Source organism: Lolium perenne, chromosome 1 (genome assembly GCF_019359855.2).
Source record: "Lolium perenne isolate Kyuss_39 chromosome 1, Kyuss_2.0, whole genome shotgun sequence".
Taxonomy (NCBI): Eukaryota; Viridiplantae; Streptophyta; class Magnoliopsida; order Poales; family Poaceae; genus Lolium; species Lolium perenne.
Window position 1 is genome coordinate 75,084,341 of NC_067244.2, and position 72,089 is coordinate 75,156,429.

At 44.8% G+C, this 72,089-nt stretch overlaps 3 protein-coding genes and 1 long non-coding RNA gene across 4 annotated transcripts; 2 read left to right on the plus strand and 2 right to left on the minus strand.

The window, feature by feature from the left end:
• The first annotated feature begins 11,719 nt into the window (after positions 1 to 11,719).
• Positions 11,720 to 17,293, plus strand: LOC127293512 (uncharacterized). The gene is made up of 7 exons (XM_051323152.2): positions 11,720 to 12,095; positions 12,442 to 12,483; positions 13,987 to 14,069; positions 14,159 to 14,260; positions 14,364 to 14,578; positions 16,117 to 16,211; positions 16,697 to 17,293. Exons 1-7 carry the CDS (start codon positions 11,948 to 11,950, stop codon positions 16,936 to 16,938), a joined length of 927 nt encoding a protein of 308 aa, XP_051179112.1. The 5' UTR covers positions 11,720 to 11,947; the 3' UTR covers positions 16,939 to 17,293.
• Positions 17,294 to 21,737: 4,444 nt separating this feature from the next.
• Positions 21,738 to 24,900, plus strand: LOC127293520 (polygalacturonase At1g48100). Its single transcript, XM_051323164.2, has 6 exons — positions 21,738 to 22,495; positions 22,607 to 22,774; positions 22,887 to 22,931; positions 23,024 to 23,231; positions 23,324 to 23,405; positions 24,161 to 24,900. The coding sequence occupies exons 1-6, from the start codon at positions 22,025 to 22,027 to the stop codon at positions 24,663 to 24,665; spliced, it is 1,479 nt and encodes a 492-aa protein (XP_051179124.1). The 5' UTR covers positions 21,738 to 22,024; the 3' UTR covers positions 24,666 to 24,900.
• Positions 24,901 to 25,333: 433 nt separating this feature from the next.
• LOC127293523 (uncharacterized) lies at positions 25,334 to 27,735 on the minus strand. Its single transcript, XR_007845901.2, has 2 exons — positions 25,859 to 27,735; positions 25,334 to 25,604 (listed from the first exon to the last, which is right to left on the minus strand). It is a non-coding gene; the product is annotated as an uncharacterized lncRNA (long non-coding RNA).
• A 12,133-nt stretch (positions 27,736 to 39,868) lies between these two features.
• On the minus strand, positions 39,869 to 43,424 carry LOC127293529 (probable glycerol-3-phosphate acyltransferase 3). Its single transcript, XM_051323172.2, has 2 exons — positions 42,649 to 43,424; positions 39,869 to 40,893 (listed from the first exon to the last, which is right to left on the minus strand). The coding sequence occupies exons 1-2, from the start codon at positions 43,369 to 43,371 to the stop codon at positions 39,994 to 39,996; spliced, it is 1,623 nt and encodes a 540-aa protein (XP_051179132.1). The 5' UTR covers positions 43,372 to 43,424; the 3' UTR covers positions 39,869 to 39,993.
• Between the last annotated feature and the right edge of the window lie 28,665 nt (positions 43,425 to 72,089).

Consider the following 72,089-nt stretch of genomic DNA (forward strand, 5'->3'; position numbering starts at 1 on the left):
ATTGTAAGCGGAGACTCGCGGTGAATCGTGGATGATGTCGGAGGGGAGCACGGCTTCGGATCCGTATACCAGGAAGAACAGAGTAGATCCGGTTGACCTGTTAGGGGTAGTTCGTAAAATCCACAAGACAGAATCTAACTCATCAGCCCAAGCTCTAGCTGCGCGTTGCAGCGGTTCTTCAAGGCGTGACTTAATCCCTGATAATATGAGACCATTGGCCCTTTCGACCTGACCATTGGATTGTGGATGAGCCACAGAAGCGAGGTCAAGCCGTATCCCTACGTCCTCACAATAATCCTTTAATTCTCCTTGCGCGAAGTTTGTGCCATTATCTGTGATTATGCTGTGTGGGATGCCGTATCTCACAACGAGGCTGCAGACGAATTTTAGTGTCGTAGCACCGTCGGCTTTTCTCACTGGCTTTGCCTCGATCCACTTACTGAACTTATCAACAGCGGCCAGGAGGTACTCAAAACCGCCAGGAGATGATTTCTTTAGCTTTCCAACCATATCGAGCCCCCAGACCGCAAATGGCCAGGTGATAGGGATAGTCTTCAGCTCTTGGGCTGGAGCATTTGGTTGAGTTGCGTAGTACTGGCAACCTCGGCAGGTCTTTACCAGCTTGTAAGCATCTTCTTTAGCTGTGAGCCAGTAAAAACCAAGCCGAAAAGCTTTTGCAACGAGTGACCTGGGGGCGGCATGATGCCCGCAGTCCCCTGCGTGGATCTCTCTGAGGATTTCAATGCCGTCTTTATTGGAGACGCATTTGAGAAAAACTCCTGTTGTGCTTCGTTTGTAAAGCTATCCGTCAACGATTGTGTAGGATCTTTCTCGTCTGATGATCTGTCGTGCGAGGACCTCGTCCTCTGGCAACTTTTGATCAATGAGGTAGTCCAGGAAAGGCTGTGTCCAGGCCGGAGTGATGACCATCACTTCCCTAGCCGGAGATATGGCCACATCTGGATATTCCGGGTTAGCGCCCTTCACCGAGGGTATCCGTAGATGCTCCAAGAAAATACCAGGCGGAATTGGTTTCCTGCCGGATCCGAGCTTGGATAGCATGTCTGCCGCTGCGTTATCGTCTCTCCTGACGTACTTGACTTCGTATCCGAGGAAGCATTTGGCGATCTCTTCAACTTCGTCTCTGTAAGCCTCCATGACGGAGTTTCTGGCGTTCCAGGTTCCGGCTACTTGTTGTGCTACCACGTCGGAATCTCCACAGCAAATGATGTGTTTGATCCCAATTTCCTTACCGATGCGCAGACCGTGTAGTAGAGCCTCGTATTCCGCCATGTTGTTTGTAGCTTCGAAGTGGATCTGCAGAACGTACTGCAGTTCTTCTCCATTAGGGGACTTCAGGGTGACTCCGGCTCCCGAGCCTTGATGCTGCTTGGATCCATCGAAGTGCATAACCCAGCTCCGGCTCCAAATTTGTATCCGGAGCTTCTGTCCAATCTGCGACGAAATCTGCCAAGATCTGGGACTTGATCGCAGTCCTGGCTTTGTAGTTGATGTCGAAGGCGGATAATTCAATGCCCCATTTTGCTGTGCGTCTTGTTGCGTCAGCGTTATTGAGAATCGTTGACAGCGGAGCTTTGCTCACGACTGTTACTGGATGCTCCTGGAAGTAATGCCTCAACTTCCTGCTACCTAGAAATACGCCATAGGCTAGCTTTTGAAAGTGAGGATATCTTTGTTTGGATTCCGTCAGTACCTCGCTGATGTAGTAGACTGGTCTTTGGACTCCATATTCGTGCCCTTCTTCCTGTCGCTCCACCACGATGATGAGACTGATGACTCTGTTGGTAGCTGCCAGATAAAGGAGCATGGGATCTGACTCTTCTGGTGCTGCTAGGATAGGCGGGGAGGTGAGTATTTCCTTCAACCCTTGAAGTGCTGTATCCGCTGCGTCGTCCCAGAAAAATTTGTTTGTCTTCTTTAGCAGCTTGTACCTTCTCGCCAAGACGGCTAACGAACCGACTGATTGCTGCGACACAACCAGTTAGTCGTTGCACATCTTTGAGACAAGTTGGCCTTTTGATGCACAAGATTGCCTTGATTTTCTCCGGGTTAACCTCAATGCCCCTATTAGAGACGATGAAGCCAAGAAGTTTTCCAGCTGGAACGCCAAAGACGCACTTCAGCGGATTCAACATCATCTTGTACCGTCGGAGATTCTCAAAGGTTTCTGTGAGGTCGCTGATCAAGTCGGATCCTTTCCGGGTCATGATCGCGATCTCGTCGACGTAAGCGTGCACGTTCCGGCCAATTTGGTCTATCAGGCACCGCTGCATCGTACGTTGGTAGGTGGCACCTGCGTTTTTCAAACCAAAAGGCATGGTAATATAGCAGTAAGTGCCAAACGGGGTGATGAACAAGGTCGCCTTTTGGTCGGACTTCTTCATCCGGATCTGGTGATACCCGGAATATGCGTCAAGAAAACACAGAAGTTCCGGCCCTGCCGTCGAATCAATGACCTGGTCAATGCGTGGAAGGGGAAACGGATCCTTCGGACAATGCTTATTCAAGCCGGAGTAATCGATGCACATTCTTAGTATTTCAGAATTCTTTTTGGGTATAAGGACGAGATTTGCGACCCAATCAGTATGGATAACTTCTACTACAAAACCTGCCTCTAGTAACTTTGCTAATTCCATTCCTATGGCGCGGTGCTTCTTATCTCCAAAGCGTCGCATAGCTTGCTTCACTGGTTTAGCCCCCGGATTTATGTTGAGGTAGTGCTCGGTGAGTTCCCTAGGTACTCCGGACATGTCAGAAGGCTGCCATGCGAAGATTTCCATGTTAGCGCGGAGGAACTGGATGAGCGCGTCTTCCTATTTGGGGTCCATGTTGGCTCCGACCGAGACCTGCTTGGTAGCATCTCCTTCCTTGAAGTTGATCTTTTTAGTCTCTATCGCGGCCTTGAACGAAGTTTTATGTTCGGAGATCTGCTTCTTGGTGGTATGCATCTCTGTCGGATCCACCGCGGCTCTGTAGCCTTGCAGCTCCTCTCCAGATATCACCGACTCTGCGAAGGCGGTTTCGCCCAACTCGCACTCATGAGCCTTCTTGTAGTCTCCGGATACGGTAATCATACCATTGGGACCTGGAATCTTGAGCTTGTTGTAGATGTAGCACGCTCTTGCGTGGAACTTGTGGTAGGTGGGCCTGCCGAAGATGACGTGGTAGGAACTCTTGAAATGCACGACCTCAAACGTGATCATCTCTTCGCGGAAATTATTGACATCGTCGAAGGCCACGGGAAGTCTGATGCTGCCGAGGGAATTCGCCTTTTTACCTGGAACTACACCATGGAACTCAGTGGTGCTATGTTTGAGCTGTTCCTTGGTAAGGTTCATCCGTTCTAGAGTCTCCAGGTACATAATGGTCAGGCTGGCTCCGCCGTCCATGAGGCACTTAGAGAAGTCATAGCCATCGATGCGGGGACTTACAACCAAGGCGTAGCACTCTTTCGGCACAATGGTAGGATGATCCTGCCTATCAAACATGCACGGAATTTCCGACCACCTGACATACTGCGGCACAGCCGGAACTGTGGCATTCAGGATCCGGAAAGCTGACTTGCTGGCGCGGACTGTTGGGGTTCCGAGGAAAGTGTGGTAGGCGCCTGCACTCTTTTTGCTGAAGGGGTTGGTTTTAGTTGCGGATCCTTCCTTGGGATCCAGCGAAGCATCAACCTCATCCATCGCCTCAGAACTGTCTTCTTCTTTGTCCTTGTTCTTGCCCTTGCTTCCTTTGCCGCGTGGGCGGTGCTTCCGGGCTCGCTTGTATCCTGCTTCCGGGTCATTTTTGAGATCATTGACCCATTTGCAGTTGCGGTTAGTGTGAGTGGACTTCCCCGTAGCCGGATCCAAATGGGCCAGGCAGGGCATGTCTCTGTACTCTTCATAGGTTTGGGGGTGCGGGTTCCAGCAGCGGTGACTTCATCACCATGCTGCTGGCCTCTACCGGCGCCGCCTCCGCGACCGCGGCCTCTTCCGCCTCCTTGACCTCCGCGTTGGAAAGCCATGGCGATCATCTCGGATCCGCCACTCTTCTGGTCATCAGGGGGATTTTTCCGCTTAGTGCCGCAGTTGTTACCGTTATCACGGTTCTTCTTCTGCTGATGCAGGGGAATTGCTGTAGCTGCGAGATCTCCGCCTGCGTCGTCATCGGCGGCGGTGTGATCGTTGGCAATGGTGATCATGTCATCCAAAGTCAGTTTATTTGCGTTGACCAAGCAAGTGAGCTTGTGCCGCAGCAGTCCTCCTCTCTGCAATCCACCTATGAAGGCGTGCATGGCTGTGCGATTATCAACGTTTTCGCACTCATTCCTGGTTGCCAACCATCGTGTGAGGAAGTTTCTTGATGTTTCTCCCTTTTTCTGGATACATGCTTGTAAGTCGCTTGTCATGGCAGGTCTCTTGTAGGTACCTCTGAAGTGCTTTTCGAAGGCGGTCTTCAGGTCAAACCAGCAAAAGATGGAGTTCTTCTCGAGGTCGCTGAGCCAGATACGGGCTGGACCTACAAGGTACAGCTGAAGCATGCGGCAGGCGATATTAGGGGTTCCTCCGGCGAAGGTTACTACATTATAGTAATCCTCAATCCAGGTATCTGGCCTTTCCGTGCCATCATAATTCTTCAGGTTTCCAGGTAGCTTGAGGTTCATCCTTGGCTTTGGTTCCTCTCGAATCATCCTACCAAAGCACTTTGGGATGATGTAGTCAGTTTTGTATTCATTGAGACGTTCCCACGCATCACGCGAGCCGTTGCGGGGGGATTTTGAGCGTGAGCGAGATCTCCGGCCACCGCCTCCGCCTCCACCTCCGCCTCCACCGCTAGGAGGTGGTGAGGGAGACCTGCGAGGGGGCCGATGCGACCTTTTGCTTCCGCCTTGTGATTCTCCCCGCCCTTCGCGATGCTGACTTCGGCTTCAATGGCTGCCTTCACCTTGGTGCTGGCTGCCTTCGCCGTTCCGGCTTCTGCGAGGCTCCGGGTCGCGTTCTTCGTTCCGACTCCTCCTGGGCTCAGGCTCACGATCATTGATCTGGCTCCGGCGAGGTTCCGGCGTTCGCTCCCTGTTCCTGTTCCTTGGGGGTGGCACGTTGTCGCGGATATTGATTCCACCAGGCCCATGGGGTCTGGTGTTTCCGGCTGGACTACGGCGGCGAGGAGGCGGAGGACGCGGGTATCCGTTAGGCGGAGGTGAGGGATTACGGTATTTGTCCTTACCAGTGTACATTGCATCCTTTCCCTTTTTCGGATCTGACGGAGGCGTCTTTGATGGTACAAGGATTGGATTTGGGTGTTCTCTGGTTTTCCTTCTGTAAGAGCAAAGTTTAAATCCCAAGTTTTGTGTGTTTGATGACAACACTTGAGTAATCTCACCGTGTGCCTTGAGTATCACTGTTAGATTTGCAAGTGCACGGTGACCTCGCTGGACACGTCAAGATCGGAAAGACTGAAGCGTAGTTGATAGGTTTTCTGGTTTTGTGTGTGTATCGCGAGGTGACATGGCTGGAGAGAAAAAGGGAAGAAAACCAGTTTTAGCCAGGCCGGTACTACCGGTACCTGTAGCGGTAGTACCGCTACCCCTATAGGTACCGCCCAACGGTACCGCTCTGAGTTCTGCACTGAAAGTGTCCCACAGTACGAGTTGCGGTACCCCTGCAGTACCTGGAGCGGTAGTACCGCTCACGGTACCGCCTAGGTACCGTAAACTAGTTACGGCAGTACCGCTCTGGTACTGCTTCGGTACCGCTTTGGATCCAGTAAGGTTTGGACCCCATTGCGGTACCTCGAGCGGTACCGCGAGCGGTAGTACCACTCTGCGTCCACGTGGACCAGATCTGGGGAATTCGAACTCAGAGCGGTAGTACCGCTTACCCAAAGCGTTAGTACCGCTTAGGCAAAAACTGGGCATAACGGTTAGATTTGGAGGAGCCTATTTAAGGGCTCCTTCTTCCCCAACACGATTTTATCTCTTCCCTCTCTCTCTCCTCCATTGTTGCTGAGCTTAATCCTTGAGGTTCTCCCCATCCATCCAACCAATCATGCCCAAACTTTGAGGAGTGGTGGAGGAGACCCCAATCTATAGTTCTACCAAGAGAGATTTCACCAATACTAGCTATTCCTTAGTGGATCTTGGTGGTAGGGTTCCTATGGTGGAGCATTGGAGATGTGCAGCTATGGAGGCTAGCTTGGTGATGTACTAGCTCCATAGGGTGTTGGGAGCATCCTTGTGTGTGGAGCTCGCCCCAACCTTGTGAAGGAATCACCGCCTCGACCGGTGCCTTAGTGGAAGAGGGAGAGCACCTTCGTGGAGCTCTCTCGAGGAAGAAGGTGAGGCCTTCCTTCGTGGTGTGGCTGTCTAGTCTCTTGTGTGAGACTAGCACCTCCTCAACGCAGACGTACTTCCTATTGTGGAAGGAACTGCGGGAAACAAACCTCGCCTCGCCTCCGCGCCCCCGGTTGTCTCGCTCCTTTCTCTTACTATCTTGTTGATTCCTTTACTTGTTGCACTTGTCCTAGGATCATTGTAGGATCACCGCTATCGCTAAAGTTTCCACCTTTACCTTCCATTGCATAAAAATTGAAAAAGACTAAAACTTGTCGTAGCGCCATTCACCCCCCTCTTGTTCGCTACGATCCATTCACCTTCTGCGTTCCGAGGATCCGGTTCACAATTCATCATCGCGATGGCGATTGTCGTAGGCATCCTTTTGCGCGGTAGAGATGCAATGATCCGGGTTGGATTCCAACCTGCGCGAAGTATCTGCCTTGCTCTGCCGCTTCATTGCTGAAGCAACGAGCGTACGGACATAGTCGATGTCGATCTCCTCGTCTTTTTTCTTCAAGATCTCCGCAGCCTTCTTCATATTATCCTTTGGAGTGGCGAACGGCTGTTGCTCGGTCGGAGTCGCGAAGGTGATCTTGCGGGGAACTACAGCTTCTCGCCTGATCCTATCGGCCTCCTGTTGAGCCTCAGTGATCTTGTCCTCCCAATGCTTCCGGAGTTGCTTGACTTTTGCCAGTGCTTCGTCCACCTCACGTTCTCGCTGGAGAAAATTGCCCGCGAAGTTCGCGGCCTCCTTCCTCTCGTCAATCATTGCGACTGCGGTGGTGGTAAACTTTTTGGCTGTGGCCAGCATCTCCTGCCTTTTGGCTTCTAGGGCTTCCGCGTTTGCTGCGTCTTCGGGAGTAATGAGTTTGTTGAGGATATCCGAGTGTGCAATTGCATCCATGCCTGCTTGCTCAACCAGTTCTTCTGGGGACAAGACTTCCTTATGCGGTCGTTCCCGCGAGAGCGGAGATCCTGCATGGGATGGCTGTGGGTCGGAGTGAGTATTTTCATCCTCTGATTCCCGTTGATCCAGCGCCGCCAAGGTTGCGAGGACCTGCTTGGGCAGGGAAGATTCCGCCTCAGCTGCCTCCTCGTCCTCCAATTCCTTCGTGTGGCGGTTGTACTCTTCTGTATCCATAGAGGAGGCGTCACCGGAGACTGGGCTGAGGTTGCCCAGGATTGATTCTTCTCCGGCATCATCCTGCTGATCCGGTGCGCTGCTATCTCCGGCAGCCTCGTGCTGTTCCGGGGCGTCGTTGGTTCCGGTATCGTCAACCTGCATGGGCCCTGCGTCTTCCGGAGGAGGAGCGGTTCCAGCGGTATGTGCGAGGTAATGCACGAAGTGACACCTTTGCTTTTCCAACACCTGGGAGACCCAGGTGGATCTGCATTGGTCTTCCACCTTTGTTTCCTGCTCAGGGGCGGATTGGGTGGGTTTTGTTTTTTCCAGATCTAAGGCGGAATCTTCCTTAGGAAGCTCCTGCATCTCAGATCGAATCTTCGCGACTGCGTCCTGCTCAGTAGCGGTCGCGTCAGCGTTACTTACCAGAGCGTTTCCGTCGGAATCGACGGTTTCGCCGATGAAGATGTGTATGCCGCCGACTGGGACGATGGAGAGCTTGACGGGGTTTGTCTTAGCCGGAATCCAGCACTCGTCCGGAGGGACGATCGGAAGGTTTCCGGCGTAAAGTACGCGCCCCACAGCGATGGTGTCGTCGTAGCTTCCCATGGCGGAACCCTCCCGGTTCCGACCTCCAGACGCCGCTGGCCCCAAGGTGGGCGCCAACTGTCGTTGCCTATTCGACGGTACCTTAGAGGAGGGATCCTCACGAGGGGGAGAAGAGGTAGGGGCCATAGGGCAGAGTGCTCACGGGACGGTGGTACGCGATTTACCCAGCTTCGGAACACCTGCACGATGACAGGGCCTACTGCTGCTTGTCTGGAATTATCTGGACGCTTTCGCGTTGTTACAATGAGTTTTGGTTGTGATTGTGACTCTAGGGCTCTCAGGATCCGGCTTATAAAGGCGCACGGATCTAGGGTTTACATGGAGAGTCCTAGCCGGAATACAAGTTGCCTAACTACGATACAATATCTTGCCGTGTACGTCAAGGATCCGCCTTCCATCAGGACCGTGCTGGATCCGGATACTTCATGGGCTTTCACAGATCCGGCCTCCTTCGTAGGTCGATTGGGATCCGGCTCCTTGTTCCTAGACTGGACTTCATCCTTCAGGATCTACAACAACTGGGCCGCCCGATGGGCCGCATGCCACATCACCGTCTGTGGGCCACCCGGGCTTGCCGGATCTAGGCTATGCTGTTGATATACCCATAAAGTATACCCACAACACCAATCCTTCACTCTCAAATTCCAACAAATCTATTAAAGCTATTGGGGGAATAAGTGAGGAAGAACAAATAGGAGAACACAAAATTCTCCAAGATCTAGATCTCAAAGATTTACTCACAAAGAGATGATTTGGTTTGGTCAAAGTGTAGATCTAGATCTCCTCAATCTTTCTCTCAAATAGATGCAAGAATCATGGGATGGGGAGAAAGATCTCAAGCTCAAATATGAACAACAATGGTGGAGAGAGAGGCTTGAGAGAGAGGAGGAAGAAGAAAGAAGCCCCACAAGAAAGATGGGGGAGAAAGACTTAAAATGCTGGCCCCATTTTTTCTGCCCGTTGGGGCTGCCTCGACTTGGGGCCGGTAGTACCGGCCAGCTAGGGGAGGTACTACCGCCCGTGGATGCTGCACGTGGAAGAGAGAGCGAGGCGTGCGGGGTGAGGAGGCCGGGGGGAGACCGGAGGCTTCGGCCGCTGCCGAGCGGTACCTTCGGCCCCGGTACCGGTCGGGGTATCGATGAGGGAGCCCAACTTCCTGGAATGTATACTGTAAGTTTGGCCATATTTCCGGTACCCTGGGCGGTACCTCCTACCGGCCGTGCTCGGGCGGTACTACCGGCCAGCCCAAACTCCTCTCTTTGGGCAAACTTAGAAAATCAATAACTAGAGTTTAAAAACTCCGATCGACATGAAACCAATTTTGTTGGAAAGAGGACGACAAGAGCTACCCCAAAAAAGAGTGAAAATATGGAAACTAGTTGGGGATGATTTTATATTATTTTTAGAGTGAAACCTCTCAATACGAGAAACTGGGAAAATCACCGATATCGAAAACGCAACAAGTGATAAACCCAAAATCCATTTTCGATGAACTAGAGCTTGGCATAGAAATAACCACAAGCTCTAAAACACCACATGGATAAGATCCAAATACAACCAAGAAAGATAATGCATGGATGCAAAGGTTTGACCGCACTCCGAACGATACGATCAAGTTACTCAGTCGAGAAGCCCTTGATAGAACGACCACTATCCTATCAACCGGTCTCCCAACTAAACAACGAGACCGGTAAAAAAGAAACCCTATCAAAAGCAAACCTTAACATTGCGCATTCCACTTGAGCTCGATGATGATGATCTTGACCGCAACAAGGATGGTACGCCGTTCTTGATTGTGCTTGCTTGATGTTTTGCGAATTGCTCCCCCATAATCCACTATAGGAGAGCTTCTTCTTCGGTGCATCTTCACATATCCATGAGCACATATGAATGGAAAGCTTCAAGCATGTGAGCTCTTCGAGATGACTCATCTTGAACTTGCACCTCATTTGTTCGTATTGCAACCTTGACGCCAACTAATCGTTCAAGCATTGCCTATGGACAACTCCTACACATATAACTCAATGCAACGATTAGTCCATAGGGATTGTCATTAATTACCAAAACCACATGGGGTCTCTATGCACTTTCAGCTATGTGCATCACTTTGATGGAAACGCCGGGGGTTTCTACCTCCTTTTATAAAAAATAGAGGCTCGAGCCAATTCTGAACTAACTTCTTACCTTTCCTTTTATCCTGCACTTATGCTCTACATGCCAATTCGTTTGGTCCTCATGGGTTCGATATTTATTAGTCGTTGAAGATTCCAGAGTCCATAACCTACACTTGTGGAGGTGGATGACTATTGATTTAGTATGATAGGTGATGACGTTAGCCGAGTTGGTGCATGACTAAATGGAGTTTCAGTGGTAGCCTTGACTACTATATAAAGGACACTACCATTAACTCACTCCTTGTAATGAGTGGGACCAACTACTAGAAGATCAATCACCAAGGCGATGAGTGTTGCGCCGCTCCTATCTAAGGAAAAAACAGGTAATTTGGAGTTCCCTGGTTGGACCCGACAAATGACAAAGTTGCATTGTCTCCATGTTGTGGGCATTGTTTTCTTGCTAATGTTTTGGCCTTTGATTTGTTGGATCTACAAGTAGGATGAAATCCTTGTCTTAGGCTCCACAACATGGTCGCAAGTATGGACTCTATTTATAAAGACTATTATTGTGGAAAATGGTGACTTGGTCATATGTATTTTATATAATCATCTATTGGGTCGATCTTTGTTGGCTTTCACATACTCTGTTTATATGTTTTTTTAGTCTCCTTGGCTTACCCTGAATCAATAAGATGATGGTCATCTACATCTTAGAATGTAGATGCCAAAAAATACAACATTTAAAAGTAAAATGTAGCAAATGCATATATCTAGTTTAAGGTTGGTCATGTAGACCGATAACCTGTAGGTTTAAGTGGAAGGATTGCAATGATAATGCCATTTTGAATACTATGCAATTAAAAATCACGGGACTACACACCACATAAAATAATTGTAAGTGCATGTTCTGTTTGAAATATTTATACACATGAATAGAGAAAAATTTAGGTATGGATCATATACGAATTTAAAATGCACCTTGTTTGGTTGGGTTGGAGAAAAACAATGATATTTTTGTGAAATATTGTGCGTTTACAACTCACAAGTCATATAGTTGCAAAGAGACTAGACACATTTAACGCAAAATATAGTTCTACAAAAATTATATAATCATACAAATATAATCTACAAGAAATAATTTTTAGAAAGTCTGTTTATTAATATCCACTTAAAATTGAAGGGGTCAATACCAACATGACCGTTGTGAATAGCGAGCGCCGTATACGTCAAAGCTCAAAGAAAGGAATAAACTAGTAACAACTTTTTTTTGAACTTGGTTACTCTTAAGTCCAATATTATTATTTATTCTGGCCTTAAGTTACATGTACAGACCATTAAGTTACAGGAAAGTCGGGAGGACAAGTTCCTTTTAGACTGTTTATTTAAAACTTATTATTTTTGCTTAAACTAGGGACACACATACATACCGTGCGTTCTCTACATGCAATTTTTGTTCGAAATTTTTGAAGAATTGGAAAAACAAATTTTGGCCCGGCAAGTTATGAGGTTCATAATCATAAACTAGCTTCATTTTCGATTTTACCAAGAAAGCGGTCAAAGAAGAGTCGAAGACCAGGCAAAGGTCACACGCACTTTCCCTGATCTCCTCCTTGTTTCCCCCAAATCTCCAGATCGCCGGCGATCTTCCCGGCGGCGGCCTACGACTAGCGCGGGCGCCAGCCACCACCTTCCCCTTCTACTAGTAGAATAACTGCATGCTCTGCAAAATAATTCGTAGCGGCGGTAGCGATAGAAGAGGGGATGACTAGCCTGTCCATCACGGTGATGACGCTGAACCTCCAGGAGGGGGATCAGCCGAGCGAGAGCCCTAACAGCTGGGAGAAGCGCCGCGACATCTGCGTCAGCGTCATCACCAGCTACTCCCCCACCATCCTCTGCACCCAGCAAGGTGAGCGGGGGTTCCCTTTTCTTGTGTAATGCAATTGATTTTGGTTCAACCGTTCATCGAGATGGACTATGCGTGGAACTTCATCTGTGACATTCCGAAGAAGGTTCCATATGGTAGCAACGAAGAGTGCGTGGATTGGCTTCAGCCGCCCGTACGAACTTGAATGCGTTGCTCATTTCCTATGTTAGGATCTGAACACTGTTTTTTTTTTTCGATGATCTGAACACTGTATTTAGAGTTCCAGAGTCACTATATTTTTGCTCGCATTTGTCCACTCTCTGACTTTAAAGTTTCATTTGATTTCATTAGTTCATTCTAGGCTTGAAATAACAGGTCTCATATGCAGGGTTGAGGTGCCAGTTGGACTACCTACAGCAGTGCCTGCCGGGTAATGATTTCTCTCCATGTTAATTCTCCCCAATTCGTTCTTGCATGATAAATTTTCTGCTTCACCCTGGATGATCACTGTTCTTCTGCGAGCTTCTTGTTTGGAACAATGGTTGGGAGTAGTCTGTAATATCATCTCTGGGCTCTGCTACGAACTTGTGGAAATGTAATACTCTAATTAAATCCATCACTATTCTGCATTATAAAGAATGGATTTCTCAAGCTTCTCATTACTCGGATAAGCCTTTTTACTGAACCATACAAAACAACAAGCGATAAAACCAAAGACAGATAAAACAGCTAAACTATGAGACAAGTAAGCTTCTCCAAACCATACATTAGTCCACGAACTTGTAACACTGAATCTATGTGCCTTAGAACAGATACATTGAATAGTAAGTAGTTCATGTTTCCTAAATAGTACCATTGTGCTTGTTGCTGCCTGCTGGGCTGCACTGCTGCATTTGCTTGGCCGTTGGTAGCTGATAGCCAAAAAACAAAAAGGCCATATAAGGAATTTTGAGAGCATTTTTGTCCATTAACAATGTGCTGTAGTACAAATTTCTGTCCACCTTCTTTTGTTTGGAAAAAGAATACTCCAGGATTCTAGCATATATGTCTATCTACTTGATCGACAAGTGGATATCCACTTTAGGAATCTACATATACGTTCTAAAACCTTTCAGATGATGAAATCAATGAGTATCAGGATGGAAACTCATCGCCAGTTGGTCTCTTTTGATTCTACTAACTCAGAGGGACTTCAAGCTACAAAGGGACACACACAGGGCATGTAGCTACAAATCATCTTTTGATAGCGACGGAACTTGGGGATGGCATCATGAAATCCATGACACCTCATCTTTCGTGAATCACCACCCGCCAGGCCCTCCGTTCCTAGTCTATGGACGATTGATTTGTAGAAGCTGCCCACAATCAAACCATTTGAGGCCATATGCTTTCAAGCGATACTTGATCAATTATCTGCATTGTGCTCTTAGTTTATGCTGTAGCTGTAGTACCAAACAGCTCCTTGTTATCTGGATAGGAAAACTGTGTGCTCCCCTTTCTACAATCGCACCCAAGAGTAGTCCAATGCTATTCTGATTCATAAATAGATGCTGGTGTGACTTCCTGGATGTTAGTGTCTTGAGTTTATGAATTATATATATGATATGCTTTCTATTTGGATATGGTTCTCTGTAACATGTTTTGATGATACGACTAGCCTAAAATGAAGCAACCCAGAAGGTACAGTTCTTTATTTGATTGATTACCCTGGGACAGAATGAACAATTTTTTTAAGGGTGATATGTCATTTCTATTGAGCTTATTTTCTTCTTATGCCTTTAGGAATAAACATTTTCTTTGACCAAGATGAACCAGATTTAGCTACTAACTAAAAGGCCCGAGTGCTAGCTATTCGTTTTGTAATACAATGCTGTGTATTCTGTTGATCTGAAATTTGGAGAAGACGAATTACCAAGCTGTTGTACTTATCCAGGTTATGAGCAATTTGGCATTTCAAGAAAAGGATCACAAGACACCACCGACGAATACTGCACGATATTCTACGAAAAAGAGAAGGTTTGTATTTCCTTGACATTCTACTATTCTGCCAGAAATTGATACTGTCCATTCATAGATGAGTTGAACTACCCACAAATTTTATGAAGGTGGAGCTTACAGAAGGCGGCACCTTCTGGTTATCAGAATCTCCGTCGGTGCCAGGAAGTATTGCATGGGGAGCAACTGCACCATGCATTGCTACATGGGCAATATCCTTTTGTATTATACTTTTTCATCATATCATTCTTCCATCTCTATGTCTCTTGATTGGTATTTGAAGAAATTTGTTGCCTTAACTGACATGATGTACACACGTTTCAAGTCAAAAGAGTAGAACCACCTGGGTTCAGTTTCCAAATTGTAAATACGAATCTCGATGAAGATAGCCCTCGTGCTCGTAGACGAAGTGCTTTGCTTACGTGGCAACATATAGCATCTCTGCCACCCAATTTGCCTGTGATCTATTGCGGAGGCTTCAACACACAAAAGGAATCTATGACTGGGCGGTTTTTGCTCGGCAGATCTAGGTATAGCTTGTTGGAGGATGATAATGTTGTTGATATTAACGTAGTTATTTCACATAGAAATATTATGGGTAGATATGTCGACTGTTCAGTTTTATTGTTGAGAGCTGAAAAACCTTCCATTTACGACAATATCAAATGATAACACATACCTTTTCAATCCATAGAATACCTTTTCCTAGCATTTGGCTAAGATTAAAGTTGATCTTTCTTGTAATAAAACCCCTGATATGATCATACCTGCATGTGGAGCAATACTAATGTACAAGTATTGGCTTTACATTTGTGCTGATGTGGTACAATGTTCTGTAAGTGGAAACCTAGTACATGATGTCAGATAGTTTTGCTATATAAATCTTATGTCAGTTATTAGCTTCCTTGCATGATCTTATATGATATTTATTCAGAAGTGACCAAAGTACTGTTAACACTACTTTTAAGATTTGAACATTTTTGAGATCTTAGGTAATTAAAGAAATTAAGTATTCAAACTTCAGAAATGAAGTTTCAGTTTAAATGGCAGAAGCTACCATACATGTGAGTATTGATATATGATGAAGTTGTCATGCTTTAAGGGGTTTGATTTCCAAATTTAATTTTGAATATTTTCAGTATCCGTACATGTTGAAGAAAACCTGAAAGTTTGTATTTATTATTTTAAAATTTATCGCCCCATGTGTTGCACTCCCTGTGTTCACTATTATAAGATGTTTTAGATATTTCAATGTGGACTAGATATGGACAGAAATGAGTGAATATACACACTGGAACGCGTCTAGATACATGCATTTTCGAAAAAATCTAAAACATCTTATAATAGTGAATGGAGGGAGTATTAGAAGTAATAAAAGTAAATGGCTCATGTGGCACATAATCTTCATACCAGTCCCAAAGTGCCATAAAACGTAGAACTCAAACTGTTTTTGAATATAATAGAGAAGATGGAAAAATTGATGCCTGACCTGAATCTTGCAATTATCAAGCCACACATCATATTTTCTCCTATTTTTTTCCAAAGACATAATGGCTTAGGAATGGTTCAGTACACTTTGCTTCAAAAATTGTTCTTTTGTATTCCATCGAACAAACCAGGGAAAATTTGTAGCAATGTCAGCTAAAAAATTGTTTGACAGAAAACATATGCATTCAGGAGCATTCCTTCAAACTCATATCAAGACCATAATCTATCTGTGGTATGTCCATGATTCTTCTGTGCAACGGCAGCCCTTGTCAATGGAGAATGGTCTGGCCAGTGTATTTACCTGATAATCATTTCATATTGAGCAAGAGATTACTAATAGCAGATCAGCATAGGGATGAAAAAATAGTCGGGTTTGAATTGGCCTTAGAATAATTTTCAAATGCTTAATTGCTTTCGTGAAGAAATGGACATTACCACATTATTGGTATTTGTATAGACGTGTCCATGATCATCAATAATATTATATTTCTTTGAATATGTGTCTTTTATGTTTTTAGCCGAGTGCTGGCAGTCCCCTTACTATGTTGATTTGACATAATTCCATGCGGTTTGGTTACAGGGAGCATGGTGTTGTGGGTGATATGAGAGATGCTTGGCCCAATGCTCGTGTGCGCAAAAACGTATCACTGATACACACATATCATGGATTTAAAGGTATTCACCGAGATGTCTCCTTTACTCTCCAGGAAGAATATACATCTTGCCTTCAGTAGTTTCTACATTACTTCCTAAACAAGGAAAAACATTTCCTCAAAGAAAACCTTACTACAATATAAGTACCTATGGCTGCTTACACCTTTTCTTCAGTCTCCAATGTCAAACAACTCAAACTGACTATTTGTTGAGAAAAAATACATTTTATATCTTACAATTAAGAAAGTGGGAAAATAAAACGAAGGGGTTGTCTTTGATGTGCGGCTTAAGATTGTGTCGTTACATTATAGAGAACATTTTCCCTATTATTTCCAAAGGTAATATCTCACTACGCTTCATCATGTGTTTTATCGGTGAAGTCATGGTCTTCTGCATCACTTATGGTTTGGTGGGTCTCGGTTGCAGTTTATACTTGGCAATGCTTTCATTTCTCAACTAGCAGTATTCTTTCTAGAAATCTTACACAGAAGATTGCTGTACTGCAGGGGAGAAACAAGGTGCTGCAGAATTTCTAAAATTAGTATTTAGAGCTCTTTGTCTCTGCTGGGATAGACAGACACAAGACTTGCATATCGACTGGATACTGTTTAGAGGGCGTCCACTGGTTCCTGCACTATGTGAAGTCATAAATGACAATATAGACGGTGTTTATCCGTCGTCGCATTTCCCCATCTTTGCTGAGTTTTTGCTTCCCCGCTCAGTCCGCCTAGCTGAGACGCCTTCATAGCCAGTGTTTGTACTCCTGTTGCAACAATTCTTCTCCCGACTACAGTTCTTTAGCCTTGTTTTGTTTTTGGCTAACTTATTCATTTCTATATACCCAGTCTGTTGTTCTGGATGGCATCTTCACCCTCCATGGCAACAACAGCTCGTGCAGTCTATCAAATTTCACTTTACTGGGGTAATTTTTTCCTTTCCACGGTCTGCATTTTTTTTTAATGTACGCCTCCTTACCAGCCAGGGGCGCTGGTATTGTCTTTATATTTTACTGAACTGTATAGCAATTGCGAAATCTCAAATCTGTCAATAAACTTTGCCAAGATTATGGAAGCAATCTATGGATTCCATTTTAGCTATGCGGATGAGCTCTGTGTCTTGTGATCGTCTAATGTTACATTAATTCATCTAGCTGGCAACCTTTGGTATAGTATCACCTTTTATTTATGAGTTTTGGATTGTGTGAACAGATGTGCGGGCGCAACATGCCCGCAAGTCAGGTCACTTTGGGTCAATGGCAAGCTGGACCCTCATAGGTGGGGCCTAATGTCAGTGACCCAAAGTCATAAGAAAGTCAGCAAGCACAGTTAGCGAATCTTGACACAATATCGAACTTGCTGTAGTATGAGAAGCATGGGTTGTCTTCTTCCCCTGCTGCTGCTGGTAGCACCAACGCAATACAACATCGTGGTAAATCACATGATTGCATTGCATCATCTCATCATCTTGAAGGAAACTGGATTTCACAGTACTCATGTTTATGACTCGTCGTCTCATGTGTTAAGCAGACAAAACAGAATTAGCAGAGACCTTGCTTTTAAAATCTGTGACACTATCACGTAATTATTAGAATAATTTCGTCCTTTTGTACTATATAAGACGATCGCAAAGATGATTATCCAACGCAGCCAATCGCAAATACTCTCTCTCCCTTTAAAGTCCTCTCGTGTTGACCCTAATATTGCCCCTGCAAGCACCTCCCCTTCCCCTCCCCCCCACCCCACCGTCGCCAGAAGGTGAGGCAGGACCTAATGACCTATGGTGTTGGGCCGTCCTCTCACCCCTCAACCGAAGGAGTCATAATAGTACGCCGCCCTAGGTCCTAGGCATAGCGCAGCTGGCTAGCGTTGGGCAGATCGACGATCATCAACGTGGGGACGGCTCCCTCTACCACAGCTCGGCCCCTAGGGCTGCAACACGCGGGTTGGAGGAGAGGCGACCGGTCGGTGAGAGTTGGGCTCTGACGCGGTCGAAGCTGGCGATGGCGGCATCCTTGGGTGTCGTTACCTTGTCGAAGGTGTTTTTTTTTTTGTGAATCACCTTCCTCCTCCTCAGAAGTTTTTGGGAAACCGTAGATCTGTTTCTTCCTGATCGGACGATGGCGGCACTTCCGTTGTCGCTCTCCCTCTTGGGTGCATCATTTCAGAGCAGGTGATGCGTGGAGGTGTGTGCTGGTGGAGCGGTGTTTCGTATACTGCATCAACGACGGTGGGTCTCAATGGCGTGGCGGAAGGAGCTCCCGGCGGCAGGCGCTTGCTTATGGATGTGCGCATGACGGTTTGCGCTTCTTGGCTCCGTGGAAGCGTGGATGACATGTTTGACACGGTTAATGCATTGATCGTTGTTCTAAAGATGGACAGGTTTGTACATTGTACTTGCGGCTTGTCGTTGGGCGGATTGGTGAAGCATTCGATTTTGACATGATGTGCCACTGTGCTTAGGCGTGAGGTCACTAGAGCACCGCGCGTGGAGCTTCTGGGTAGAGTCGTGGGTGTGTCTCGCGCAGGCAGAGGCACGTAGCTGGAGCGTGGAGGCGCGCGCTGCGGTTGGTGGAGGACGGAACGCAGGAGATCCGGCGGCCGGCCGGCCGGCCGACCGTGAGTCGTGAGATAGCCCGTGACTCGCTGCACCAGACGCTTGCTGCAGGTTTGTGATCGCTGTCGGGCCCCGCCCGAGGTTGAAGATCGCAAAGTACTGCCGCCTCCATCTCCACCACGCGCGCCCAGCCGCACATCCGCCCAGCTACGCAACAAAGCTCACGGGCCGCTCACGGCCACGAATCCATGGAGTCCTCGCGCTTTGCCAACGACCAACCGTCGGTCGGTCGCCGTGCGAGTGCTGCCTTTTCCTCACGGATCTGGTGGAACCTTGGATCGGATGGCAGTTCATTTCGTCCCCTGACAGCGATTCATCTGCTCGCCGGAACGGGGGGGCTTTCCAGCTCTCTGCTCGGTTAGGATTTACTTTTGATAAAGTTGAACTAAAACCTTGACAATATTATGGATCGGAGGGAGTACATAACATTGTTGCTTTTATCTCGGGCCCATAAAAAATTGGCGAAGCACGTTTCAATACTCAAACATGCCCGTTCCGGCGACATGTTTCAATACTCAAACATGTCCATTTCAGATGGGAGCTCGATTGCACGAACTCGAGCTTCGAGGGAAGCACTACACGTATGGGGCAGCTTCACATGGTGGGGATATGGGGATTGGGAGTCCTACTCCGGTGCTCCCCCCTAACACAAGTTAAAAGGTTATATTCTTTTTTTTTTATTTTCCAACCTTAGGCCCGTTGACCCATATCCAGCCCATGTTTGTCCGTCTGTATACATACGGTATTTCCGTTCCTGATTTGGTGGGGAAATTGGTGGGGTGACGTACGCGGAGACGTCTGCGACCATTTTTTATATGTCTTGCCTATTCGGTACACGCACGTCATCGTAGTAGTACACTATACTTACATAAAATAATCGTACAAGATAACGCGGGCCATACGGGCCTCTAGAGGGTCGTACGTACATATCAGATTTTTAAATTTTACGATCATATCCCCGCTTACGAAGGGGTATTAGAAGATCTCAACCATTATTGTTTATGACACAGCCTGAAATTTGCCAAGGGCGGAGCACCGGAGTAGAAGTGGGGGATTGGGTCTTTGATGCATGCTTGCTCGATTATAGAGGAAATGTCGTCCGCGAGTCGGTGAGAGCCCAACCGATCCACCCGATGGATTGGTCGAGGTCAGTCTTTCCCTTAGTTTCTATTGTACATTGTTTTGTTGCATGCAGTTAAAATGGTACTCCCTCTGATCCCTTTTAATTGACTTGAGTTCGGTATAAATTTGTACTAATTTGAGTCAATTAGGTTGGATCGGTGGGAGTATTTAGATCGGTAAATGAAGGTATTCAACATAACGAAAAATACTTCATAATAACATATTGTAGTTTTCTAATATTTCATAACTAGGCAATTGCACAATTTTATGTTCAAAATTTCTTAGTTTGTTTTGTGCAACTTTTAGTTTTATGGTGTCCAACAAGCCCTTTTGAAAAACCATACTCCTTGGAAGACTTAGAAATGGTAAATCCATTAGTTTATCAGTTGTCACATCTTTGGCAAGCCACTACAAACATGTTACTAGTAAAGTTGTGAAACTTCTAGATCCGGAAACCACCATAGTGATCACGAGAGTGCATTGATATGACCAAGTGGTCCAGGCATTCTGACCCTCTTGTAGCCGTGTAAACGATGTGCGGTCGCGATCTAACAAGATACGATTTGGCGTCATCAATTAAGTTTGATTGTTACTGACATGTACAAGATGTTTCTGGGAGATTTTCTGATTGGAGGCACACGGACTGCGTTAGGGTACATGCTCACGATTTCAGTAGATATCGACAATGGCCAGATTGGTTGATCCACGTGAAGTAAAAAATCACAGGACCCCAAGAGCCAGGGGAAGTTTATAAGTGCAGGTTCACAAGAATAGTATGTGCATGTGGACGACTTGTGACATATGTAACCAACAAATTGCTTAATCCTAATCAAAAGCTAGGAGCCGAACAGATGATAATCTTCAGTTTATTTTCATGGCCTGTGACTCTGCCTCTGAACTTAAATGTCCACTGGGAGATCAGAAACGTACGGGAGGAACATGACAACAGCTTGTGAGTCATTGGAACCTTCCCCTAAACAGCCACGCTAGGCTAACGTACAAGCAATCGATCGGCATTCAAATGGTTATCCAGTGCAGTTTTCTAATTCTAAGCACAACAAACGAGAGAAATTTAGGAGAATTTTCTCTCGTGACCTTCCTTGCCCTCTCCGCGAATACTCCATCTGTTTAATATTACTCTGCATCATGGAAAGAATTAGCACTACTTTGGCAGAGTGGGATGTTGATATTAGACTTGTAGAAAATTAGAGAACTATTTTTTTTATGTGGTTATGTATGTATAGTTTTGTTATTTTTAGACTATATCCTTTAATTTTGTTGAAATTCTTTTTTTTTAGGATACATGGTTTTTCATAACGCTATTTGAAATACTTATAGTAAACTATTAGCATGATATAGTAGCGTGTATAGCGTTAGTAGAAGGTGGCCGCTATTTCTTTCAGCACACTATTTTAAATATTATTTCATATATGTAAGATTTGGGCAAAGTAAAACATAAAATGGATTTGACCAATCATATAGAAAAAAAATATCAATATCTACAAAAACCAAATCAACATGATTAGAATCTTGATGTAGTATAGTTTCATATTATATACTCCACATTAGATATTGTATGTGTTGATATTTGATCAAATATTGCAAAGATTGACTTTAACCGAACCTTATATGCGGGAAGAGGAAATATGAAACGGAAGAAGTACTTCCAGAAAGTAATTGAACTTCCTTTTGTAAAGTATACTATATCTTGTGAGAGCCAGCCAAACTGATCCAGCTGCATCTGCAACATCCAATACTTGCTCTTCCTCTCGAAATTATAAAACCCATCGTTCTCTTGGACATGCTGCCTGCAAAGATTCATGTGACGAAAAGGATAGGCGGCGAGATGACTACATGCCGCATGTACTCCACCCCACCCCGAATGGCACTGATCTAGCTGCCTTTCGATGTTGACAAGTGTCCACCTCCTCGTGGCCTCTTCCCCCCGTTCTTCTCCACGAGAGCATAAAGTATGCAGAGGCCCTCCAACCCCTCGAAACCCAGCAATCACAAACTCACAATCCGAACATTCGCCTTTTACATCGTCGCCTTCCTCCTGTTTCCTGTAGCTAGGGGAGCCGAGTTTGCATTTGCTGGCCATGGGAACTGCAAGGCCGGGGCTGCCGCGGTTGCTGGCGGTGACGTTTGCGCTGGTGGCATTGTTTGGCGTCGGCGTCCATGGAAGGAACCACATACACAAGAAGCCTCATGGTGGCGGTGGTGCCGGGCACAGGGGCGGCGCAAAGGGAGGCAGCACGGTGGTGTCCTCGCCGGCTGTTCCGCCGGACGACGACGCGACGCCGCTGGTTGCGCCGCCCCCACCGGCGTCCGGCAGCATTGTCCCGTCTGACCCGGCAACGCCGGCTCAGCCGGCCGAGCAGTGCGTGTTCGACGTCCGGGAGTACGGTGCGACGGGGGAAAGCACGGCGGACGACACCGAGGCGTTCCGGGCGGCGTGGAGCGCGGCCTGCGCCGTGGAGTCGGCCGTGCTGCTGGTGCCGTCCGACGGCACGTTCACCATCTCCTCCACCACCTTCTCCGGGCCGTGCAAGCCCGGCCTCGTGTTCCAGGTACGAACCCACTTCCTCTCCAAACCGATCGAATGTGCATTTGTTTTCCTCATGTCCAAATAAACCATCAGCGAGCTAGTAAATGCTGATCAACGGGCCACGGTGGTGCAGGTGGACGGGGTGCTGATGCCGCCGGACGGGCCGGACTGCTGGCCGGCGTCGGACAACCGGCGGCAGTGGCTGGTGTTCTCCAACCTGGACGGCATGACGCTGCGCGGCGCCGGCACCATCGAGGGCAACGGCGAGGACTGGTGGAACCTCCCCTGCAAGCCTCACAGGGTACGTAAGCAATAAACTGAACTGACGCTGCAATTTCAGAACTCATATCTCTCAAATCGACACGAGACGAGGGAGCATCATGACAATGATCAGAGTCTCCAAACTCTTGCAGGGTCCGAACGGGTCCACGCTGCACGGGCCGTGCGACAGCCCCACGGTATGTATGTTTGTAGCGGCGCTGTCATAACAGACAATGTAGCCATTCTTGTCTGCATCAGCAATGCCTGATGATGCATGTGCGTGATGCAGCTGATCAGGTTCTTCATGAGCTGCAACCTGGTGGTTCAGGGCCTGAGGGTGGAGAACAGCCCGGAGTTCCACTTCCGGTTCGACGGCTGCAGCGACGTGCTCATCGACGGGCTGTTCATCAGGTCGCCGGCCAACAGCCCCAATACCGACGGCATCCACGTCGAGAACACCGAGCGCGTCGGAATCTACAACTCCAAGATCAGCAATGGTACGAAGCAGCTGGTTGCTCTTATTTTGATTGATGCAGTGCAAGCAATTTGTGCGTGACGTGAGGCCAACGATGTTTGTTTTGCATTATAGGTGACGACTGCATCTCAATTGGGACTGGGAGCTATGATGTGGACATACAAAATGTAACATGCGGCCCTGGGCACGGCATAAGGTATCCCTTCTACCCTGTTTTCCTACCGCTAACACATACGATCTGAAAGCAACACTTTTTAACCCTCTCTGAATGCCCAATAACAGAGTGGACGATCTGCCTTTTTGTTGGTTTGGAAAACAGACACAAACCATATTCTCCAGTATAATACCACACCCATTTCTACAAAACAAACGAAATCGTGCAATAGAATAGAGCCAATGTGAACTGAATTCTGAATATGATAGAACTGTCGTGTACATATACAACCAATCCGTGCGTTTAGTATGGTGGGTGGGCACCAGACCAGAGGTACGGTTCAGCAGAAAACAACAACCCGTGAGGAACATCCCAAAAGGGTCTATAAATGCATGACGGACTCACCTTAGCTTCCACCATTTCTCTTTCCCCTCGTCTCCTTGTGCACCGTGATTCGGTGTCCTGGTCCTAGATTACACGTGCCAAATTTTGTCAACTACTCAACTACTAGGTTAGTCACATGAAACAAAGGTTGCTCAGATGAAAACCACCTTTAAGAATTCATTCACTTCTAGGAAAATCCAATTGTACATTCTCCATTGCTACTTATAAAAATACTTTCGATATTTCAATGTGGATTACACATACAAACTTAAATGAGTGAACAAACATGTGTCTATGTACATGTCATTTAGAAGGAAAAAAAAGAAATGAGTTGTTATAATTAAGAACGTATGGTGTGCTAGTGAAAGCATATTACAGTCACATTGAGGGGCACTCACCTTGAATTTTTGCAGCATCGGCAGCCTGGGCGTCCACAACTCGCAGGCGTGCGTGGCGAACGTGACGGTGCGGAACGCGGTGATCCGGAACTCGGACAACGGCCTGCGGATCAAGACCTGGCAGGGCGGCATGGGCTCCGTCTCCGGGATCACCTTCGACGGCGTGCTCATGGAGAACGTGCGCAACTGCATCATCGTCGACCAGTACTACTGCATGGACAAGCGGTGCATGAACCAGTCCACCGCCGTGCACGTCACCGACGTCTCCTACGCCAACATCCGCGGCTCCTACGACGTCCGCAGCGCCCCCATCCACTTCGCCTGCAGCGACACCGTCCCCTGCACCAACGTCACCATGTCCGAGGTCGAGCTGCTGCCCTTCAGCGGCGAGCTCGTCGACGACCCCTTCTGCTGGAGCGCCTACGGGATCCAGGAGACGCCCACCATCCCGCCCATCTCCTGCCTGCAGGACGGCATCCCGGACTCCCTCCTCGACAACCCGGATCTCAAGTGCCGATGAGGCCCTAGTCAGGTGCAAAGTTCAGACTGTTTTTGGTTCAGATAGTTGGGTATGTATAGCGACTACAGGCATTATTCGAGTCTAGTGGAGTTGTACATGTGTGCTTCTCATCTGCTCCCTCTCGGTAAAGGTTGTACGTACGTGGCACCCCGTTAGCTCCTAGGCAAATGAAATTTGTTGGTCTTGGTACTAGATTCCAGTCATGCTATAGTAAAATTTGCATTTTATTGTGTTAGTAGATTTCAGTCTGATTTTCATGATGGAGTTCAGTCTGGACTCGTAATGTTTTCTGTTTTATTACCAGAAGACATTTCCATGTTGTATCACATGACGTAGAGGAAATTGCATGTACCAGCAACTCTTGGGACAAACTTTGCACAAACCAGTGACCAAACCTAGTGTTCAACAGACCCGCAACTCTGAGATGTAATTCAGTGCATGGAGCTCTAATTATCAACTTACAATGTGTAGCAGCATACCTGGCAGCCGCCATGGCTTGGCGTGTGCTAGCCCCATGGGAGACAGCTTCTTTGCTCCAGATTTGCCACATCTTCTTGCAACAATGATCAAAAAGAAGAAAGCCATGCATAATTCCATTAAATATGGCTTGATGGCAACACTAACAGCAGATCACATAATATGACTTAGCAAAAAATGAATCTGTTGCATAACGTGATCAAAGAGGATGTTCCAGTAATTTGTATATAGGAACAACCAAATGTTGTTAACATCGGCATAGTAATTTCAAAGAAACCTGACTATGCACATAGTAAAATGAATCTGTTGCATGATGCTGTTCCACTTGCAATGCAATTGGCCATCGTCCATGTTAGCAGCCACCTGACTATGCACACAATCTGCAATGATGACACTCTCTTGTGTACCAGTAATCAAAGAAACCGTAGACCTCTCCATCCAAGCTTCATCATCCAACCTAACCTACGGATACAAATGGCATCAATTAGTGAATCATACACATCAATGGCTCACCAATTTGACAAAATCAAAATACCGACTTTGTTTCCTTTCCTAACATTTTAATGATCACTCTTCTAAAGCACAACTCCATAGATTGTAATGATCGCAGATGGTTTTGTGCGAAATAAAGTGTTACAGAACAATAGCAGAAACCAATAACATTGAAAATCAAGAGTATTTGGAAAAGGGGGTGGGCTTAGTAAGGATATACTTACTGCGTGAAGGAGATTGGGTCGATCGATACAATCGTTACGTCCCTGCCAATGGCCGGCGGCCGAAGTCGCTGTCCCCGTCGCCTCCGAGTGGCTCGTCAACGGGGTCGCTGAGGAAGAAAGGAAGCATAACCGGGACTTCCGGACCGGATCAGCAACGTGCAGCGGCCCCCATCGCCGGCCGACTGCCGCCGCCGCTGTCTCCGTCACCTCTGGCAGGTCGCATCTGGCCGCACCCTCCTGGGAAGAACGGAAGCAGAGTAGTCCGGGGACTACCAGCCCAGCTCGACCAGGTCGAGCGGCCGCGCCACCGACCGGCCGCTATCCCCGTTGCCTCCCGGTTGTTGCATCGCGCCACTGCCTCCGTCTGGGATCGACGCCTGGTTCGGCCGAGGAAAAACGGGACTGGCTGGTTCGACTAGTCTGCCCGTGTTTTTTTTTTCTTTCCAGCCACTAAATAAACAGCCAATGCCACGATGCTCTAGTAAAAAGTAGGGAAAGTGCTACAAGTCCAGATGAATGTCCAAGGCATGGTAACTTTGTTCGTGTGTTTCGCAAAAAAAAAAAAAAACTTTGTTCGTGCCCAAGTGAAGCTGAATGTGAGGAAGGTTTTAGCGCGGTTTGTCACAATCTCAAGAGATGGCAAGAGAGAATTTTATCTAAGTTAAATATGAGAAGATGCCGAGGTATTGTGGTGCTTGTGGATTTGTTGGACACTCTCACCTCGAATGTGGAACTGGAGACCATGATGAAAACAAACTCAAGTGGGACGAATCTTTGCAAGCTGAGTGGTCTACTTGGCATGGCCGTGGAATGGGTGGAAACTGTGGAGGGGGCCGAGGTGGCCATGGTGGTAGGACTGATCTGTACGGCAATGGAGAGGGAAGAGGACGTGGAGCCAACGGGGCTCGCGGTAGAGGAGGTACGACATCCTGGAGGTTTAATGATCTTGCTTACGTCGATGGTGTTGCTCAAGCCGAGGATCCACTAGCTGATACGAGCTCTAGTCCGGTTAAGAAGCCTAATGAGGAGATGGATGATAATGGCTCCTCAGACTCAACTGCGATGAAGAGTCTGGAGATGAATCAGTAGGAAGAGGAGGAAATTTTAGGTCAAAATAAGGAGATCATGCTGCAGCTATGGTGGTGGATGGTGTTCAAAGCCCTGCTACTGCTGGTACTGCAAAGGAGGACAATTCTAGAACCAGACGTTCTAAGAAGGATGGAGCTATCTCCCCTTCGCATGGATCGGCGGGCTCTTTCGAGGAGCCTATCCGGTCGCAATGAGGATATTAGGCCTCAACTATCAGGGTCTAGGTAACGCCCCAACAGTTCGTATGATCTCTGATCTTCAGAAGGGAAGTAACCCCGAGGTGGTTTTTTTTGTCGGAGACCCACCTTGATGAATATCCACCTGAATGTCAAGAAGGAGATTAAAGATGGATTCTAAAATTATAAATTCGAGTAATGGGAGAGTGGAGGTCTGATTACATGGAAAAGAGAGATATGAATTCAACAAGTGTTTTCAACTCCAGATTATATAGATGTCCATGTTGACGAGGGCCAAGGACGGATTTGGTGCCTTACTGGTATATATGGCGAACATCGGTGGGAAGATAAGTATAAAACATGGGATAAAATGAGGGAACTCAAACATGACTCTAATTTGTGGCTGATTCTTGGAGATTTTAATGAGATCCTTTTTGTGCATGAGAAAGAAGGAGGAAATCAACGTCCAGTTTCGTTCTTGCAAGCATTCCGTGATGCCTTGACGGATTGCGAGCTTGAAGACCTTGGTTTTCAAGGGGGGAAATTTACTTGGAAGAGAGGGAGAATTAAAGAAAGACTAGACAAGGTTGTGTCTAATGGGGCTTGGGTCACAATGCATCCTGGGGATGTGGTGTTACACCTCGATTATACAAAGTATGATCATTGACCAATTCTCATGGATACTGATCACCAACTAGTGACTGTTCATAGAATTGAGACGCGATGGTTTGAGTCCAAATGGCTGCATGAGGTGGGATTTCGTGATGCTGTTACAACGGCATGGGAAAAGGTGTGAGATGCCACTGTTGGTGGCGTGTTAGCCAATTTAGGGCACATGCATAAATCTCTCCACGAGTGGGATAATTATGTTCTAAAAAAGCCGCATAACGTCTTCGTTGGATGTAGCAAAAGATGGAGAATGCAATGAATGGCCCGATGAATGATGAGAATGAAGCGGTTGCAAAGGAAATGGCGGACTTGGTCGAGCTATTACTTGAACAAGAGGAGATACCTTGGTTATAGCGTTCAAGAGAAAATTGGGTATAGCTTGGTGATAGAAATACTACCTTCTTCCATAATTTTGCCTCAGCCCGTCCAAATAAGAACTATATCAAGAAGCTCAAAACTGATGATGACAATTGCATGGAAAGTAGGAAGCCTCTAAACCAGTAATCTATGATTTTATAAAACCTTTTTTTACTTCCAAGGTACATGACCTTGACCGGGAGACGATGGCAAAAAATTTACCAAGATTCGCTGAAGCTCTGAACGAAAGTTTATTAGCTCCATTCTCGGCAGAAGATGTGAGGAAAGCTATCTTTAGTATTGGAGATCTTAAAGCGCCAAGGCCGGATGGATTGCACGCAGATTTTTATAAATAGTTTTGGGATGTTTTTGGAGAAGAAATAACCACTGAAGTCTTGCAGACGCCGAATACTGGGATAATTTCAGAAGGCTGGAATGATACTATTGGTGTGTTGATTCCCAAGGTCAATGATCCTGAAAATATTACACAGATTCGCCCAATAATCTTGTGTAATGTTATCTACAAAATTACATCCAAAATGCTAGCTCAGAGATTATAGGCAATTCTCCCTGAAATCATTGCTCCTACACAAAGTGCCTTTGTCCCAGGGTGACTAATAACTGATAATGTTCTGGTGGCGTATGAATGTATCCACTCAATCAAAATAAAGAGATCTAGCACTAATGGAACATGTGTAGTCAAGCTTGATATGCACAAAGCTTATGACCATGTTAAGTGTATCTTTTTGGAAAATATGGTGCGATGTTTGGGGTTCACCGAAAGATGGATTTCTCTTATGATGGCTTGTGTCAGCTCGGTTAGGTATGAAGTGAGATTCAACTCTGATGAAACTGATATGTTCACTCATACTAGAGGCCTCCGCCAGGGGATCCGCTATCTCCATATTTGTTCCTCCGTTGTGCGAAGGGATTATCCGGTCTTTTGTTGTATGAAGAAGAAGATGGTGGCATCGATGGGATTAGGGTGTGTAGAAATGCACCGTTAGTATCACACCTGTTATTTGCTGATATTCGCTTATTCTCATGAAACTTGATATGAATAATGCAACTTACTTGCAACCAACATTGGATGCAATGTCTGTTTTCCTAATCCCAAAAGGAGTTTGCAAAAGTATGATGGATGCAATTTCCAGTTTCTGGTGGGGGGGAGGGGGTGATGGTAATAGCAATAAGATGCATTGGTTGCGAGGTGGAAGGTTTTCTACCCCAAAAGTGATGGCGGCATGGGTTTTAAAGATTTCCACTCTTTCAATTTGGCAATGCTAGCTAAACAAGTTTGGAGGCTGACTAATGAACCTGACTCTATGTGTGCTCAGGTTCTAAGGGCTAAATACTATCCCCATGGTGATATTTTGAAACTGGCCCAAAACATGATCATCTTTTACTTGGCAAAGCATAGTGGCTGGGCTCTCTACTTTTAAATGTGGATTTATTTAGAGATTTGGCAATGGAGAAATGATTAATATGAGTACAAGGAAGGTCATCTCGCCTAGGCTGGTGTGGTTTATACGAAAGTCTCTGACTTGAGAAGTCATGTTACGGGACAATGGGACGAGGAACTCCTAAACATGTTGTTTTGTACCGTGGATAAGGAATGGATTAGACAGATTCCGATTAATAATCAGGAATTCCAAGATTTTGTTGCTTTGAGTCACCCAAAACACGGGCAGTATATGGTCAGATCGGGGTATCATATGCAGTGGGAGTATCAGTTTGGAGCCAATGCCTCACAAATGGCTTCTCCTAGTGTATCAGTGACGAATCCTGTCTGGAAATCAGTCTGGAAGCTACATGTCCCAAGCAAGGTTAAGATTTTCATATGGCACTCTCTTCATGGAATCATTCCATTAAAATGTGTATTAGCAAATCACCATATTGGTAAGTCAGGGGAATGCCCAATATGCAATCAGGGAACAGAAACGGTCGTGGATCTGCTCTTCCTATACAGAGATGCAAGCCTTGGGTCTAAGTAACTTGACTGAAGAAGCTACAAGTGTTGACAGATCCAACTCTGTGGTCCCAGAACATCTCATGAGGCTTCAACATAATATCATGCAAGGTTTGGAGAGTGTGTGTTTAAAGGAAGTGATCGTTTTGACATGTTGGTACCTTTGGTGGATTCAGACAAAAAGAACCCGAGATGAATTTGTCCCACCTATCTATAAGTGCAAACTTTTGATTCTTTCAATTGCCGACTGACGAGGAGGGGCCAAGAAAGTACTGCCACTTGGACTAGACCGGAGACGCGTATGATGAAATTGCACATTGATGCTGCTTTCTACTTGTAAGAAAGAACATGGGTTGCGAGTGCTGTGGTCCGTGATTACGAGGGCCGGTTTGTAGCATAAAAGACAGTTCTATTACCGCATGTGGCGTCGGCAGCGATGGCAGAGGCGGAGGCCATGCGTCAAGGCTTGATACTAGCTGAATCATTACGCAGTAAGCGCATTGTTGTTGAATCGGACTCGATGGACATAATAGAAGCTTGTTCTGGAGGACAAATCTATCTGGTGGAATGAATCTTCTATAATATTTGCGGACTGTGTCGACAAAGTGGCTTCCATTGGCGAGGTGTCCTTCAATTTCTGTCCACAAGAAGCAAACAAGGTGGCCCATGAGCCAGCTCGTCATAGTTTTAGCAGCAAAAATTCTTGTACTTAGGACAATGATCCCCCTAGGTTCCTTCTAGACAAGTTGTTAAACGATGTAACCAAACTTTGATCTTGGAGCAGAAAATTTCAGATACACTCTTTTTCTTCTAGGGTACCTAAGGGGACTGGAAGGTTTTTAATAAGGCGGCTTGCTAGCTTAATATATTTTCCAGTTACCTAAAAAAACAGCCAATACCATGATGGAACCCATACTACAAAATAGGCTCATATTGGATTCCAGTTATGATACCGTAGAACTTGCATTTCATCACAATATAGTAGATTCCAGCCCGATTTTAATGATGGAGTTCAGTTTGGACTCATAATGTTTCCTGTTTCGCCATGTCTAGATCTTAGTCATTTTGTAAAAAGGGAAGAGCCGAGCATGCCAAATTTACATTCAGCTCAAATATAATTACAAGGTGCATTACAAATGTCTGTAGAGAGGAAACTTGAAGAGCTAGAGCTACAAGGCAATTGTCTTGCCGATGAGAAAATTCATTAGTATCTCTTTTGATATGATAAACTTGTGTTTGGAGCTCTCTTGAAACCTATAATTTACTATTTGCTCTCTTATTACCAAGGTAGGATATGTAGTTTTTACTGATACAACTGCTCTTGACAAAGTAAGATTGTCTGTGAGAAAAATGACCATAAATGGCTTGCAAACGGTGTGCAATAGTTGTCTCCAAGAGTAAAGCTAGGGCTTGAGCATGCAATGGCAACGACAACGGGGCCTTGGCTGTTGAGTCTTGAATAAGAATTGTTGCCATAAGTTGGATTTCCTTAATCTCGCAATGAACTCCAAGACCAGTGTGCGCTCTTCCTTGAGAACCAGGAACTACTTTTGTCTTCCATGTTGCGTTTGAAATTATTATTTTTCCTTGTATTGACAAATCCATCTTGATTGGTTCCCCTTGCTTGATCATCACAAATTGAGATTCCTCTTCACCTACATTTCTTGAAGCCATGCTTGGGTTAGTGCCATGGGAAGAGAATTGCACCGAGCCATAAACCTGTAGTACATTAACCATCTCCATGTTCTGGTTGATATCATTCACCATATGATGGACCCGTTTTGGGTGGCTCTATTTTTTGTTAAATAAACAACCATTACTCATTTTCCAAATGCACCACATAAAAGTCAAGATGTTTTGAAGATTGGCATAAGGATGGTTCATGTTTAGAATTTTTAGAATCAGTTGAGTGGGAGAATCAGTATTAGCAATAAGCATATAAGTTCTTATATGCCATGGTCAGCTCGAAGAAAGTTGTAAGTGAAGGAAAGATGTGTTTGGTTCTCCTCCAATCCACACGTGTGATGACCCACAAGTATAGGGGATCACAACAATCTTGAAGGGAAGTAAAACCCAAATTTATTGATTCGACACAAGGGGAGGTAAAGAATACTTATAAGCCTTAACAACAGAGTTGTCAATTCAGCTGCACCTGGAAAAACACTAGTAATAGGGGTGATGTGAAAGTAGCAGTAATATGAGAGCAATGGCAAGCAGCAATAGCACAGAGGAGATGACACTGAAAATATTCCAGTGCATACTTGACTGTAGAGCAATGATGATGACAGAAGGACCGGGGTTCCTAGCTATCTAAACTAGTGGTAACTCTCCAAATAACATATGTTGGGTGAACAAATTACAGTTGGACAATTGATAATTGTGAGGGCATGAAAATGCATGCTATGATAAGATAAAGGTTACTGTAGTATTTAATTGGGCATTACAACATAATACATAGAACGTAATCCCACTGCGTCTATGACTAATAATCCACCTTTAGATTATCATCCGAACCCCTTCCAGCATTAAGTTACAAGCAACAGACTATCGCATTAAGAAATGTGTCTAAAGTAAACAATAGAATTATCCTTAGACCAAACATTGTTGTTTTCTCCCTAGTAGCAACAACACATCTACAATCTTAGAAGTTATTGTCGCTCTTCCAGAAAACTGGAGGCATGAACCCATTATCGAGCATAAATACTCCCTCTTGGAGATATATGCAACTACTTGATCAAGGTAACTACAAGTACCGGAGAGCATGCAAGATCTCAAATAACAATAGTGTGATAACATGATGAACAATCTGATCATAATTCCACAATTTATCGGATCCCAACAAACACAACACCGATTACATCATATGGGTCTTAATCATGTAAGGCAGCTCATGGGATCATTGTATTGAAGTACATGGGAGAGAGAGTACCAACTAGCTACAACCGAGAACCTGTAGTCCAAGGGGAACTACTCACTAACCATCATGGAGTCGAAGTGGCAGCGATGGAGTCGATGGAGATGGCTCCGAGGGTCGATCCCCGTCCCGGCAGGGTGCCAGAATAGGAACTTCTGACACCCAAAACTCGTCTGGACGATGACGGCAGTGACGGAACTTTTCGTGGATGGAGGCTGGATTCTTCAGCGTTTTCGCGTCGGAGGCAATTTATAGGTGGAAGGGCGAGGTCGGTGGGCGCCAGGTGGCCCCACACCACGCCTTGGCGCGTCAGGGCCTGGGCCGCGCCAAGGAATGGTCTGGCCGGCTCCTGACCCCCCCCTCCGTCTCTCCTCTGGACTCCGTCTCCGTTTAGGTAAAATAGCAACTTTGGCTTTTGTTTTGTCCAATTCCTAGAATATTTCCTGTACAACTTTTCTGAAATACAAAACAGCAGAAAGAACTAACTCTGTGGCATCTTGTCAATAGGGTAGTTCCGGAAAATTCATAAAATTTCCACGAAGTGTAAACAAAACATATTGGAATTGGTGTAAAACAAACATGGAACATCTAAAATTATAGATACGTTTGCAACGTATCGACGTGCTACAAAGTTTGCTAATATATTCGTTGTACTTACCTGCTCTTGCACTAGTTGGCATCACCTTTCGCCAGTAATATCTACCCAAATGCTTGGAATCTCAGAGTTATTTGATTGTTCTTCCAAATTTGAATTATAATATTCTTAGTGGAAGGGTGTACCTGTCGTGGTCTTGGCTCTCCTTGTTCCTGCAAATTTTGAAGGCAAGCACGGTATGCACTTTTTAAATTGCATTTACCCAGTGTTCATTTTCAACACAAAAAATATTCATCCTACGAGCCTATGATTGGAGTATTTTTTTTTGTAATGGTATCCATGTGAGCTTGGAAGAGAGAGTCAATGATATGGTGGTCCCAAGTTTGTTGGTTTGGGTTCCAAAGGTCTTTCAATTAAGCTGGGTAAGTGAAGTTACCGGGTTGTATGATTAAATTATCATAGATGTGAGCCTAGTCGTTGCACCAAGGAGTGTGCTCCACATGGAGATACAACCTTCTGAGAGTTGGTAAAAGGAATGAGCCTTTAGAATTGATAGGATTTTGATAATGGAGGCCTACAGAGAAGATTTGGGAGTGTTTGCATTTGGGCGTCAAATGGAGGAGTCGGGAAAATATTTAGATTTCAAAACAACATGGAGGAAATCATGCAAATGATCTGCAATTCACCAAGTTGCCATCAGAATGAGACCTTGATTCATTGCCTGCAAATTTCGGATTCCCAAACCTCCTTCATTTTGTGATGAACAAATATCTTACCAAAGCTCTCAAGCAAAGAATTTTCGAATTCGTTTGCTCCATAATCCCATTCCTCCAAAAATTCTAATGATAATGTAAGGTTTTTAATTAAATTTTTGGTGAACACGATATTAGACATGTAATAGACATGGATAGAAGAGAAAACATATTTTATAAGCTCTAGTCTAGCCACATGTGAGAGTTGGTTAGCTTTGTAAGTTGAGAGTTTGGATTGAAATTTGAAATAAACATAGTTGTAAGCACCAGTTCTATCCTTACCAGGAATGATGAGTGGATGTCCAAGATGAATGAAATTTTCATCAATGTCCGGGAGAGAGAAAAATTAATTGATGGTTTGGTGAGTGCTTACCGAGATGTGTTTGTTGAATATAACTCAAGATTTCCCCTAGTTTGGTGTTTGCCTAGATTGGAGACATAATTCATACAATATTTGCTTCATTCTCAAGGCCTCTTGTTCCGTAGCCTATCCACATACTAAAATATCATCTTCAAAGAGTAGAGAGTGGATAGGAGGAAAATTTTGTTCTAAAGCTATCCTTGCAAAACAGTTGTCATACATGGCTTTCTGCAGGGCAATAGATAGTTGATTTGTCGCAAGGACGAATAAGTATGGCTGGGACAAGGGACACCCTTGTCTTGCTTCTGTCTCCTCGGAATTTTGCAAAAGGATTCCCATTAATAACAACTAAGAAAGTCGGCGAAGAGACACAAGCATGTATAAGATTTATGAAATGATCATGCAACCCTTTACGTGCTAGTGCTGCAATCATGAAATTCCATTCAAGCCTAGCGAAAGCTTTGGCAAGGTCAATTTTCAGCATGAAAGCTTTATCTTTCCATGAGCTAAGAGAAAAAGAGTGGGTGATCTCTTGAGATACAATGATACTATTGCTTATGTGTCTTCCTTCCGTAAAAGCTTGTTGAGAAGGATGAATATAGTCCGACAAATGAGGTTTTAGTCTATGAGAAATACATTTAGAAATAATTTTGTATATAACATTGCAAAGACGATTAGGCCCAAAGGAACTAGCTTTTTTTGGATATGGAGCTTTGCGAGTATCATTAATATGGGCTGGCATGATACTTGTTCTAAAAGTTTTCTACCTGTTGCATGACATCCGGTCCTATCAAATTCCATGTATCAATGTAGAATTCAATATTAAAGACATACGGTCCTGGTGAAGTATTTATTTTAATGTCTTTGAGTGTCTCGAACACCTCTTTTTCATTCGGAATGGAATATGTGTAGTCTTGCGTATCTTGTGTAGGTTGTGTATGGATGAAGGGCCTTCCATTGTTAGTTTGTCGAAGCAAAAAATAGATCTAAAGTAGTTGACAAAGGTATTTCTAATTCTATCGGGCATCAATTATAAGACATTGTTTTCATACTTAACAATGGCATGATGAACAAAGAAGTATTTCTTTCCACATCTTTAATCCATTGCTTCTTTGCTCGGTGCATATATGAATATGTCCGTTTTGTCATTGTTTGTTCATACCTTGTCACCAACGAAGCTTCCATAGTATTGCTCATCCAAAAGGCTTCAATTGGATTTGTTTGATTTGGTCTTCTAGATTGTTTAGTTGCTTCAAGGGATACCTTTTCTTACACCATATCATAAGAGAACCTGAAAGATGGTTAATCCTATTCGAGAAAGATTTATTATTTGAAGCAAGCTAAACATACATGTTGTAAATCTTGTTTTTTCAGCCACCAATTTTCAAATTTAAAGCTTTTTTTATTTCTTCTAAGCCATCCTTCCGTGGACAGAAGAATGGCAACATGATCACTTAAACTTTGAATGAGGGGCATGTTATAAACATTTGAAATAGGATAGACACTACATGATTCAACGTTGACCAAACATCTATCTAGCCTTTCGAAAGTGGGTTTGAAGAGAAGCGTTTGTTAGTCCACGTGTAAGCCGGTCCATTAAATCCAAGATCAAAGAATCCACATTGTTTACCCAAAGATCGGAAACCATTCATGCGTGATCGATTCACATTTTAGAGGAATTCTTGTCCATATCACACAAAATTTTGTTCATATCACCAATACAAAGCATAGGCAAGTTACAGTTATAGTATACAAACAAAGCTACTTGTTCCCATATATAGCTAGTCTGCTGATGGCGGGGATCTCCATAAAAACTTACTTTTACTAGTACTATTAACACAAGTCTGCTGATTGTATGTATTCAGGTAAGACTAACAATAGATGTCGTTTAGTGATTCTTTCAAAGTATATTACACGTTAACAATGAGGTCTATGATAGCTCAGGGAAAGTCAGCCAAGTCTTCTTCCTTTCGCAGATCAACGGACATTGCGCCCATTGTGAGTCTAAAGAGGCCGAGAAGTTGGGAGACCCTATAAATCCCCATCCGGCAGGATGGCGGGTTCAGGTGTCTATGAGGGATTGTAACGAGCTGGCCTGAGACTAGATGGGAGAATCAGCTGACAGAAAGTGGTTTACAAAATGGTAGGTGTGTGGGATCATGGAGAAGGAGAGGATATTATACTGGGCCTCAGAATAAATGAAGCGTGAACAAGAATACCGGACCCTGTTCGTAACGAGGATAAGAATCTCCTATGAAAAAAGTAACGCACCTCTGCAACATGTATTAAATTGTGGCTTATCACTCCCTTTTCTAGGGAAGAATTGTGGACGCAGAAGGAAAGGAACTCCAAAAATCTCTAGACACCCTATGAAGGTTGATTGACACAAATTTTCAAAATAAAATCAACTTTTTGAAAAGATGTTTACAATAACTTGCATTAGCCAATGATTGTTTGATCCACGGCTATAGTTAGCATGAACCACATATTCCTATATATTAAACTTGCTGAGTACAACCGTCCTCACCCGTTCCTTCTAAAATCCCTTGCTTAGATTGGGAGATCATTGAAGAAGAATCTCCTGTGAAACTCGAAGATATATGAGTCAACTACTACAAGCGGCATAACTCAATTAGCGAAGTCCATGGAGTCAAACTTCTACACTAATTATGGTGGAGACATAGACTAAGAGAAGAAGGGACCAATTTCCTCATCCTAATGTCCACCTGTAGTTTCTTTAGCAAGCCAAGTACCTTTATAGGTAGAGCTAGTGATAAACCTAGTCTACAAGTTATTCTTCTAGATTTCTATTTGTAGTTTCACCTCATTGTAAGTAGGAGGTTGTGATGATCTTTTGTAAGGAGTCAGAGTTGTAATTTTACAGTCATACCTTGGACTCGTGATGTTTTTGTTGTACCGCTGAGGGATATAATACTACTAGAACGGTGCTTTATCGGTGTTATGTTAATGACTTGCATAATATAACATGCAGTGGTATGTTGGTTCACCGCACACACCTACTTCTTCACCCTTACGGTGTTAAGTACCATTATATTCGTGATATTGCTGCGCAAGTGATACATCTCCAACGTATCTATAATTTCTTATGTTCCATGCTAGTTTTATGACAATACCTACATGTTTTGTTCACACTTTATATCGTTTTGATGCATTTTCCGGAACTAACCTATTAACAAGATGCCGAAATGCCAGTTCCTGTTTTCTGCTGTTTTTGGTTTCAGAAATCCTACAAAGGAAATATTCTCGGAATCGGACGAAATCAACGCCCAATATCTTATTTTCACCGGAAGCTTCCAGAGCACCGAAGAGGGACCAGAGGGGAGGCCCAGGGCCTCCACACAACATGGCGGCGCGGCCAGAGGGGGGGGAGGGGGGCGCCCCCTACTGTGTGGGCCCCCAGGACCCTTCCGACTCCTCCTCTTCGCCTATTTAAGCCATCGCAACCTAAAACTTCGATACCAATAAGCCACGATACGAGAAAAGTTCCAAAGCCGCCGCCATCGCGAAGCCAAGATTCGGGGGACAGAAGTCTCTGTTCCGGCACGCCGCCGGGACGGGGAGTTGCCCCCGGAAGGCATCTCCATCGACACCACCGCCATCTTCATGACCGCTGCTGTCTCCCATGATGAGGAGGGAGTAGTTCTCCCTCGAGGCTAAGGGCTGTACCGGTAGCTATGTGGTTAATCTCTCTCCCATGTACTTCAATACAATGATCTCATGAGCTGCCTTACATGATTGAGATCCATATGATGAGCTTTGTATCACTATCAATCTATGTGCTACTCTAGTGATGTTATTAAAGTACTCTATTCCGCCTCCATGATGTAATGTTGACAGTGTGTGCATCATGTAGTACTTGGCGTAGGTTATGATTGTAATCTCTTGTAGATTATGAAGTTAACTATTACTATAATGGTATTGATGTGATCTATTCCCCTTTCATAGTCTGACGGTGACAGTGTGCATGCTATGTTAGTACTCGGTCTAAATTGCAATGGTCTATTATGCACTCTAGAGGTTACTTAAATATGAACACCGGATGTTGTGGAGCTTGTTAACTCCGGCTTGAGGTGTGCTCTTGTAGCCCTACACAATGAATGGTGTTTGTCATCCAACAAGAGAGTGTAGAGAAAGTAGCATTTATTTATTCAGTTATGTGATCAATGTTGAGAGTGTCCACTAGTGAAAGTATGATCCCTAGGCCTTGTTTCCAAACATCGAATCCCCGTTTATTTACTGTTCTGCTACATATTTACTCGTTGCCATATTTATTTCAGATTGCTATTACCACTCATATTCATCCATATTACTTGTATTTCACTATCTCTTCGCCGAGCTAGTGCACCTATACATCTGACAAGTGTATTAGGTGTGTTGGGGACACAAGAGACTTCTTATATCGTGATTGCAGGGTTGCTTGAGAGGGATATCTTTGACCTCTACCTCCCTGAGTTCGATAAACCTTGGGTGATTCACTTAAGGGAAACTTGCTGCTGTTCTACAAACCTCTGCTCTTGGAGGCCCAACACTGTCTACAGGAATAGAAGCGTGCGTAGACATCAAGCTATTTTCTGGCGCCGTTGCCTGGGAACGAAGGAAAATTACACCACAGAGATTTCTACCTCCCACGTCAACTGCGCGCCAGCAGTAGACAGCAGCAAGCTTAACTGAAGGTATGCAAGACTAGTTCTCATGATAATCTCGCTAATATGATGACAAACCTAGTTGGTGTTGCCATGATTGAGCTTTGATCAAATTTGGTTGGTATAACTGAGTATTTTCTTTGTTGTTCAGGGAGAAATCTAGGCAACCGTTTCATGCTACATGATGAAATTTGTGGTACGGATCATCATCACCGTTTATCAATACCTCTTGTAAGCCGCCACTAGGGTTTATCGCTTCATGAAAATCTACGATGTTGTCTAGACAATCGCATTAGTGGGTTTTTTTTTGAGCTCATTGGAGGGGGTTTTCCACCTTAAATCCTTGTGTCCCCTCTGTTTGATTTGTTCGTTCTCCGTTCTTTTGTTTATCACGTTTATAACAATTTTAAATTTATTTTTATGAATTTCCACACAACATATAAGTATATATATATATGCACATGTACATACAACCAACAATTATTCCAAATATGCAACTAGGAATGAGAAGAAAACCAATCAATAAAGAATTACATCATACACACACACACACATCAAAAGCTAACTGCACACTGTTGTACTTGCACACCTACTTCTTCACCTTGCCTTCCACGACCCCTTCGTTCCCGGCCAGCATCATGTATTTGTCTTTCCTGGTTTGTTCGGTGAGCTCGAACGCAAGGGCCTCGCCGAGCACACGCTGTACTCGGTTCGCCGCCTCGATGGTTTGGCTTTTGTTGTGGTCCTCCTGACTGTTGGTCGAAGTCGCAGTACGAACCGGGTCCAAGAACTCGACGCGGTAGTCCGGCCGCGGATTCATCATGAAGTACAGCGGGTCGAGCACCTTGGACGCCGGCTTCGTGGACGTGCCGTAGAACATGTCGACGTTCGTCTCGAGCGCGACGGGCGTGACCTCGGCGGTGAGCTCGGTGAACAGCGGGCTGAACCTGAGCAGGTACGGCTCCCGGCAGGTGGTTCCCTCGGGGCAGACCACGAGGTCCCCGCGCGCCAGTAGCGCCGCCATGCGCCGCCGGTCCTCGTCCCGATCCCGGGTCAGCCTCGCCGTGCGGATGGGCGCGATCAGCTCGGAGACGGGGCTGACGCTGTACGTGACCGCGGTAACTGGCTTGTTAAGACATGCCGCGACAGTGATCGGGTCCAGGAGGGTGCGGTGGTTGCACACGTAGAGGCGGCCGCCTGCCTTGCTTTTCTCGGTGGCGTCGATGGGCGGGCCGGCGATGACGCGGGAGCGCATTCCGGTGAGCGCCCCCAGCGGGATGGAGACGCAGTAGGGTAGGAGGCTGTACGCTAAGCTGCGAAAAATGGCCAGGACGATGCCGAACGGGAGGTATGTGTACATGGCGATGGCGGCCGGGAAGGTCGGCGTGAAGGCGAGGCGGCCGTCGTGGAAGACCAAGGGTTTGGGGTACTTGTCCCTCGGCAGTGGCTGCCATGACTTCTTGTCGGCCTCGCTCACAGCATAGGTTTCCTGAAATAAAGATGCTGTAATTTAGTGTAGTTCATATTTAGAAGGTTGTTGATTGTTTATATTAGGGAGAAACGAAAATCTATCTGGTCGCTAACGCTTTCAAGCTAGTCAATGTGCTAATGGATCAAATCAAGACAGAAGGGAGGCAATGGTCTTTAGCTAGTGCAGGTCGCTTAATCTTTCCCGTGTAGTTAGAAGGTCGAGTAGTCTATTTTTCTTCAGTTTCTGTGAACCGCTTGGTTGTTCGCTTGGTTGTTCTGTAAACTCTAACCACTTTTGTGGTTTTTTCCTCGTCTATTTTAATACTTGCAAGGCTCTGTTGCATGGTTCGAAAAATAAAAAAAAGAAACAAAAATCTGCAACAAGTCTCGCTTAGTAGTTAGTACACATTTAGACTACCTGTAGTTTTCAGTATGCTACTTTGATTCATTTTATTTTACAACTTTATGTTATAAGTATCGAAATTAATTTTCGAATTTTAGTAAGTAAAAAAATAATGAAATTTAAATGTAGGAAAAATTAGACTGGATAATGATAAATCTTTGGGCGGTAAAAAATCTGAAAATTTAACGACAAGTTCTTGCTACGAGGTATGTGGGCGCTAAAGTAATTAAGTATGTTTCATTCTCTGATCGTGAATATGCTGAGATACAGTACCGTTTTCTTGCTCCAACTACTTCACTATCCACCCCAGTGAAAAAAATAATTACTTCAACTATAGCATGAAAGTAGCTGGCAATATATATTTTAACATCTTTACTTAGGAAGCTGTCTAACATTACTCCGCACGACACCTAGGTAGGTATCCGTTGCCACCAAACTTCAACTAAGAGGAGGATATGCTAGCTTGAAATATGCTCCTATATATCATATGCCCCAAGTTTCACACCAAACGCCCCCTACCCATTGCTTTCTACAAGTCATCTCAGAAAGTCAAAATAAATAAATATTGGTGACATGCAGCTGATTTATTTATTTTGCTTAGATGTGCGATTCCCAGGTAAGTCCGTTCCGAAATATAAGTTTTTTTTTACAAACCTACTTATTTTGCTTTTGGAACCGAGGTAATATATAGTACCCTGGAACTTCATGTACACTCTAGTCCATACGTACTTTTTTTTTTGCGGGTAGACCCATACGTACACGGCATGCATATGATATGTCTCGGTGCTAATTCACAATCCAAATATTCGACTTATGTACTTTATATCTCAGACTTGTGCATATATATTGCCATATAGCATGAATATCGAACTTCTTCTATTAGCGAAATAAATTTGATCATTGCAACAATGTGGTTGATCTAACAAGGACTTTGAACTTGCAGTCTTGCACACATACATACGGGGACGCATCCTAGCTGCTGCACGAATAGTGTTTTCTTGTGAATATTCCTATCCACCGTTACCAAATTTATCCTAATTAACCAGGGAATGTTCGCTACGGCGAACTTAACTTTCTGACAGATAGTATCATTGCGTTGCACATCTCTCGACCTAGAAAGTTTACTATCTGAATATTAAGGACTTCCTTATAGGCAAAATATGTACACGATCGAATAACAACTTAGTTTAAAATGTCAATATGAACCGTAATTATTTTTGTTCTTCCCTGTGCAGATAGTATACGACTAATTATTCATTTTCTAGTTTTAGCTTTGTAATAACTTTGTTACTGCAATGACAGGTTTCTTGCTTTTCTCGGATAACTATAAGACTCTTTTCTTTTTGCGAGCGGAATGACAAGAAGACTCACCTTGCAGTAATACGAAAACAGATGGTTCATCCTGCTGCCAGTTCCGACAAGCCCAAACGCTTCCTCATGCTTGCCCTTGTTCATCATCTCCTTCATTTCCTCCCCAACTGGAGCTCCATCCGTCTGGAGGGTTAACGCTTCATCTACGATAAACCCGACGTAACGCCCGGCGACCGCCATGACCTCCTTCCCCACCACGGTGTCCACACGAAGGTACTCCTTCAAGAACCCTTCGGCCATCACCCTCGGAAACAAGGTACACACCGCCACCACCCTCCTCGCGTCCTTCACCGCGTCTAGCCCTTCCATGGCCATCTCTTCCAAGAAGAGCTTCGGCAGAACTGCCTTGCCAACCCTAGCAACTTCCTTCTCACGCAGCCCAAAGAAGGTCACCATCACCATGGCCCTGAGCCGCATGTCGCCGCTGAGGAGACACATGAAAGGATAGGAGAGCAGGAGAAGGAGGCCGCGAAGGAAGCCGCCAGCCTCGACGGCAACGAGCATGAAGTAGGCGAAGGTAGATAGCCGCGACCGTAGGAGCCACGCCTCTACGTCGACTATTACCGTTTGGCCTTGTAGGTTTTCTGCTGGCGGCGAAGATGTAGTAGTCTTCGCCGTTGTTGCTGTGGTTGGGTGGCGGTAGTGCCGGCCTGAGAGGTTTCGCCGGAGGAGCCGGCGGATGGGGCTAAAGGACTTGCGGAAAGGAGAGGGCTTCTTCACCATGGCGGTGTGCTTCACGTCGCTGTGGTTGTTTTGCTTGTGAGGTCTGCAGTACTTGCGGGTGGTGTACTTATATAGCACTAGGGATGGCAACTAAGCAAGTACTCGGTGGCCAGAAGCATTTGAAGTTTGACCGGTCTTTTGTTGGGTGGAGTTGGAGGAACAGGTAGGACTAGGGGAATGTATGAGCCGTGTCAATGTTGACATGGCATGTATAGCTGTCCAAAAAGGTGTATTGCAGGATACTGTCAGGCTGGCCATAGTGGGTAGTATCATATAGTAGTATCATGTATATGATACTTTTCTATGATACTAGATCCATAATGCATAGTATCATAGGCTAGTATCATAGTTTTGCTATATTAATTGATTTTTAGAATCCCAATACAAATTTGTGTACAAGATTTATTTGATACTAAATTTTCTCGTGATATGCGCTATGATACAGTATCTACCTATGATACTCTAATCTTCTCTCTCATGCATAATTACCTGCCACATCAGCATTTTTGGTGGGGCTAGGATGCATGATACTAGCTATGATACTAGCACTATGGCTAGCCTCAGTGAACATATCGATGCTTTTACTCACCAACTTATAGCTAATTGGAGATTGTACTAGTTCATCTTCCTTCGAGGCTCATGCTTCACGATGCATCATTTTTAGTTCAAGGTTGCTTTTCATTCGAACATTAATGAAAAAATTTTCACCTTATCTTGTGGAACAATGGGATTCTTTCCTTTTTTTTTTTCTGGTATACACATATACTCCAAAGGAGGACGGTGAAGCAACACTTAGAGAAGATGTGTGATCCCGACACCGTTCTTTGCTTGCATAGTGGACAATTTGATCTTTGGAGGGATCGATCCAAGGTTTCCACACCGTACGTGGTGTTCATCAAGGTTGGAGTCACTCCCTAAGAATGTGCCTTGTAAGGGGAGGCCACGGAATATTGGCCATTTGGCAGAAACTTTCAAACGATCTGAGCATCAGAATTTTTGGCACTCCAAATATGAACGATTCTTTCTTTAATAGCTCTCATCCAAAACGGCGGATATCCGTTCCACTAATGTCCATTAAACAATATTAAAAATCGACCCGGAGGACATCCCTATCGGTAAGGGTAGAAATTGTAAAAATTATTTCCTACTGAGCATCCAAACTGAGGCTCACTTAAGGAAAATGCCGAATCATAGTTCTGGATATGATCATGTATACAGTTAAAAGAAGTGGTTTTACTAGTATTCGTCTATATATGTCCAAAGATATATAATATTTCATTGTTATATTCGGCAACTATCTGCACCTAGCTAGTACCTCTAACCACCAACGGCGCCACCGCCCAATCCAAGGATTTTGGGTTTTCACCCGGGAGCATTGAACATGGGTGGGGAGGAGGGAGCTCGACGACTCATGAAGGGATGAGAGAGGCTCCCAAAGTTGAATACCTCCTAGAAGCAAGTATGATGTAATTTTCAATGTATTTATAAATATATTGAACAGTCCTTATATGATCATTTTATATGCATCATCAAATACGAGATTCAGTTGCGGAACAATTTGTATTGTTCAACCTAGATTTCCCTCTAATCATCAATGTTGCGCAGGACACGCGACTTAGACTAATGTGCAAGTTTGTAAATGACCCACTTCCGCTTTTCATGGGCATGATGGTGCTAATCCAACATACACACACTTGGCTAGAGTGTTTAGCGAGTCAGACAGACCCACATTGAGATGCAACGAGCAGTTCACCATTTGTATGTGTGAATCAATGTAATGCTTAGACCTGAGGTGATCGCACGATCCGTGTTGTGGATCACCCGACATAGATTTTTGTCACACGATGTGTTGTACCAGGGGAGTTATAAAGGCAAAGTTTGGGCCTATTATGAATCAAGTTGTGTGATGCGGGTAACCTAGATGGGATTTTGTCCCTCCGACTAGATAGATATTATATGGGCTCTCTCGGATGACTAGATTCGGAAAGCATGGCCATATGCGACTCGGTTAAGTGTTCACTGAGGCCAATGACTAAGAGTTAGTCGGATAAATTACATATCACAGATCGAGAAGAGAGTTGAGATATTAAAGAAATGGCAATATCTTATCTATATCTTGAAAATATATATCACGAGGACAAAAGAACTTGGATGTAAGTCGTATTGAAAGGTTAGTCGTCATAACTCTATGTTACTTTGGGAGTCGGTATTCTCTTCTAGGAGCTAGCCACTACTGACTAATCGATTGTGAGTGGGAATCCAACTGTGTCCAAGTCACCATGAGCGTGTAGGGTGAAAATTTTAAGAGCAAGGATGAAGTCGGATGTGATCCGAGTGAAATGGAGTCAGCCGAGTAGGACTCGAACCAGACCAGGACTAGGTCACTGAGTTGGACTCACGGTGACCAGAATAGAGTTTCAGTACGAGGGCAAAAAAAACCACACTCACTCCCTTATATATATTGGAGGCAGCGGCATATAGATGGATGCAAGACCACTCTCATGTGTTGGTAATCCTAGTGCTCCACTCCAGTCCAGCTACTGATACGGATCTAGCAGTCCGCCGCTGGTGCTTCCTCTGGTAGGTGTGGATATCGCTGAGCTGATGTACGTTCAGCACTTTGACAATATTATAGGATTGGATCGGATTGATATTACACTTCCTCGACGCACTTCACCAAGTTCTGTACCCCCACGTCTAATGGTAATCCTTGTGGCCTTCAACCTCCACTAGATCTTGGGAGCACGGCGTATATTTTTGTTTATCTCTACATGGCCCAACCGTGGTGTAAGATCTATATCTTGTGGTTTTAGGCCCTAGATCACGCATATGTGATATGCGAGTAGCAGTAGATGGGATCTATTTGTTGTTTCAATGGTTGATCTATGAGATAGATCGATTTTGTATCTAGGTTGATTGGATCAATCGTACACAGGGTATGTGAATGATCTGGTTCAGATGATCTATAAGATTGGTCACATCTGAACAAAGATCAGAAATTAGCAAAAATATTTTGCGCAGTGAAGAAATACATGAACGGATTACAGATTGGATCTATGGTTTCTAAAAGCATAGCCCATTGTAATCTATATGTTTCACACTACGTGTAAAAACAATTTCTATGCATAACTTGTTTTTGTAGGGTACTGTGAATGATATGGCTAATGTGCATGTGATGTATGCAATCTGTATGTAATATGCGAGTCGTAACATGTCAGCTGGCTGGAGCCAAAGTGTTGTCAATTTATTGTATAACAATATGCGTGTCGGTTTATCTATGTAATTTGATTGCTAGATATTGTAGCTTTTGGAGAAGTTGGATGACGTGCAAGCTAGTTGACAGTAACAACATGGAGTAAGGAGGAACGTGGCAAGAGTTGTTTGCAGGCCGACTTACATCTTCGTGGAGATTTAGATCACCATTAAGAGATCCATACTATGCCATGTGTTAATTTGATTATTAGTGTTATTGTTATATAATTCTTTTACCTCTATTAGCTAGAAGGTAGAAAGTAATCTCTTGAAAAAGGTCTGGTCGGTCGCCTCGCTAGTGCTGCACCATCACAAGTTGGACATTCTTGGCAATGAGCCCATAAAATTGGGGGCTACCAATTCTTTCCGACTAGGTGGGTTTGAGTCAGACTCTTAGAGCGGAAGCACTCGGTAAGCCATATGGGCCTATCACAATGATTGTGGCACTCACGCCAAATTCAGCCAAGAGCCAGGGCATGCGATGCCACCCGACTAAGATGAGTCCTATGAGAATCAATTGACAAAGAGTTGTCTACCTAGATCACTTGAGGGCTAGCGATGATGCTAAAGTTCACTATCTGACTTGCTTATTTGGGATGCTGAATCACTTAGTGACCATCAGATGGGTGTTGGTTCTACTGGGAGTATTAACATATGTTTTCTCTTTTATAAATACATGTATTAATTGTTTTTGCATATTTCTTTTCTAGATCAATGGTCACCACTCCTTAATTGTACAGTTTTGTGTTGAGGTCGATCTTAGAGGAAGATAAAACTAAATGGAACTAATTTCACAAATTAGTATCGTAATCTGAGAATTGTTCCGAAATCTGACAAGAAGGACCATGTTCTAGACACTACACTTCCAGATGAGCCAGATGATTATGCAACTATCGTAGCCACTAATGTGTATCATATGATTAGAGATATATGAGTCCACTAAAATTAATTGTCTTATGCTTGCTCACATGAAACCAGACTTCCAACAACAGTCGAGGATGTAGAGGCCTAAACTATCATTGAAAGCCACAAAAGTATGTTTCAATCTCAGGCAAACACCAAGAACTATAAAATCTCTCAAGGTTTGCTAGGCTACACGCTGAAGGACGACGATCCACTAAGTCCACATGTGATCAAAATGGTTTGTTATGTGCAATCTCTGGATAGCATGGACTTCCCTATTAGGGAAGAGGTTTCTATGCATATAATTTTGAACTCTCTAAGTCACATAGACGTTTTATCTCGAACTACCACCTGCATGGTATGGATAAGAAGCTCACTGAATTACATGGGACACTCAAGACGGCCGAACATGATCTCAAGAAATGCGCCAATCAAGTGTTGATGGTGTAGAATAATGTTAAGTTCAAGAAGAGTTCTTGGACTAAGAAGAAGACTACGTCGAAGGGAGGCAAGGCTCTGGACCAGGTCCCTTACGCATCGTCAATGGCTAAGTTGGATACTTCAGCCGAATTCCTTGCAAGGAGGAAGACCAAATGAAGAGGAATTGCAACAAGTATTTGGCCGAAAAATCCAAGAGTGCAAGCGTGACTTCTAACTCAGATACTCTTATATGCAATGTTACATACATTTATCTGACTGATGCTCCTACAATCTCTTGGGTATATGACACCACATCATTGATTAACATATACAACTCGTTGGAGGGCTGGTAAGAACTAGGAGTGTAGCCAGATCAGATTTTGACATCCCATTCAACAAAACGAGAGTTGATGTTTTAAGTTAGCACGACACAGCTTCATATTCCTTCAGGATTCTTAATGGAGCTAAATAATTGTTATTATGTTTTAGTGCTTAGTAGAACTATTATTTTTGCCTCATGTTTGATGAATGATGATACCAACTATCTGTGTGTCAACTTGCTGAGACTCCAAGTGCAAAGTGATATAGCAAATGTATTTTCCTCATAACGATGTCTCAAGGGTTTATATTGAACTCTTGGGGGTCTAAGCCGGTGACCTTCTTTGAGACAGTTCTAGCAACCTCCAAAACAAAGTATTTATCTTGTCCCCCAACTCCGCCGCATGGTTGTAAAGAACAATGCTTATTATTAGTAAAACAAAACTTAAATAAAACATTAAATAAAATAACAAGAAAGTAAATTAAAAAAACAGGAAAGTAAAAATACAATAAAGTAAAGTTCCTTTTGGGTTTTTGTTTATGCTTGTATAAAGTAAAAAAGTAATTTTTATATTTTTGGATCTAATAGTTGTAGAAAATGTAAAGGGAAAAAAGCAAGTAGAAGGTGTTCCTTATAATTAAAAGTGGATTCGATTTCATGGGTTCACTTGTCTACTCTCTCAAAAAGTGTGGTGAATATGAAACAGTTCATAGATAACATAATATTGTTTAAACTTTATAATGTGTTTCATTAGAATTCATATCGGCATACGTCCTATTATAAAGATGATCCAACACATCTCACTTATAGTCCTCTAGAAAGGAAAAATACATGCAATCTAGAATTAAGAATAAACAAAGTATAGCCTTAGGCACTTTGACATGATGTTTGAATGAAAAATGTGCTACCTTGAGCAAACAAGATCTTCTTTGTTGTCACTAGATTATTATAACACATTCATTCAGTTTCTCCCTAGTGAAGTAGCAAAACAAAGGTAAAAATTATAGCGGATCTTGAATTTTTTGTCACTATCCAATCACTACCACCATGTTACTCCATCTAACATACGCGTTCCCCCACACATGCCCTTGCATACAAGTTTAATCAGAATAATCACTTGGGTAATAGTATGCATCTACCAATAGATCATACACATTTCAATATCATATATCATAATAAAACATAGATCAACCACATAGTTACTACATATATGACCATAATCATGCAAAGGGGCTTATATGGTTCTAAACAATCATAGTAGAAAAGAGAGATATATCAAGCTACTGCCACAAACTCATATTCTAGAGGTGGACTACTCTCTCATTATCATGAAGACGTTGATGTTCTCATTGGAGAAGGTGGAGATCGAGACAGGGATGGCTCCCCATCCAATCATCGCTGGTTATGGCTCTGCTTTGGTGTTTCTATGTCTCCAATCCGCCTCCTATGAGATTGCGATTGGGACCCCTTTTATATATGGTTTTAGGTCAATACAAAGAGATCCATGTGAAAACAGACGGTAAAAGAGCCACGAGGGCCAAACAGATGGTGGTCTCACACCCTGTCTTGGCCCTCTGGCTAGTCCAGGTGAGGTGTCCAAGTGCTCCGTGACTTCATTCTTTGTAAAATAATAGCGCATAAAAATCCATGGTCCTTTTGAGTTCATGAAGGTCCGTGAAACTTAAAAATACACAAAACAGGGTTTTCCTAATCTGCAGAGTTATAACCCAAATAAACATGATCATTGGTAAATCCCCAAAATTAATGTAAAATATAGATATAACACTGTCTAACGAATGAAGCTTGGTGACTAGATGGATAGGTGAGCACGGTCTAAATGTCCAACACGTGGCTAACAGACGTTAGCTAAAACGTTGAGGTACATGGATGCGGTCACGGATGCAAACCTATACATGTGGTTACCAAATCCACTCTCCACTGTCTAACATGCAAATATATTGGAATAAGTGAGAATAAAGTACAAAGTTCATGTATGCATTTTACATGCATCAATGTGACAAGGCTATGAGTCTATATTAAGAATAATGGTTGTTGATTGTATTTGAAAGATATGATTCACGACTCTGCACCCTCCGGGACAGGATCTCGATGGTGAGTCGGCCTATAACATAAATGTCAAAAGGTTAAAACCAATTGATCTGAATGTGGCTTACTTCTGGCCCTGTCGACTTTTTCATATAGGTTGTAACCATATGAAGAAGCTCCATGATGAAGAACTTCTAACTTCCTTCGACTTAGATTCATTCGAGACGTGCGAGTCATGCCTAATCAGGAATATGACCAAGACACAATTTTCAAAGAGTTGCGAGAGGGCATCTGACTTACTGGAGCTAGTACATAGTTATGTATGCATCCTAATGACCACACCGGCTAGAGTGGTTATGATCACTTCATTACCTTCACTGATGATTTGAGTCGGTATGGATCTATCTACTTAATGGAACATAATTGAGAAGCCTTTGAAAATTTTAAAAAAAATTAAAAAAATTCCAAAGTGAAGTACATAATCAACTCAATAAGAAAATAAAGTTTCTGCTGTCAGAACATGGATGCGAGTACATGAGCCACGAGTTTGATGACCATGTGAAGAGTTGCCGAATATATCTTTAGTTCACACTGTTGGGAATGCCACGGAGAAATGGTGTGTTAGAAAGGTGGAATACGACCTTGTTGGGCATGGTATGATGAATGATGAGTCAAACGGATCTACCTTTGTCATTTTGGGTTTATTATCTAGAAACTACATCTTACACACTAAACATAGTACTATCAAAGTCGGTAGATAAGACACCATATTACATGTGGACTAGCAAAAAGCCGAGTTTGTATTTTCTGTAGATTTGGAGTTGTGAAGCATTTTTCAAGCGGATTCAATCGTAGAAGCTCACGACCAAGTCAAACGGGCTCATTTTCATGGGCCATCCGAGGGAAACCTTGGGTTACTAGTTCTACAAACAAGAAGAGGGAAAAGTGATTGTTCCTCGGAACGGTGTCTTCCTTAAAAAAGAGTTTCTTAGTCGGGGATTAGTTGGATCAAGGTGCGACTCAAAGAAATTCGGGACGAGTCCGTGAGGGGTGAGTCAACAAAAGCCTTGGTGGATGAGTCGGTCGTGCAACCTGAGTTGGCAGTTGCACTTGAGCCGAGGAGATTTTCCAGATTGTGAAGTGTTTGTAATGCTTTACTATTAGATAGTGATGATCCACCAACTTATTCGGAAGCTGCGGTAAGTATTGAGTCTGTTTGTGTTGCGGTCAGAAACCCACTGGCGAGCAACGACGGGCAACACAGGAGAGCCGGGAGCAACTTAGGGCTGCGGCTGGCCCTGGTCCCTCCGAGCGACGGCCCGCAAAGACTCCGGCACGCACGTCCGATGCTGGTGCAAGGGCGTGCCACCTGACCTATACCTGGTCAGGAAGGTGATGGAGATGCCTCGCTTAGTTTCCTGCATGGCATACACGTAAACATTAAATACGAGCCTCGATCGGCTCTCAGGTTGTCCTGTGAATCGGCTCAAGGAGCCGATCCACCCATGATTCGCACGAGGTGTACGAATATATGGTGGTCCTGCTTGATCAAGATAAAGCTAAAACGATCTACGACGATTTAGGGTTTTCACCGCATAATCGGAACGTCATACTCGTGATTGGGCCTCGCGGCCACGCACGGTGATCGTAAGCCGATCCTAGACAAGGCCTAAAAACCAACACGAGGTTGATCCCCGGAACATCCTGTCTAGGGCTAGCAAACTACACCCTACGCGTCGCTGGATCCTCCAACCCTTTGTAAGGCCTAACTATGCAGATATTAAACTAATCCTTGGAGAACAAGGAGCAATCATAATGGATCGGATCTACTAAATAATGACCAAGCGGGGTGCCGCCCCTACACCTAAGATAGGTGTAAGGGCGGCCAGATGTCTAAGGGTTGCACTACGACAGCATATGATACGAAGAACAATGCTAACCCTAACACATCTAAGATAACTACGTTGCTCGCCATCAAAAAGGCTTCAGTACGAGCAACGCATGAACAACGAATAAACTTAGATCGCCTAGATCGCAAGATGCGATCTAGGCAGCATGATGCTTACCCGGAAGAAACCCTCGAGACAAGGGAGTTGGCGATGCGCCTAGATTGATTTGTGGTGAACGTGATTGTTGTTTATTTCATAAACCCTAGATACATATTTATAGTCCGTAGACTCTCTAACGTGGGAATAATCCCCACCGTGCACGAGACAAACTCTAACTAACCGACACGTATCCTACTATATTACAGATACACGGGCAAACTAGCCTAAACTTTGCATAACAGGCTGATTCACGTATTTCTTCCATGTATATTCTTCAAGTCCATCTTGATCGCGGCCCACCTCTGACTCGGTCAAATTCTGGTGATAACACATGCCCCCCTGGTTTTGGAATTGATAATTCCAAAATCACTCTGCTTTTCTTCGTCGGGTCATGTCGTGGTAGAACCGTCGCAGTATCCTTCATCATGATGCCTTGCCTTCTCAACTTCTCCGCGTGACCTGGCAGTTTTTTTTTTAGGCACCACTTCCTTGGAAACTGCCGTGGTATTGAATTTCCACTATATCCCCTTTTATTTAACCGCTCCAAACAGTTTGCTTCCGCATCCCCTTCGCATCAGCACTCCAAAAGCCCTCCTGCGCCACCATGTCTTCTTCCTCCTCTGCTTCATCGGATCTTTCCACCCAGTCCTCCTCTTCCCGCGAGCCGACGCCAGAGCAGAACCCGGCGGAGGTCCATGCGGCCAACACCCGCCGTGCCATCGAGGCCGGGGAGGAATCCAGCCATGATTTCTCCGTCTGGTCAGAGCACGACAAGTCCTTGACCGACGGGGAAAGTGACCTCCGCTTCCTCGCCGACGGGGAAACGGAGGAGGAGAGCGATGACGATCGCTTCTCCTGCGACGACTTCACCTCTCCCGAGGAGGAGGAGGAGGAGAAGGAGGAGGAAGAGGAGGAGGACGACACCTCCTCCGACGAGCCGCCGGCCAAACGGTTCTGCCCCTGGCCGGGGAACCTCAGCGACTTCGACAACGACGACGACGACGCTGACGAGGAGGATGAGGACAATGAGGGCCCGGCCGGCGGCCGCTGGAGCAGCGACGACGAGCCCGCCGGGAGTAGCGCCGACAGCGGCGACGACGGCGACGACGAGGGCAGCGGCGGCCCATAGATAGGACCATTAGCATAGGATCAGTAGTAGTAGACGGGGCAATGTATCCCCTAGTACTTCCTTTTGGGAGCAATCAGCTCTTTATGTAAGAAATCTTGCTTATCAATGAAGAATTTCCCCAATTTGATTTTGCCGATTTCCCTTGAGCCAATTTAGCCGATTTCCCCTCATACTGATTTTGCCGATTTGTCCACTTAGCCAATGCTTAATGAGCCGATAGCAACGCATCGGTCCTTTACAATCCATCCTTCAATTCTTCAACTGATGACCTTGAGATCTGGTGGATAATGTGGAGTCTTCAAGAGAGCCTTTAAATTCTTCCCACCAGGCCCAATGATCTTCTTCTGCAAGAACTCACCATTTTTGAAGAAGGTTGCAATGAAGGATCAGCCGATGACGCCTCAATCGACTTCTAAAACAGAGCATCTACCGGGCCAGCTGCCCCCCGAGCCTCAGCCAAGGCGAGAATACTGGTGAGGATGCACAGATCAGACAAAAGGCTTTGAACTCAGGTAATTCTGAGACAGCCACCCTGCCGATTCAGCCGCTCTTGACCCCATCGATTGCCTCTTCCTCCGTTGAAAGCCGATATTGCAGACGAAACACCAACGGCTTAACGAGCAAAAGGCCGCCTTGTACGCCAAACTGACTTCGATACCCCGCTGCAATCGGCTCATTGCAGCTGAGGAAGCTCTCACTGTTTGCCCCCTCGAGGAAGTAGAGGGCCTCACAGATGAATTGGACTTGGTGAAAATCCGCGTCTTGAACACGCAGCAGGTAGATCCTGTGTAATTTTACTAGAGTCGATGGCTGTGCATCGGCTTCGTTTCTTAGTTCTAAAGTCGATGTCCTTGCATCGGCTGTATATCATAAATTTTTTTTTACTGGCCGATTTTTCCTATCGGCCCCCAATATTTCACTGCACACATGTTCATCTGCACATGTTCATCTGATTAGGTGCCCCCCCGAGCCGAATCTGTCAGGGAACTGCAGATATCGGCTCTGTAGTTTAACCAAGGCACATGTATTTGCACGTCGGCTCCGGTAGGACCAATGTTGATTTTTCCTAACTCATCAGCCGACGTAAAACCGCTGCCCAGTAGATCGATGTTGAACACAAGCAGAACATGTGGTGAGGATAAATTTTGGCCGATTGCTGGAATCGGCCTCCATATTGATCGAAGCGTTCAATGAAGGTTTTGTAATGTTCCTTCATAGATCTTTGGGGCCGATCCCAAGGATCGGCCTCGCCACGTTTGCTCATCGGTTTTTTCTTGCTACACGATCAGGCCGGTGGATAAGACCAGCCTAACCCTATCCTTTGTTACGTCGATGCGCTCGCAGTCGTCCAAATTGATACCTGAGAGTGGCTCTTGGCCAGCTGTTTCCCAAGCGTTCATGCCAGCCGTTGAAATCTCGGCTGAGTCATCGGCCTGGACGACCTCTACCTCATCTCCATCCCACTGTATTACGCATTGGTGCATCGTGGAGGGAATGCAACAGTTGGCGTGGATCCAATCTCTTGCTAGCAGAACAGCATAGGTGCTCTTGCTATCGACGATGAAGAACGTCGTAGGGATGGTTTTCCTTCCTACGGTCAGATCCACGTTCAGAACACCTTGTGCGTCAGACGCTTGGCCGTTGAAATCGCTCAATGTCACGTTGGTCTTGATCAGATCCGAGCTAGAGCGTCCCAACCGACGTAGCATAGAGTATGGCATAATGTTGACTGCCGCTCCAGTGTCCACCAGCATCTTGTTGACAGGCCTCCCATCGATATAACCTCGCAAGTACAGGGCCTTCAGATGTCTGTAGCTTCTTTCTTGTGGCTTCTCAAAGATAACCGGCCGTGGGCCGCAGTCAAGTTGTGCCACAGGTGCCTCGTCTAATCCTGGAGCACTGAACTCCGTAGGAAGGATGAACACCATGTTTGTGCCAGCCGATGTTTCATCATCGGCTTTCCTTTGCTTGGGGCGCCACTCCATTTTTTGTGGTCGACCCTCTTCATCCAGGGTTCGCTGAATTTTCGCGGCCAGATCAGGCCGTGCCTTCCTTAGCGTGTGCAGATATAACCTTTCGGCTTCTTCCAAGCCGCGCAGTCGCTGAACCCTACGCTTTTGGGAACGGCTGAGTCCATCAGGGCACCACCTTGGCCAGTGGTACCTGTCTTCTTCTTCTTCTTCTTCTTCGTCTTCCAAATCCTCGAGATCTTCCACCCGAGGGGACTCAGCGTGTTTGCTTCGAGGTGGGAGAGGCCCTAGACGTTTGAACACGGACACGTTAGCTGCATCCTTCCTCTTCTGTCTACATTCTGGGCAGTTGCCGATTGTAGGCAATCGGCTCATTCCTGAATCCCAGCAGTGTCTGAAGAAGGGGCAGTCCCAGTGCCTATCCTCGTCGTCTTGCTTCCTCGATTCTTCCTTGGCACGGCGCTCGTACTCCTCCTCATCGCGATCATGCCGACGATGTCTCCTGGCGTCCCTAGCTAGACGGTCTCTATCATCATCGTCGCTGGATCGTCGGCGTTGGCTATATTGACTCACATACTTGTTGAGGAGGTGATCGGAGAGAGGTCGCTGATATCTTACATTCCTCACTTCTCCCTCTGTGATGTAGCGCTTGCCATCGTGCCGGAGCCGATCGCGTGGAGCGGCCTCCTCCGTGTCCTTGCTACGAGAGCAGCTGCCCTCGTCTCCATCTTTGCCAGCGTGGTGCCCAGGTCCTACCATGTTGATGTTGAACGAGAATCCTGGCTGGCAACCTTCAGGGTAAGTGCACTCCACCATGTTAACGGCGGGGAAGGGGTGGGTGTCGACCTTCATGGCGTACTGGTTAAAAATCAGACGTCCTTGTTCTATCGCCATTTGGATCTGCTGACGCCACCCTGCAGTCGTTGGTGGCATGGGAGAACGAGTTATGCCATTTGCAGTATGGCTTTCCGTTCAGCTCCTGTACCGTGGGGATTTTGAGGCCTTCGGGTAACTTCAACTGCTTCTCCTTGAGTAGGAGATCGAAGATTTGCTCAGTTTTAGTCACGTCAAAATCGAACCCTCTGGGCGGACCTGGTGGCTTCACCCATTTGCAGGACACGGGGGTTGCCCCCCGAGTCCATTCAGCCACTGCTACCTCTTGATCTCCCGCAGAACCTTCGTCTTCATCCGCCTCAACCAGGGCTACCGCACGCTTGAATTTGTCCTGGTACAAGTCCGGGTGGCGCTGTTCATATGCCGACAGTTTCTAAACCATGTGCGCCAGTGAAGGGTAGTCTGCTTGGGAGGCCATGTCCTTGATTGGTGACGCAAGGCCCACCACTGCCAACTCGACTGCTTCCTTTTCAGTCACACGAGCCGAATAACATCGGTTCCTAAGATTTCTGAAGTGCTGGACGTATTCTGCCACAGTTTCTCCACGCTTCTGACGTATTTGTGCCAGATCGGCAAGGCCAGACTCGGAAGCCTCTGAGTGATACTGCATGTGGAACTGTTCTTCTAACTGCTTCCAAGTCCGGATCGAGTCCGGTGGCAACGAAGTGTACCACCCGAAAGCCGATCCCGTGAGGGACTGCGCGAAGAACCTCACGCGTAGTGGATCCGATGCTGAGGCCGTTCCTAGCTGCGCCAAATATCGGCTCACATGCTCGATGGAGCTGGAACCATCTGATCCATTGAATTTGGAGAAATCAGGGAGCCGATATTTGGGTGGTAGCGGGACCAACTCGTACTCGTTGGGGTACGGCTTGGAATAGCCGATTGTCCTCCTTTTCGGCACCATGCCGAACTGGTCTCTCAGGATCGTACTGATTTGATCCGCGGTGTCGGGCCGGCAGGAGTCGAACTCTGAAGATTCGCCGGAGTGGCATACTTAGCCAGCCATGCTTGTTTTTCCAACTCTGAGCCAACTGCAGGAGCTGAGCTCTGGAGGTTTGTCGGAGTGGCATACTTAGCTAGCCACGTCTGCTTCTCAAGATCTGTTCCCGAAGTTCCTCCTGTTGTTCCAGAAGTCCCTGCTGTTGCGGCCTGGTTTGTGAGCGCCCAGTTACCATAGTCTGGCACGTATGTGCACGTGTATCCGTGAGGGATCTCCTTAGGCGCCTCATGCAAGAACTGGCAGTCACTAGGGTCACCACCGATCTTGTAGACGACGAATGCCGGTGAATTCGGCACTTCTGGTGCTGCCAATGCGAATGGCAGCGGTGGACGGGACTGGAGTGGCATCTCTCCTTGGTATGTCCCGAGAGCTGGTCCTGACGGAGAGTACTGGTGCCTCATGATCTCCTGGATCACCCGAAGAGCGACACGCTCCAAAGTGTTCACCAGGTTCTCAGAGTGGCGGTGCAGCGAATGAGCCACCATGTAGTTAATCTCCTGACGCAGGGACCTGGTGCGTTCTTCTGACGGGGTGGACAGGTCTATTCCATCGAGCGCACCTTCAGGCGAGAACCCTTTCCACCTGATGCCATGTGAACGGGTTCTGTGAAAAGAGCCGATGAGGTCGGCTTCGAGGATCGCTTTGACCTTGTCATACTTCTTCTTGAGCTCCTCGGTCAGATCCTCGTACGTGACTGGGGTGCCGTCTGCCATCTCAGATGTAGATGGCGATGTGGTTGATGTCGAAGATTGTCCCACCGGGCGTGCCAGAATGTGTTGCGGTCAGAAACCCACTGGCGAGCAACGACGGGCAACACAGGAGAGCCGGGAGCAACTTAGGGCTGCGGCTGGCCCTGGTCCCTCCGAGCGACGGCCCGCAAAGACTCCGGCACGCACGTCCGATGCTGGTGCAAGGGCGTGCCACCTGACCTATACCTGGTCAGGAAGGTGATGGAGATGCCTCGCTTAGTTTCCTACATGGCACACACGTAAACATTAAATACGAGCCTCGATCGGCTCTCAGGTTGTCCTGTGAATCGGCTCAAGGAGCCGATCCACCCATGATTCGCACGAGGTGTACGAATATATGGTGGTCCTGCTTGATCAAGATAAAGCTAAAACGATCTACGACAATTTAGGGTTTTCACCGCATAATTGGAACGTCCTACTCGTGATTGGGCCTCGCGGCCACGCACGGTGATCGTAAGCCGATCCTAGACAAGGCCTAAAAACCAACACGAGGTTGATCCCCGGAACATCCTGTCTAGGGCTAGCAAACTACACCCTACGCGCCGCTGGATCCTCCAACCCTTTGTAAGGCCTAACTATGCAGATATTAAACTAATCCTTGGAGAACAAGGAGCAATCATAACGGATCGGATCTACTAAATAATGACCAAGCGGGGTGCCGCCCCTACACCTAAGATAGGTGTAAGGGCGGCCAGATGTCTAAGGGTTGCACTACGACAGCATATGATACGAAGAACAATGCTAACCCTAACACATCTAAGATAACTATGTTGCTCGCCATCAAAAAGGCTTCAGTACGAGCAACGCATGAACAACGAATAAACTTGTACTGCCTAGATCGCAAGATGCGATCTAGGCAGCATGATGCTTACCCAGAAGAAACCCTCGAGACAAGGGAGTTGGCGATGCGCCTAGATTGATTTGTGGTGAACGTGATTGTTGTTTATTTCATAAACCCTAGATACATATTTATAGTCCGTAGACTCTCTAACGTGGGAATAATCCCCACCGTGCACGAGACAAACTCTAACTAACCGACACGTATCCTACTATATTACAGATACACGGGCAAACTAGCCCAAACTTTGCATAACAGGCCGATTCACGTATTTCTTCCATGTATATTCTTCAAGTCCATCTTGATCGCGGCCCACCTCTGACTCGGTCAAATTCTGGTGATAACAGTTTGTGGCTTGGTTAAAGTCCATGGATGAAAATCAAGTTTCGAACTTGGTTGATCATATAGATGGTGTAAGATCCATCGAGTGCAAATGGTGTTTTTAGAAAGAAAACTGACATGGATGGAAATGTTTCTGTCTATAAAGCATGGCTTGTTGCGAAGGGATTCGAACATGTTCCAGGAATTGGCTACGATGAGACGTTCTTGCATGTAGCAATGCTTAAGTCGGTTCGGATCATGTTAGCCATAGCGGCCTATTTCAACTATGAGATATGGAAGATGGATGCCAAGACGGATTTCCTTAATGAAAGTTTTAAAGGCGGCGTGTATATGTGATCCGTGCATTTTACATCATCAATATGATTACATATATGTTTAGTTTTCATTGACATTTGCAATCATACACAATTATTTATGCACTTTTAGTTGATTTCCAGGAATTTCCTACAAAGTCCCACTCATTGGTATTAATTCATGGGAGGTAGAAACTCTCCTTTTTCATATTTTATTGTTTTAGGGACCTTATGGACACTTCAAAATTGACGGAAAACAAATACCTGATCAGTTTTTCACCTGGAGAAGCACCGTGGGCCAAAGAAGCACGCGAAGGGCCGGGGCCACGAGGTCCAAAAGAGACCAGGTGGCGCGCCCACCCTGCTTGGGCGTGCCACCCAAGCTCGTTTGGCCCTTGGGCATCGTCTCGGGCCCTCCTTTATAAATACATCTCCTTTTTGCCCAAAAACCTAAGCCATATTTTCCCCAAGATTTATTGAGGCACCGGCGAAAGTCTTCTACTTCGGGAGAGGGCAGATCCTGCAGCACCGGTGCCTCCGACGAAGGGGAAATCGATGCCATCATCATCACCACTCCTGCTTGACGTAGGGGGGGTCATATCCATCAACATCTCCATCAACACCATCATCACTACCATCACCATCTACGCGAACGACTTCATCCCCCTCATAGTTTGTGTTTGATTGAACCCCGGATATTGTTTTAAGGGCGAGTTGCATGTTTGTGATTGGTACTTTGTCATTATTTGGTGGAGATATTATAAATTCAGATTGTGTTGTAATCATTATGCCTCTGGTCCATATCATGTTTGACACTTGTGAGTAGTTCCCATGTTCCCGAGGGCATATGATGATCTGGCTATGATTCTATATGATGTGCAATGAGTATTGGTAAAGTTTTTATCTTTTATGATGTTCTATGATGGTTTTATGCGAACATCGACTGCATATTACTTCACATATATGGGCTCATAGGGCTACATTTTAATGTAATGAATGAGTGTCGGAAGGGATGAACTGACAGAAACCGTTTTCCAATACTTTGAGTTGATTAGAGGGGTTTATGTCGGGGTCCAAATGATCTTATTGCTATGGTGGAACATTTATGTCTTAATGATTCCTATGACTACACATGAAAATGTCTCTAGGACCCATCATAAGGGGTGATTTTGCTCATATTTATGGATGCACGTAGTTTAGGCTCCACCCCTAAGGGAATGAAATTTGACAAAATATTTACCATGTCGTGTAGAACTCTAATGCTAGTAAATCATGCCGCCATCGGGAACACTTGTCTCATGTAAGCACAAACACTTGACTTTGTCCTCTTGCTGCATAGAGGATTTTGATTTCTCTCATTGCAAGCATTTACATATTGCTATTTACTTTCTGCATTTTATTTTATTGCAAACTATACACACAAAATACTGATACGTCCCAAACGTATCTATAATTTTTGATGCTCCATGCTTGTTTTGTTACAATTCTTATATGTTTTATGTGCACTTTTCCACACTTTAGCATTTTCTAGGACTAACCTATTAACGCAGTGCCGCAGTGCCAGTTCCTGTTTTCTGCTGTTTTTGTGTTTCAGAAAAGTTGTACATGAAAGTTTCTCGGAATTGGACGAAACAAAAGCCTAGAGTCTTATTTTTCCGGGACGAAGACGGAGCCAGAAGGACACACGCAGGAGAGCTGCCACGTGGCAGTACATAGGGCAGGCGCGACCCCACCCTTGGCCGTGCCTGGCCCTTGTACTGGCTCCTCGTCGCCTCATTTGCTCCGCCTTTCCGCCTATTTATTCCTCGTATCGGGAAAACCCCAGGGACCCGAGCCTCCATCCATGAAATGTTCCGACGCCGCCGTCAACCGAAACCCTAGTTCGGGTGGGTTCTGTAGTCCATCCCGGCACCCTGCCGGAGAGGGAAACCACAGCCGGAGGCCTTGATACGTCTCAAACGTATCTATAATTTCTTATGTTCCATGCTACTTTATTGATGATACTCACATGTTTTATACACACTTTATGTCATATTTATGCATTTTCCGGCACTAACCTATTGACAAGATGCCGAAGAGTCAGTTGCTGTTTCTGCTGTTTTTGGTTTCAGAAATCCTACAAGGGAAATATTCTCGGAATTGGACGAAATCAACGCCCATGGTCTTATTTTTCCATGAAGCTTCCAGAAGACCGAAGGAGATACGAAGTGGGGCCACGAGGTGGCGCCACACTAAGGCGGCGCGACCAAGGAGGGGCCCGCGCCGCCCTATTGTGTGGGCCCCTCGTGTCGCCCCTAAACCTACCCTTCCGCCTACTTAAAGCCTTCGTCGAGAAAACCCCAGTACCGAGAGCCACGATACGGAAAACCTTCCAGAGACGCCGCCGCCGCCAATCCCATCTCGGGGGATTCAGGAGATCGCCTCCGGCACCCTGCCGGAGAGGGGAATCATCTCCCGGAGGACTCTTCATTGCCATGATCGCCTCCGGAGTGATGTGTGAGTAGTTCACCTCTGGACTATGGGTCCATAGCAGTAGCTAGATGGTTGTCTTCTCCTCATGTGCTATCATTGTTAGATCTTGTGAGCTGCCTATCATGATCAAGATCATCTATTTGTAATGCTACATGTTGCGTTTGTTGGGATCCGATGAATATGGAATACTATGTTATGTTGATTATCAATCTATCATATATGTGTTGTTTATGATCTTGCATGCTCTCCGTTGCTAGTAGAGGCTCTGGCCAAGTTGATACTTGTAACTCCAAGAGGGAGTATTTATGCTCGATAGTGGGTTCATGCCTCCATTTAATCCGGGACAGTGACAGAAAGTTCTAAGGTTGTGGATGTGCTGTTGCCACTAGGGATAAAACATCAATGCTTTGTCTAAGGATATTTGTGTTGATTACATTACGCACCATACTTAATGCAATTGTCTGTTGTTTGCAACTTAATACTGGAAGGGGTGCGGATGCTAACCCGAAGGTGGACTTTTTAGGCATAGATGCATGCTGTATAGCGGTCTATGTACTTTGTCGTAATGCCCAATTGAATTTCACACTACTCATCATAATATGTATGTGCATTGTCATGCCCTCTTTATTTGTCAATTGCCCAACTGTAATTTGTTCACCCAACATGCTATTTCTTATTGGAAAGACACCACTAGTGAACTGTGGACCTCGGTCCATTCTTTTACATCGAATACAATCTACTGCAATACTTGTTCTTACTGTTCTTTGCAAACATCATCTTCCACACTATACATTTAATCCTTTGTTACAGCAAGCCGGTGAGATTGACAACCTCACTATTACGTTGGGGAAAAGTACTTTGATTGTGTTGTGCAGGTTCCACGTTGGCGCCGGAATCCCTGGTGTTGCGTCGCACTACACTCCGCCACCATCAACCTTCACGTACTTCTTGACTCCTACTGGTTCCATAACCTTGGTTTCTTACTGAGGGAAAACTTACTGCTGTACGCATCACACCTTCCTCTTGGGGTTCCCAACGGACGTGTGCCTCACGCGTATCAAGCACGTTTTCTAGCGCCGTTGCCGGGGACCTGAAGAAAAGTTACACCACAAAGATTTCTAACTCCCACGTCAACTATACGCCAGCAACGTTTTCTGGCGCCGTTGCCGGGGAGATCAAGACACGCTGCAAGGGGAGTCTCTGACTTCCAATCTCTTTACTTTGTTTTTGTCTTGCTTTACTTTATCTACTGCTTTGTTTGCTTTCTTATATCAAAATACAAAAAAATTAGTTACTTTCTTTACTTTATTTACTATCTTGTTTGCATTCTCTATATTAAAAATACAAAAAATTAGTTACTTGCTTTACTTTATCTAGTTTGCTTTATTTACTATTGCTAAAATGGGTACTCCTGAAAATACTAAGTTGTGTGATTTCACTAGCACAAATAATAATGATTTCTTATGCACACATATTGCTCCACCTGCTACTACATCAGAATTCTTTGAAATTAAACCTGCTTTACTGAATCTTGTTATGAGAGAGCAATTTTCTGGTGTTAGTTATGATGATGCTGCTGCCCATCTTAATAATTTTGTTGAACTTTGTGAGATGCAAAAGTATAAGGATGTAGATGGTGACATTATAAAATTAAAGTTGTTTCCTTTCTCATTAAGAGGAAGAGCTAAAGATTGGTTGCTATCTTTGCATAAGAATAGTATTGATTCATGGACTAAATGTAAGGATGCTTTCATTGGTAGATATTATCCTCCTGCTAAAATTATATCTTTGAGAAGTAGCATAATGAATTTTAAGCAACTGGATAATGAGCATGTTGCCCAAGCATGGGAAAGAATGAAATCTTTGGTTAAAAATTGCCCTACCCATGGACTGACTACTTGGATGATCATCCAAACCTTTTATGCAGGATTGAATTTTTCTTCGTGGAACTTATTGGATTCAGCTGCTGGAGGTACTTTTATGTCCATCACTCTAGGCGCCGCAACAAAGCTTCTTGATGATATGATGATTAATTACTCTGAATGGCACACGGAAAGAGCTCCACAAGGTAAGAAGGTAAATTCTGTTGAAGAAACGTCCTCCTTGAGTTATAAGATTGATGCTATTCTGTCTATGCTTGTGAATGGTAGATCTAATGTTGATCCTAATAATGTTCCTTTAGCTTCATTGGTTGCTCAAGAAGAGCATGTTGATGTGAACTTCATTAAAATAATAATTTCAACAACAATGCTTATAGGAATAATTCTAGTAACAACTATAGGCCATATCCTTCTAATAATGGTAATGGTTATGGTAATTCTTACAACAATAATAGGAATGTACCCCCTGGTCTTGAAGCCATGCTTAAAGAATTTATTAGCACACAAACCGCTTTTAACAAATCTGTTGAAGAAAAGCTTGGTAAAATTGATATTCTTGCTTCTAAAGTTGATAGTCTTGCTGCCGATGTTGATCTTTTAAAATTGAAAGTTATGCCTAATGAAAATAAAGATATTAAGTCATTTTCTACAGCAAACGCCATCCAAGTTCGAATTAATGAGAATATTAGATTGATGGTTGAATTGCGTGCTAGGTGGGAGAAAGAAGAAAATGCTAAAGAAAATAATGTAGCTAAAGTTTGGACTATTACCACCACTAGTAATGATGATGCTTCACATGTTGCTACACCCCCTACTATCAATGGTAAAATAATTGGTGTTGGCAATGTTTCAACTCCTAATGCAAGGCCTGCAAAACTGCCTGAAACTGCTAAAACTGTTGAAACTGCTTGTGATAAAACTGCTGAAATTTTTCAAAATATTGGGGACAATGATCCCATTGCCTTAGATCATAATGGTTTAGATTTCGATGATTGTCACATCTCTGAAGTTATAAAGTTCTTACAAAAATTTGCTAGAAGTCCCAATGCTAGTGCTATAAATTTGGCCTTTACAAAACATATTACAAATGCTCTCATAAAAGCTAGAGAAGATAAATTAAAACTTGAAACTTCTATTCCTAGGAAGTTAGAAGATGGTTGGGAGCCCATCATTAAGATGAAGATCAATGATTTTGATTGTAATGCTTTATGTGATCTTGGTGCAAGTATTTCCGTTATGCCTAAGAAAATCTATAATATGCTTGACTTGCCACCATTGAAAAATTGTTATTTGGATGTTAATCTTGCTGATAACTCTACAAAGAAACATTTGGGGAGGATTGATAATGTTCGCATTACGGTTAACAATAACCTTGTCCCCGTTGATTTTGTTGTCTTGGATATTGAATGCAATGCATTTTGTCCCATTATTTTGGGAAGACCTTTTCTTCGAACTGTTGGTGCTATTATTGATATGAAGGAAGGTAATATTAAATATCAATTTCCTCTCAAGAAAGGTATGGAACACTTCCCTAGAAAGAGAATGAAGTTACCTTTTGATTCTATCATTAGAACAAATTATGATGTTGATGCTTCATCTCTTGATAATACTTGATTCACACTTTCTGCGCCTAGCTGAAAGGCGTTAAAGAAAAGCGCTTATGGGAGACAACCCATTATTTTACTTCTGCACTTTTGTTTTATATTTGAGTCTTGGAAGTTGTTACTACTGTAGCAAACTCTCCTTATCTTTATTTTTATTGCATTTTTATGCCAAGTAAAGTCTTTGATAGTAAGGTTCACACTAGATTTGGATTACTGCACAGAAACAGATTTCTTGCTGTCACGAATTTGAGAATTATTCTCTGTAGGTAACTCAGAAAAATCTGCCAATTTACGTGAGTAATCCTCAGATATGTACGCAACTTTCATTCAATTTTAGCATTTTAATCTGAGCAAGTTTAGTGCCCCAGAAAAATTCGTCTTTCGGACTGTTCTGTTTTGACAGATTCTGCCTTTTATTTCGCATTGCCTGTTTTGCTATGTTTGATGGATTTCTTTGTTCCATTAACTTTCAGTAGCTTTGTGCAATGTCCAGAAGTGTTAAGAATGATTATGTCATCTATGAACATGTGAATTTTTGATTATGCACTAACCCTCTAATGAGTTTGTTTTGAGTTTGGTGTGGAGGAAGTTTTCAAGGATCAAGAGAGGAGGATGATACAATATGATCAAGGAGAGTGAAAACTCTAAGCATGGGGATGCCCCCGTGGTTCATCCCTGCATATTTCAAGAAGACTCAAGCATCTAAGCTTGGGGATGCCCAAGGCATCCCCTTCTTCATCGACAAATTATCAGGTCACCTCTAGTGAAACTATATTTTTATTCCGTCACATCTTATGTGCTTTACTTGGAGCGTCTTTATGTTCTTGTTTTTTGTTTGTTTGAATAAAATTGGATCCTAGCATTCATTGTGTGGGAGAGAGACACGCTCCGCTGTTGCATATGAACACATATGTTCTTAGCTTTATTCTTAATGTTCATGGCGAAGGTTGAAACTGCTTCGTTAATTGTTATATAGTTGGAAACAGAAAATGTTGCATGTGGTAGTGTATAATGAAATACTTGTAGATCATTGAGCTTTGATAACTTGATTCTTTGCAAACGTTTTGAGGTATTTAGATGGTAAAGCTTGCTGGATAAATAAGTTAAATTTAGTAGTGGATTGTTGTCTTTAAGCTTGTGCCGTACTACAAACTCTATTTAAATAGTTGAAGGTGTAGTTGGACTTGATAGCTTTCCATGTCTGAGAGTTCATCGTAATAAATAAGTTGTGCTGAAGGTCGAGGGAGCTAGCGGGGTACTTGTGCCACCGTGAACGGCCCTCCTTGGAGTAAATTTTAATCATGCTCTTAATGATGAACCTGCTAGTTGTTTGCAATAAGCTTGTGAGTTCTTTTTGACTAATGTTAAGCTACGGTTTTTGGCACTTCCACCATCCAAATTTGCTAGCCTCTTCGGTACTGTTGTGGTGACCCTGCATACCACTGCATGTTGTAGTATGCCAGTCGTTGATATAACATTCACGAAGTACCAATCTGCAAATATTACATCCCTCAGAGTAGTACAACAGAACATAGCAGGTCCATAACTCATTCATTTATTATTACAAGCATAATGTACCTATCATCTGGGAGCTCCTCTTGGGTCCTAAGAGGGATACTCCTGGGTTCGAGGCGAACCCAACTTAACTTACAATATAGCAGTCTTACTAAGTTATACATTTATCCCTCGAGCAGTTAAGTACTAAGAGTTCGTACTGCTCGGATACTAATACTACTTGGTAGGTCTACACGTGCTCTCCTCCGGAACCCTCCCCGGTTCCGTAGACTATAAGGTAGTCTACACCTTCAACACCTCCAGAGAGGTCTGGTTCTTCATAGCCGATGATGTCGGCTCCTTCAGGGTTGTCGTTGTCCTCCTCCAGATGGTTCAGACAATCTAAGCAGGGGATTTAAGAGTGGTATGAGTACGAGCGTACTCAACACGTTCATTATAGAAAAGAGGTGTTTAATGCACTAGCTACGATATTAGACCAGAAAGTCTAATACCAAATGCAAGTTTTGATAAACATTTCTTCAAGAGGTTGCTTTTATTCCAAAGAACTATGTCCGTCAGCCTTCACCGGTTCACTAGAACTTCATGGAGTTCCTTTCCGCCAGCGTTCGCAGTTCCAAATCCCGGAACAGGGAGTGACATGTCACGATTCATTACACTCTGCAGAGGTGTGTTGCTTTACCCATAAGAGATCTTAACCTTGGTGCCAACCGGGCAGCTTTCCCGTCCACACTTCCTTCGGTGTGAGGCCCGGTATAAGGTCTAGCCAATCATGTTCCTCCGCTACCTCAAACACCCACCCTTTGTTGCAAAACCCGACCCTGGGTCCTCGTCGGTCCTCTTACACCAATTAAGGATGGACCCCGACCACGACGACAATCTGGGATCAAACCAAACTCCTTCGCCGGTAGCTGCAACCCATCATAGACCGCAATACCGTGGGGACTTAGGACTCCCCAGCCTCACCGCTTGCTCCTTCGGGTGACAAGTGTACTACGGACAATGCCGTGGGGACTTAGGACTCCCCAGCCTCACCGCTTGCCCCCTTGGATTACAAGTGTACTACGGTAAAGCGCATCCGTTGATGAACAAGAGGTGGAAACACTTTTGACTACTCCGTCCCACTCCGGATTTTATGGTTAACACGGGTATTATGGCACAAGAATCACTGGACGACATTTGTTGTTTAATCCTAGATGGATATAAACCCTTGCAATGGAACCTCCACCATATCAACACAATCCATGGTTCCATTGCCCACCACTTAGTCATATTCATAGTTATAAAAATAGTGGTTTTGCTTTTCATGCAATAGTGATAAACATAGTACTTTGCAAGTAATTTGGTAAAAATACTCGAATGACATGAGCAAGTGATGAACTTGCCTGAACACTGCAAAGTGTTGCAGTTGGATGGTGTGGACTGACCCTTGTCCTTTGTTGCTGAAAAATAGCATCATTGTCCGATAAGGGCAATGGTTAAAGAAGCATTGGTGCATGATTCCAGTTTTAGGGTTTGTTCCCCCCTTCGGATGTCTTATCATTTCATGTGAGAGGTTAATACTAAGAATAATTTAGGAATACTTTATTTAGGGTAAAATACAACCTTGAAATGTTGTCAAGGTGTTTTGAAAGTCCAAAAGCATTTATGGACTTATTTTCATTTTTGAAAATACAAGGTGTGATTTAAATGATTATTATAATCATCAAATTAAGACTTATTCTTAGTTGTCTTCAAATATTCCTTTTTATATTTTATTCAGATAGAGAATTTTATACTGAGTGATTTTCATATTTTTAATTATTTTTTAGAGCTATTTAACATTTACTATGCATTTTCAAAGTTTCAGTATTTTATGGAATTGTGAAATGTCACAATTGCCCCTGGGCCCACATGTCAGTGCGGCCCAGTGGTTAACCCTAACCCGAGCCACACTTGGGCTCGATCGGACGCACCGCCCCTTTCACTCGCCCGCGAACCCTAGCCCTCGCTCTCGCGACTCCCGTGTCGCCGTCGCCTTCGCCGAATTCTTCCGGCCAACTCCGGCCGTCGCCGCCGGCGAGATGGAGCGCATCTGAACCGCCGTTCAACGGTGCTTCAGATCCTTCGCTTCGATTCGTGTTTCGCCGCCTCCACGACTCGTCCTCTTCGCCTCTGGTCACCTGGCGTGGAGTGCCGTGGCGATCTCGTCGCCGCCGACGCTCCAGATGCCGTGGCGCCGCCGTGCCCGGCCGTGGTGGTGCTGGTGCTGTGGCGCCGCCGTGGCTTGGCCTGGCCTGGCGCTGCCGCGCCCTCGGCGTGTGCCGCTGTGGCCGCCATTGCCGCGCTCATCGCCTCACGCCACCTATAAGTGCTCCGTCGCCTCCTTCTCTCCCTCTCTGCTCTACTCCTTTCTCTCCACCTCCTCTGCGTCTTGCTCAGTCACTGGCCTGCATCTCCATATAGAGATGCTTGCCGTGCCGATGCGTGATGACCCACAAGTATAGGGGGTGTATCGTAGTATCTTCGATAAATAAGAGTGTCGAACCCAACGAGGAGCAGAAGGTGTTGACAAGCAGTTTCGATGAAGGATTCACTGTAAATGCTCACAGACAAGTATTCAGGGGGTTTTGATGTAGCAGTTGAATAAAGTACGAGTAAGTAAAGTGCGAGAGTAACAATTGCAGTGAGTGGCCCAATCCTTTTTAGCACAAAGGACAAGCCGGTTTGTTTACTTATAATGACCAAACGTTCTCGAGGACACACGGGATTTTAGTCTAGTGCTTTCGCTATATATAGCTAATTAATCTTCATTGTTTTGATAAGTGTTGTGTGGGTGAACCTGTGCTAATGTACCGCCCTTCCTAGGACTAATACATACTTGTGATTATACCCCTTGCAAGCATCCGCAACTACAAGAAAGTAATTAAGATAAATCTAACCACAGCCCTAAACTCTGAGATCCTGCTATCCCTCCTGCATCGATATACCAACGGGGGCTTAGGTTTCTGTCACTCCGGCAACCCCGCAATTGGCAAACGAGTACAAGATGCATTCCCCTAGGCCCATAAAGGTGAAGTGTCGTGTAGTCGACATTCACACGACACCACTAGAAGAATAACACCACAACTTAAATATCATAACATTGAATATTACTCAACCATACTTCACTACTAACATTTAGACTTCACCCATGTCCTCAAGAACTAAATGAACTACTCACGAGACATCATATGGAACATGATCAGAGGTGATATGATGACAAATAACAATCTGAACATAAACCTTGGTTCAACGGTTTCACTCAATAGCATCAATAACAAGTAGAAATCAATACCGGGAGAGTTTCCCCTATCAAACAATCAAGATCAAACCCCAAATCGCTACGGCGGTGACGATGTCCAGCGGTGGAGACGGCGGTGATGATGGTGGAGATGATGATGATGGTGATGGAGATGATGTCCAGCTCGATGATGGTGGCGATGGCGTCGATTTCCCCCTCCCGGAGGGAATTTCCCCGGCGGATCTCAGCCCGCCGGAGAGCTCTTTTCTCTCTGGTGTTCTCCGCCCCGCAGAGGCGGCTGTAACTCTTCGTGAGGTACCCTCTGGAGCTTAGGTCTTCGGGACGAAGGATTTCGCGAAGAAAAGGAGGCGAGAGGGGCTGTGGGCCCCCTTCCTCACTGGGCGGCGCGGCCAGGCCTTGGGCCGCGCCGGCCCATGGTGTGGGCCCACCTCGGGTCCCCTCGGCTCCCCCTTCTGGCTTCCTTCGTCATCTGGAAAAATAGGATTTTTGGTATAATTTCCTTCAACTGTTGATCTTCCGAAATATTGCATTCTGACGGTGCTTTTTCCAGCAGAATCCTGGCTCCGGTGCTCGATCCTCCAATAATCATGAAACATGCAAAATAGATGAAATAACATAAGTATTATGTCCAAACATGAAATATATCAATGAATAACAGCAAATTATGATATAAAATAGTGATGCAAATTGGACGTATCAACTCCCCCCAAGCTTAGACTTCGCTTGTCCCCAAGCGAAACTGAACTCGGTAAACAGGACCACATGTTTATGGAGTGAAGAGTCGATAAATAAAATACGGACAAGAAGCATCATATTCACTCACACAAGACATTCTAGTAAACAACTTCCTCATATAATTCAACTTGAAACAAGTATAAGGTAATCACAAATAAAGGTGCATAAGAAATCATAGTTGGTGATGGCAAACTTCGTTCTTGGTCAGAGAACAATTAACAGGTTATACTTATCTATCGAGCAATGCTCTCATGTTAAAGTTTATATTGCACAACTTGCATACTCAATCATAATAGTCTCCTCATGATCATTGATAACTTGCAAAGCTATATTCATTCAGATAAAACTTATACATAAACAAGGAAAAATAAAAGACATGATGAAGTAAATCACAGTATAATGGTTTGATCACAACTACTCAAATGCTTGCTTGAGATGGAGGGAAATAGGTTTACTGACTCAACATAAAGTAAAAGACAGGCCCTTCGCAGAGGGAAGCAGGGATTAAATCATGTGCTAGAGCTTTTTCAGTTTTGAAATCATATAAAGAGAATAAAAGTAATATTTTGAGAGGTGTTTGTTGTTGTCAACGACTGATAGCGGGTACTCTAACCCCCTTGCCAGACAACCTTCAAAGAGCGGCTCCCATTTTATTTTTATTTTGTGTGGCACTCCTTCCAACCTTTCTTTCACAAACCATGGCTAACCGAATCCTCGAGTGCCTGCCAACAATCTCATACCATGAAGGAGTGCCTTTTTATTTTAGTTTTATTATGATGACACTCCCCCCAACCTTTGCTTACACAAGCCATGGCTAACCGAATCCTTCGGGTGCCGTCCATCAATCACATACCATGGAGGAGTGTCTATTTAGTTTAATTAATTCGGGACTGGGAATCCCATTGCCAGCTCTTTTTGCAAAATTATTGGATAAGCGGATGAAGCCACTAGTCCATTGGTGAAAGTTGCCCAACAAGATTGAAAGATAAAACACCACATACTTCCTCATGAGCTATAAAACATTGA

Coding starts and splice junctions, on each gene's coding strand:
- LOC127293512 (XM_051323152.2), top strand. CDS start 11,948: ATGACTAGCCTGTCCATCACGGTGATGACGCTGAACCTCCAGGAGGGG. Junction 12,096..12,441: donor CATCCTCTGCACCCAGCAAG/GTGAGCGGGGGT, acceptor TCTCATATGCAG/GGTTGAGGTGCCAGTTGGAC. Junction 16,212..16,696: donor CACATATCATGGATTTAAAG/GTATTCACCGAG, acceptor GCTGTACTGCAG/GGGAGAAACAAGGTGCTGCA.
- LOC127293520 (XM_051323164.2), top strand. CDS start 22,025: ATGGGAACTGCAAGGCCGGGGCTGCCGCGGTTGCTGGCGGTGACGTTT. Junction 23,232..23,323: donor CAACTCCAAGATCAGCAATG/GTACGAAGCAGC, acceptor TTTGCATTATAG/GTGACGACTGCATCTCAATT. Junction 23,406..24,160: donor GGCCCTGGGCACGGCATAAG/GTATCCCTTCTA, acceptor GAATTTTTGCAG/CATCGGCAGCCTGGGCGTCC.
- LOC127293529 (XM_051323172.2), bottom strand. CDS start 43,371: ATGGTGAAGAAGCCCTCTCCTTTCCGCAAGTCCTTTAGCCCCATCCGC. Junction 40,894..42,648: donor TGTTTTCGTATTACTGCAAG/GTGAGTCTTCTT, acceptor TCTTTATTTCAG/GAAACCTATGCTGTGAGCGA.